Genomic DNA, 72,089 nt, shown 5'->3' with positions numbered 1-72,089 from the left:
TTGAATATGCTGATAGTTCTCTGGAAATTTACAAGAGCTCAATCATTCTTGAAGGTTTACTGTAAAGCTGCTCAAGAACCCTTGTGATACAATTTTATGTTTCCCCATGAAGAATAGCTTTATGGGTAGATTTAAAAGACTAAACAGATATGTTAATAGATAAATGTGTGGGGAACATATTGTTAACAAAAAAGTACTTACCAAGTACCAGCTATTATTCAATGATTACGTAGATAAAAGTATACACAAACATACACTTTCATCTGCTAACAATGATCTTATTTTGCTGTGATTGCCACTTACTGCCAGAACAGAGTGTCATTTTCAATATCGTGCTTAAATGTTTTTGTTCTAAAATCAGTAATATTCTATAGTTTCCGTTGCAGCTGATAAGTTAAGTGAGAATCAAAATGGAAGTAAGGACAATTCCCCACATAGTAAAAATGTCTACAAAACTAGATTTTCGGAATTGGAGATTGTGTTTCCACTGAATCATGCTTTTCTTTTTTGCTTTTAAATACAGAATTCTACCTGTGAAGCAGACAATGGATGCTGCTAACAAGTCTACTGTTTCTGAATTTATTTTGCTGGGACTCTCTGATTCTTGGGAACTACAGATGTTTTTCTTTACAGTGTTTTCATTGTTTTATGTGGCAACAATGGTGGGCAACAGCCTGATAGTCATCACAGTTTTATGTGATGCCCACCTGCACGGTCCAATGTATTTCCTGCTTACAAACCTCTCCATCATTGATATGTCTCTTGCTTCATTTGCTACCCCCAAGATGATTACAGATTACTTAATGGACCATAAAACCATCTCTTTTGATGGCTGTATCACTCAGATATTTTTCCTACACCTTTTCACTGGTACTGAGATTGTTTTACTCATGGCTATGTCCTTTGATAGGTATATTGCAATATGTAAGCCCCTGCGCTATGCTTCAATAATCAGTCCTCGGGTATGTGTTGCTTTCGTGGTAGCTTCCTGGATTGTAGGGATCATGCATTCCATGAGCCAGGTCATATTTGCACTCACATTGCCATTCTGTGGTCCCAATAAAGTGGATAGTTTTTTCTGTGACCTTCCTGTGGTGTTTCAGCTGGCTTGTGTGGATACTTCCGTTCTAGGTCTCTTTATGATCTCAACAAGTGGCATAATTGCTTTGTTCTGCTTTATTCTTTTATTTAATTCTTATATTATTGTCCTGGCTACCATAAAGCACCATTCTTCCAGAGGATCCTCCAAGGCCCTTGCTACCTGTACAGCTCACTTCATTGTTGTCTTCATGTTCTTTGGGCCCTGCATCTTCATCTACATGTGGCCACAAAGCAGCTTTCTGGTGGACAAGATCCTGTCTGTATTTTATACAATTTTTACTCCTATTCTGAACCCAGTGATTTATACATTGAGGAATCAAGAAGTCAAAACAGCCATAAGGAAGCTAAAGGATAGGTTTCTAAATTCGAGCAAGACAACTCATTCATATTACTTTTAACTTATGGGTAATTCTAGCTTTAGCTTTTGAGGCTTAGATGCCATTGATTTTTTTTATTACATTGCATTATGTGATACAGTTTTATAGGTACTGGGATTCCCCCAGATGCCATTGATTTTTTGACAAAAAACATTGGTTACAACTTTAAGTTAGTTTAGTATTTAATAAGTTGTTACCAAATTGCAATTGCCACAAATTTCTGAAGAGGCTGCAAGGTCGTGCATTTTGAAATTAATCTCATGTGTGTGTTCAAAAGTCATTTGAAATATCAGAAAAACCAGGTTAGTCAAGATGATATCTGGCAGAAACAAAAACTATAAAAAGATCACAAGTGATTAGCTAAGAATTTAATGCAGTAATAATCAATTCATGGCAATGGGGAGCAAAAGCTGAGAAGAGTAAATGGCAATCAAAGGGGAACTAAGAAATAGCTACCTACAGCTAACAACCAAGTTACTCAGTTTTTGCTCCAAAGTGTTACGAATTAGCAGTATTGCTATAATCCACACTGAATTCTGTACAGAACATTATACTCAGACAAAATGTGATGATTTTCTGCTTATGTCCATAAGCCGCTCTTTCTTCACATGCGAAGTTTTAGATTTGTAATCTTTTCTATTAAAGGAAGTTATTTATGTATTTCATGGCAAACATTTACAAGATACAAAGCAAATGATGTAATATGTGAGACTCCACCAACCACACTTAACTAATAAACCAAGTGGTTACGCTACAATTTCTCCTGATAATATTGAGCAGATAGAGAGGTTGAAGAATTCTTCAAATCAGAAAACTTTATGAAATGATTGACAACACAGTGGTTTTTAATTTAAAATAGACATTATGGTAGCTTAATGCCCAAGATGTTAAAATTAGAATTAAATCCAAAAAAGAGTTATGGTAATTTATGGGGAGCCTATGTTGTCCTTTTAAAGTGTTATAATACTTAACATTTTACTTATTATGTGTTATCTTAAATATTGAATGCATATTAGTAATTAGCTTAATAATGTAATATCAGTGTAATTGTAAAAGTTTTTGCATATGCATAGGCTTTTTATTATTTTTGATTCAGAACTCTAATTTAAATGCTGGCTGATAGGTATGCAAAATGTCACAACCATTTTTGGTAGTTACTGGAAGTGCAAGTATTCTAAGTCATGAGAAATATATAATTCTGCATATCTGCTTTGCAAATATTGTTTAATTAGTACAAAACATTAAAAATTAAGCTTAGAATTTGTTAAATGATATTTGTGAAATGCATGGGCCAGACTTATTACTCAACTTGTATCAATAAAAGGAAAGATGAATTGGAAGCATAGTATTTGATAAATATAAAGTTGTTGTTTTCTGAAATGATTAAGGACATGATTAAAATAAAGAATTATATGCATATGTTAATCACTGCCTATGAAAGATGAATGAAGAAGAGGAAATGTTTAGCTTTTAATTATAACCCAGACTACAATGGTAATGTGATATTTCCTCATTGGCATAAGTTTTTCTTTAATTAATTAATGTATTGAGCAAATACATTTTGTTCACAAAAATAAGGAACAAATGTATAATTTAAGAATGTATAATATGTTGAAAACTTGGGCAGTTTTGAAATCATTACATCAAAGTGTCTATAGTACTAAAATAAATATGTTAACAAAATAAGAACATAATTTTATTTAAATCAGGGGATCAGGTGGATCTATTTAGGTTTTGTTTGACTTTATCTTTGTTGTGGTTCTTTTGTGCAAATGCATTCAGAATCACGAACCTCATTTTTGTCAGTATTTTAGTTGATTTTTTTAATGAAATATATTATTTGTTCAGGGAATATTTTAAGAGATGAACTTCTTACAGTATAAACTTGTAGTCTTTTAAAGAGAGTACCATCAGTCATGAGCACTTTTGTGGAAAATTCTAAAGCTCAGAAACATTTGCCAAGACACGCTCAAATATGTAAATTACCAGCACAATACAGTAAGATTGAGTGGTGAAATTAATGGTAGCTGAGAGTGAGAAGCACCAGGGACAGCCTCCAGAGTACTTCCTCATGCAAAGGAAGCTCTTTACCACCTTGCCTGGCAGCTGGGCAGTTAACATCCAAGATGTCTGCTTTTAAAATCCTAGTTAGGACTCATGTGGATGGCTTCATCACCAAGATGCTGACCAAGGGTAAAATCAGATGCAAGATATTCAACTCTTAGGTTGGAAGGATGGTTACTTTTGCCATCTGCATTTCACAAGGCATGTTACATGTACAGAAACCATATAGGTATAAATACATACACAAATTGAACATGTTTTAAAATGGTCTGCCCTGCTTCCATTAACACAACTGACTGAAGGAATGTATAAATATGAAGCATTTGCAAGAAAATTGTGTTCACAAATAACTTCATATTCTTACAGGAATATAAAGATCCATGTAGTTTGGTGATACCAAATATGAAATTTTAAAAACTATGAAAAGCTGATTGTAAAGAGTCTTGCAAAAGTAAACAGGAAATTTGAGTGCAGTTGAAAAAGAGAAAGTTCAGGCAAAATGAAAATGAATAAAATATAAATTAAACAAAGGTATTGCATATGTACCAAAATGTCCATACAATTACAAATTATGCTTGTTTACTTTTAAAACATTTGAGAATTACAGAATACTACACTGTAGAAGGATCATGGATTTGCCATGAAGCTAGTGAGCTTGTGTTTCAGATTCCCTTCCCTTGCATGCCTGTTGTCATAGTCCTGAGTGAGTACTAATCGCTGTTTATTGATACTTTTTACTTTCTCTTAAGGAGGTGCCTTCAGATTGGAATGCTTGGTTTCTGCAGAATCTGGATTCACATTGACTGTATGAGTAACACTGATTCTGGTAGTGTTTAAGGCTGGTTCTGCTGTTATTGGTATAAACCTGAGATATTTCATATCTCTATCACAGTTTCAACATCCATAAAAGGAAACAGAAGGGACACATATGCTATAGAGTTGTTTGAAGAATAATGGAAGTATATAGTTGTGTTCAGTGACTAGCCATTTTCTAAGTGACCAACTCTGATGTCCTTTCTTTGACACTAGATATTCTCTTAGACTAATAATTGTTATTTGTTTAGTAAATTCAAATATTCATGTAAACACATGTATGCAAAAAAAGTAATGTGTATCAAGATCAATTTGGAAAATTAAAAATGACTTCAAGAAAACCATGTTGACTCTTATGTTAAGGCAAGCTTATAGAAAATTGGTTCATAACTGTAAATCAAAGGGCATGTTAATTTGTTAGTTAATCATCATGGTAATGTCTCTTATAATGAGGAATTATTCTATTGGCTTAATGATTTTTAAGATGAATTTTTCACTATATTTTTTTGTAAGGAGTAATAATGCTTAATTCTTATATTGTCAAGGTGAAGAAATAGGTGAGTAGGCTAGTAAAGATAATAGTTTTGTGTTGCCTAAACGTCTTATGTGAACTATGTAATGTGAACTAAACTGGGGATAAAGTGATTATTGATTCTGCAGACTGATAATTCTTAGTAAGATGTTACATATGAGCATATCCGAACGCTTTATAGAAATGCTTTCAGAGCCACTAACAGATACCAGGGAAATTTTGTTTTTTAAATGATCTTATACACAAAATAGTTACAGCAAAATTGGCAAGAAAACTGAAAATATGCTCTTCTTTGCTTGTTTCTTCCCTTATATTATTTTACGTGCTGAAATTTGCATGTATGTATACAGAGAGAACATAAAGAAGAAAGAGCCACAGGAATCTAATTCACATTTGTCCTCTCAGACTTTTGCAAAATCCACTAACCAGTTTGATACTTTCAGTTTATAAGATTGTTGAGCTGATTAAATTTATGACAATCACAATATCTTTTGATGGAAATTATTTTTAATGCTCTTGCTTATCCCTGTTAGGTGAAGACATACAAATTATGTTGTATTTTGAACAAATGCCCAAACAACACTGAACACATAACTTGGGTTTTATGCTGATGTATTATGTATATTTGTACTTCTGCTGGTATGCTTCAATGAATGTTTCATCCTTTCTCTCTGATACTTTGTAAAAATAAACAAGTTCCAATTCTTGGCATTATTTATATAATTTTACTACAAATTTACACTACAAATATTAAAGGAAAACATAGAAAGCGCTCTCCAAGATATAGGCATTGATAAAGACTTCTTAGGAAAGATACCCAAAGTACAGGCAATAAAGCCAAAATAAACAAATGGGATTACATTAAACTAAGAAGCTTCTGTGCAGCAAAGGTCATGATCAATAAAGTGAAGAAGCAACCAACAGAATAGGAGAAAATCTTTGCACACTACACAACCAATAGGGGTCTAATATCCAGGATTTAGAAAGAACTTCAGAAACTCAACAATAGCATAACAACTGATGCTGTGAAAAAACCGGTTTTCGCTGTGAGGAAATGAGACATTTTTCAAAAGAACAAACTCAAATGGTGAATAATAATACAATCTAGTATAGCAAAGACATGGAAACCACCCTGATGTCCATTGAAAGAGGAATGAATGAAAAAAACTGTGGTATATCTACTCTATGGAATACTACTCAGCCATTAAAAAGAATGAAATCCTACTATTTGCAAGAAATTGCTCCCAACTAGGGACCATTATGTGCAGTGAAATAAGCCAATCATAAAAGGAAAATATCATACGTTCTCTCTGATATAGGGTAGCCTTCGTGAAAATTCAAGATCAGCAGATACATAGGTAAACATGCATGCATTTATAGTCATCTAGAGGAACAGTAGACTCTATCATATCAATATGTGAGGACACAATGTAGTATGCATTTCTGGTTCCAAATCAAAGATGGACTCCCAATGAAACTGTTAAGTATATCATGACAATAGGATACTGGACTCTGCCATTGCCCATACTTACAGTGTCAGGATATACTTAAGTAGCAGAGTGATAGACTTATCACCGTTTTTGAAGGACTATACTATTATAATAACACAGGGGGAATTAGTGGGGAGAGATAAATGGGGTACAGGGTGGGGAAATTCCAGAGCCTATGGAACTGTATTATAAAATAAATTTTAAAAGATTAAAAAAAATTCATCACACTTTCTTATTACAAGATACCATACTTCTCTGCTGAGAAGGTAGCACTTAAGATACAATTCAATTAGACTCTTATTATTTCAAAATCTATATGTAAAATTCTCCTAAATGTACAAGAAATATAGGGCATACAATTTATAATTATTAAGATACAAGCAATGAGCTCTGGGAATTGAGAGAAAGCATTAAGTGGTTTGGCTACCTGGACTTAAGCCATTTTCCCTATTTATAAAGCCAGCAAGCATGTAACTATAGATACTTACCTTGGGACTTACCCGTGTGTATTCATTCCCCAGTCCTAAATAAAATGGAGAAATAATAAAATGGGAAAATAAAGTGTTGAGAAAAATGAGATGTTTGCCTAAGTCAATATTTAGTTCAGTGACGTAGCTCAGCTGAAAAGCACCATACAACTCTATTAAAACATCATTTGATCGTGAAGACGCTACTTGTTTTAACTTCCTGAAAAAAAAAAAACCCCTGCAGGTAATTGAATCATGTATGGTTTATTTTGCCATGCTTGATACTTTTGCTTGGAATTTTCTCTTTGGGAAATGATAAAAAGACATTTAGTTAGAGGAAGAAAATTCAAGCATTGTCCTTGATATTTGGATGTGAAGTTTTATTCAAATTCCTTTGATTCAATTGCAAAATATTTGCAATCACATTGATTGAGAGTGTAAGATCTTAATGTGACAGAAAATAAGGAACAAGTTTTGTAATATTTCAAATGTAAAGTTTTGATTTTTTTTCTTAAGAAATAGTGAGTAGAGGAGACTCTTCATAAACTGTTCTGAAATACTATTTTCAATTCATTCCAGTCCAACACAATACCCACAAATAAATAGCATCTGTCAAAAATCACTTTCCATGATGATTTCTGGCATTTGTCTTCCTCCTCCGCTCCCATTCCATTAATTTCTAACACTAATGCATCTGCCATTTCTTAAATAACTGGACAAGTGAAAAGATATGGTCAAGAAAAGTGTCATTAGATTTGGATAATTATTTTCTTCCCAACAAAGAAACCACTCTGGTCACCCAAGTGATAATTATTTATCAAGATTCCTTTGCAATAGTTTTCTTTCAGTTATTTTGTCATAGTATGCTTTGCTCACCCACTTCATTATTTTGTATTCATGTTTTTAGAAGAGCAACAGAATAGCATTCCATGTCACAAATATTATCAAGGCATAAACTATTCCAGACTATCACGTTATAAACTAAAGTATATTCCTTTAAGTGAAAAGCATGGACTATTTTGGTAACCAAAATATATGTCATCTCTTACTATTTTACTAGAGAGGGCTAATGCTATAAAGTATATTTATTGATCTGTAATGGGGTTTTATATCAACTTTCCCAATTAATCTTATTTTCAATGTATTGCATAGTCTTAAACCTCAAGTGTTACATTCCAGTAGAAGCTATATTATCAAGGGCTATGGAAAGAACAATGAAAACCCCAGAAGTTTAAGCTTTGCCACTTATTTGTTAAATAACACCCAACAGATCATTTAGCCATTTTGTATTTAAATTTCCTTTTATAAAAATGAAGCTAATTTCTTTTCCCCCTGATTTTTGTAGAGTTTAATGCTCATATGTTGCAAACAACACTTTTGGACTTAAAAATTTTGTAAGCTGACATTTTTTTCATCATAGTTTATAATGATGGGCATTTGCTACTTTCTATTATAGCGTAGAAAGTTAGATATGCAGGTCTTCTACTTAAATTATAGAAAAAAGAGAAAACCTTCTCTTCTTGCAAATCAAAAGATTCTTGCATTTATGAACACATTTTAAAATGTAGAATTGTTAACTATCTCTTTTGGAACCTTTTCTGCATTGTTCCAAAGAAGCTACATAGCAAATACAGGCAGGATGGATTAGCTTAGAATCAAGGAGGGTACAATAAATCCATTTTATGAGGCAATTATGAATGGTTTTAAATAATTTTTACTGCAGCAAAAATAAGATTATCTTTGACTTTCATTTCCCATGAATTTTTTAAAGTAAACTAAAATTTGCAACTTTTCCTTATTTCAGCTTTAGTTCTTTTAGTTGTTATTTGTTATTAGCCTAGTTTTGCCAAGAAAGTATATGCTTTTGGATATTTTTCAAAGAGTGTGTCTTATTTTGTAGAGTCAGATGAATTTTTGTGAAAGCCTACAGATTATATATTCTGAATAATTATTTCTTTTTTTAAAGAGCCAACAATTCTTAGATCCTTTTTTAAAAAAGATTTATTCATTTTTATTGGAAAGGTAGATTTACGCAGAGAAGGAGAGACAAAGAAAAAGATCTTCCATCTGCTCTTGAACTCTCCAAATTACTGTAATAAGCAGAACTGAGTCAATCCTAAACCAGGAGCCAGGAGCTTCTTCTGGGTGCTCCATGCAGATGCAGGGCTCCAAGGCTTTGGGCATCCTCCCTTGTGTTCCCAGGCCATAATCAGGAGCCGGATAGGAAGTGGAGCAGCCAGGACAGGAACTGATATTCATATCGAATATCAGCACTTGGAGGTGGAGGATTAGCTAGTTGAGCCAAAGTGCTGGCCCTGTGATAATCATTGCTTCTGGAATGTTTCTGCATTTCTCAATGAAATGTACAATTGGCTTCCAAGTGATGTAATGTTCAACTCTGTCAACTAATGTAAATGTTGTGTTTTCTGTTTATTGTCACCTTATTTGTTAACATTATATACGACACACCATTCATCTCAGTTTGCCCATATGACACAATACTTGCTCAAAGGCTTTACTTCACATCAAAATGATTATTATATCTTTAGAAGCAATATGTGTTAAACACTTTGTTAGTTTGATTGTTGGGCTTGCCTGGTAGAGGAAAAGATGAAAAGCTAGAAAGGGGTATTTTCCTTGTAGGTGTTGCCTCTTGCAAATTGTTAGAATTGTAACTGCTTGTTGTTAATCTTTGGAGGATTGTGAGGAGAATTTTGGCGAGATAGTGTAAAGAATTTGAATACTTAATCTGTAGTTTAAATTAAGACCTTTGTGATGTAAATTTACCACTTAGTATCAGGTTTAACCCACAAATGTATATAATAAGGATAGTTGAAAGACTGTTTATGTCAAAATTACCCATAAGACATTACCAGATTCTAGGTCCAGATTCTAGCATTTTGCTAATGAGATTCTGAGATGCAGGTATGATGGCTCTGTGACCTACCTGATAGACCTGAATTACAACCTTGGCCCCTGACTTCTGCCTATGGGAACCTGGGCCATCGCAGGCATCTGGGGAGTGAGATACTGAATGGGAATTCTCTGTATCTCCTTGTTGCTCAAATAAATAATAAATTAAAAATTAAAAAAAGACATTCTCTGATACAGCCATGATATAACATTTCTAATTAATTTTGAGAAAAACCCTTTGGAATTGTCTATTTTTCTGGTTCTTGTTAGTAATTCCTATTGTTTCTCTTTGTAGGCATTTCTTTTATACTCTGAGACCATGGATCAGCAAAATAATTCCAGGGTGACTGAATTTGTGCTCCTGGGACTCTCCAGTTCCTGGGAGCTGCAGTGTTTCTTTTTTGTCTTTTTTAACTTCTTGTACGTTGTCATTGTGCTGGGAAACTCTCTCATTGTCTTCACTGTGATTTCTGAACCTGCCTTACACACACCCATGTACATTATGCTCAGCAACCTTTCAGTTCTTGATGTTTTCCTGGCTACTTACGCCACTCCCAAAATGATCCATGATTTCCTTCATGAACGCAAGACAATCTCCTTTGATGGCTGCATGGCCCAGATATTCCTATTGCATGTTTTTGCTGCTGGTGAGATGGTGCTCCTTGTAGCCATGGCATATGACAGATATGTTGCCATTTGCAAACCTCTCCATTATGCAACCATCATGAACTTCTGCAAGTGCACAGGTTTTGTGGTGGGCTCCTGGGTCATTGGGGTTATACATTCCTTGAGTCAGTTAGCTTTCACTGTAAACCTGCCCTTCTGTGGCCCAAATATTGTGGATAGTTATTATTGTGACCTTACTTTGGTTATCAAACTCGCCTGCATAGATGCCTATATCCCTGAAGTATTGATGGTTTTGGACAGTGGTCTTATGGGGATGGTTTCATTCCTACTTTTGCTGATCTCCTACACGTTCATCCTGGTTAGCATTCGCCGCCATTCTTCAGCAGGGATGGCCAAAGCCCGCAGCACTCTGACTGCCCATATCACTGTGGTGGTGCTCTTCTTTGGGCCTTGTATCTTCATCTACGCCTGGCCTTTCAGCAGTTTCCAAGCGGATAAAGTTTTATCTGTGTTCTCTACAGTTTTCACACCTATATTGAATCCCATTATCTACACACTGAGGAATAAAGAGGTAAAATCAGCAATGCTTAAATTGAAGACTCGGTTCATAAGTTCCAGGCTGCCTGTCCTCACTCGCACACTGACATGTTTCTCCCAGGACCAAAACTGTTGAACTGAGTAGACAGCGGAAACTTCATTTTTTTTCTTACGACCAGCTTTATGCTTGCAGCGGAAAACTGGACAAGGGGAAACCCTAAGACGGACTATGTCAGTCAGTGGACTCTGCACCAGCCTCATCATACCTGGACTGTTGCTGATGATATGTTGGAGCTTCTAATTGATCAAGGTGACGCTCTGCTGGCTCTGCCTACAAACCTGAGAGGGCCTCCCTAAGAGGCCGTTGAACTTGAACTGGACAAGTGGGATGCTGGACTCTGTATGGTGTAAACTTTTAATTAGGGAATCTCAATGGAACTTGAGCTGTGGTTATGCATCAAGGTGAAGGAATTCATGATGGGGGAAGGGTTTGGGGTGAAGGGGGGGGAATCCCAGTACCTATGAAATTGTGTCATGTAATGCAATGTAATTAATGAATAAATGAATATTAAAAAAAAAACAAAAAAAACACAATTACTTTGGTTAAACCAGCTGATTTGCACTATTTGTTAAACACCAGCAAATTTATACAAGGTTATATAATATCTAATTGTACTTCTATTTGTAATAGTTTTATGGCTTTGAGTTAATTGGTTTCTATTTATCATTTAAAATCAGTAATGGGATGTTTATATAATTGAAATTGTGTGAAATTAACTTTATATAAAAATGTAGGCTGCATATACAGATTAGTTAAATTGTGAATCCTGTTTCCTTTATATTCTAAAATACATATATATCTTGGAATATTTTAGTTCTGACATTAAAATCCAAGTTCATTAACATTTTCTTCACATCTTTTTTGCTTTTTTTTTTTTAAGATTTATTATTATTGGAAAGCTGGATATACAGAGAGGAGGAGAGACAGAAAGAAAGATCTTCCATCCGATGATTCACTCCCCAAGTGAGCTGCAACAGGCCAGTGCGCGCCAATCCGATGCCGGGAACCAGGAACCTCTTCCAGGTCTCCCACACGGGTGCAGGGTCCCAAAGCCTTGGGCCGTCCTCAACTGCTTTCCCAGGCCACAAACAGGGAGCTGGATGGGAAGTGGAATTGCCGGGATTAGAACCGGCGCCCATATGGGATCCCGGGGTGTTCAAGGCGAGGACTTTAGCCGCTAGGCCACGCCTTTGCTTTTTTTAAAAAATTATTTTTCTTGATACGGTTCTTCTGACTCAAGACTATCCCCTTCCACCTTCTTCCACTCCACCACTTTTTCCTGCATATTGTAACAACAGTTTAGCCCCTCAACAACAATCAAAAGTCCATCTTTCTACTATTTAAATGTGTCCTAACATTGTAAGTACGGGTAATGGTGTAAAATCCAGCATTCTAGTGTCCAATATATATTTAACAGTTTCATTGAGGGTACCTCTTTTATTCAGAAATAGAGGAAATAGAGATGCATACTAGAATACACCTCTACTTTATGTTATACTTATCTCCATTGTACAGATCCTCTAGATAAATACATGCATATAGTTGTTCATCTATATATTTAATTGTTTTGTATTTTGCGTGAAGGTTGCCTTTCATCAGAGAGAACATATGATATTTGTCCTTTTGGAAGTGACTTATTTCACTGAGCATAACAGTCTTTAGTTGGGAACATTTGTTGCATTTAATGGTTGAGTAGTATTTCATAAAGTAGATGTACTATGACTTTTAGATTTATTATTATCATCATTTTTATTATTGTTATATGATATGGTTCCATAGGCTTTTGAATTTCCCTTTCCCACCCTTAAGTTCCCTCCTCCCCCATTGATATTCCCTCTAGTATATTACATCCTCACATTTTTTTTACATTAAAACATTTTTTGTTCTGTGTTGAATGTACCCAAGCACTAATTCAGCATGTAAAAATAATTTGAAAATTCAACGTAACACTTTCAATGTTATAAGTCACCCTAATTTACTCTAAGATGATTTAATTCCAGAATGTCTGATCCATCTAATATAAATGACATTCACAGATATTCTATTTATATGTGCATTCACTGTGCTTTTAAATATAACTCATCTTACAAAATTGTCAGTATCATTCTATATGATAAGTTGGTTGATTCATCAATACTGTATCTCTTGGCTTTAACATTGTGATGAAACACAACCATACAGCAACACTTACTAATATCCGATAAATACATTTTTTATAGTGTAAGAAATATTTTAGAAATCAATAACTGCATGGTGAGAGGTTATCAAAGTTGTAACTGCTGTTCTCTCAAAACTAATTGTCTTAGTTTTTCTGGAGTACCTAATCCAATTACTCTGCTTATTTTTAAAAAGTAAAGGTTTCCTTTGTGGTGATCATTTGTATGACAGCATATTTCAGCAATAAACTGACCTAATATTATCAAATACATTATTAACAATTATTATCAGCTATATTATTATCAATATTACCGAGTATCAAAAATACTGAAACAAGATAGATTGCAGTATTCTTCTGTTTATCTAATTTGACTTTAGGAAATTATAAAAGGCTGAAAGGTATCTATTACAAAAATTTAAAGTAAAAACTTAATATATGCTTCAGTACCGTCATTGGTTTCGAAAAACAGTACATGTTAAGCAAAATCCTGATCAAGGAAGCTAATCATGAAGTGTTGGGGCCCCACTTTTCAATGTACAGCACAGTTAGAAAGCCACAGAATAGCAGACTATAAGTGCAAACAAATTTCTTTCCCTCCTTCTGAAAGTCAGCCAAGAAGGAATGTCTTTCACTAGTAATACAGAGCAGCCTGGCTCCACCACTTCCACCAGCATGCCCTGCACACTGACTCGCCTACGGTTCTCTCGTCTATTGTGAGACAATGAATACAGGAAGACAAGTCTTGTCATCCAAGCAGTACATTCGCTGTGGCAAAATGCACAGCATACGTGAGAAGATGGCACGTTGGGGCTCCACACAGCTCTTGTGACTTGCTCTGGATGCTGCATGTGGCTCAGCTTGTGGCCAGAGGTCTCCCAATGAACCTGATTCTGGTTATTGGTATCTTTTTCTACATTATGGTGAGTATGCAGGTAGCATGATCGCTGCATGTAGCAGCAGTTCACATGTGTTAGATAAGTGGTTGGAGATCACAGAAAGCACAGGGCCACATCATGGTGCAGGTGACAAAGCTGTGGTCAAGACTGAGAGCAGCCAACAAGCTGAGGCCATCTGATCTCTGCGGCACACACTTGTCCAGCAGCGGTCACTGGGCTATAAATATGAGAATGCATTCCTGATATCATAAACAATCTCCAAATACTTAAAATTCCTGGATTTAATAAAGCATAATGTTCCATTATATGATTCATCGTAGTTTGCATTCTTGAAAATAAAATTTTCATCTAATTTTACGAGGAAATAATTATTTCTCATTTTTTATTTTGATACTCAGCAAAGATTTTAGATTTTTAAACATCATTTTATTTATTTTAAAGACATAGTTACAGGAGGTGGGGAGAGACTGAAAGGTGCAGAGAGAGAGAGAGAGAGAAAGAGAGAGAGAGAGAGAGAGAGAGATCTTACGTCTGGTTCACTCTCCAAGTGACTGCAAGGAGCCAGGAGTTTCAAATCTGCTGTGTGGGTGCAATAGCCCAAGCACTTGGGCCATTTTCCTGTTATTCTCTCAGGAGTATTTGCAGGGAGCTGGATTGAAAGTGGAGCAGTTGGGTTGCAAATTGGCACCCATACGGGATACTGGTACTGCAGACAGTGGCTTAACTGGCTATTTTACAATGGTGGCCTAGTGCAGTTTTTATGTGTTTTGCAAATGATCAAAAAATATTTCACACAGCCCTAGAAGTTTAGATTTGCTATAAAGAACCTGTTTGAACTTTTTGCAATGTTTTGAAGAGCAAGCATTTTTGTAATTATCTGTTATTTATTTTATAAAGTACATAATTCACTTCTCTGAATGTAAATAACAAACATAAGCATGTTCACCAGCACAGCTCCACACAGAGCAAATCTGTAACCACAAAAGCTTTCTGGTGCTACCTTTAACCCAGAGCTCTTTCCTGTTCCTAGTAACTCTGATTATCACTGATTTCTTTTGCTCCCAATAGTCTTGCCTTTGCTAGATCATCGCATAGTCATGCAACCTGTATAGCTTAGGGTAGTCTGGTTTCATATAGCCATCTTACCATAATGCAACTAAAACTTATTCATGTTGTGGTGTGAATCAATGATTCACTACTTTCATTAAAGAGAGAGGGAGAGAGGGAGAATCTTCCACGTCCTGATTCACTCCTCAACTGGTCATAACAGCTAGAGTTGGGTCAATCTCAAGCCAGGAATGTCTAACAGGTCTCCCACGTAGGTACAGGGGCCAATCAACTTGGGTCATCCTCTGCTGCCTTCCCAGGCCATATTCAACAAGCGGGGATCAGAAGTGGAGCAGTCTTGATCAAACCAGTGCCCATATGGGACATTGGTACCGCAGGTGGAAGCTTAGCTTACTGTGCTACTGTGTCATCCAGGGTTAAAACGTTGTTAAAAAAAAAAAATAAAAATATTAAATACGAAGCCCAGTTTATAGTTAGCTCTGGGAAATGGATTTGGGATTGTATAAACAATGCTTTCAATCATACCACTTTATTTAGGGTAAAATAAAGGAAATGTAACAAAATACTAAGAGATTCAATAGTTGAGCATTATGCACAAATATATTCAACAATTCTCTTTATTTTTAGTGTCTTAAATATTAAAAATAATTTCCCGAAACAGTAAATTGAGATTTAAAAATTCATATGATGAATTAGCTGTTTGGAGAACTGAGAATGTTCTCCTTACGTGTTTTCTGTGTCCTAATAAATTACTATTTCCTTCACATCACCACAAACAGTGAGCACCTAGACTGTTCCACTATTCTGAAGCCAAAGCACTTTTTCACTTCAACAAAGGAATGTAATCATATACACATGTTCTCTGCAGTGGCAGGTTCCACTGTGTTGAATTCACAGAGATGCATTATTCCCCATATTGCCCAAGGGCTGAATGGGACCTTTTTTTCTCATATGGTCCTCATTATAACTGTCAATAACGTGGATTTTTTTTGTTCCAGTGGGAATATTTAGTAGCAACTATTAATAATTTCCAAAGGAAGATGTACCTAGGCCATCTATTGCTAAATTGCAAAGATTTCAGCTGGTCACTTAGGTAAATTTATGGTACTCTTGCCATTTGACAAAAGAAAGGGGCATATAAAAGTACCAGTATGCAGGAGAGATTAACTCTACAATAGAGATACTGGAGAATTGATGATGTACATCTCTGATATGCGTTATAACAGGTAGGAGATAACTGACATATATACAAGGAAAATAAAATATTTCCTGCTATGTGTTCCAGTCTATTATTTCATGCTGTGTGTTCCCGTTACTATTACTATACTTTAGAGAGGATCCAGAAGTAAGAAAAAAATATATTAGAAATTTTTAAAAAGTGAGTCGATGAGGATGCTTAAATGACTGCATCTTAGAGTACTTCAAAGAGCTAGGAGAAATTATGTGAGACAGTGAAGTATTCCTGAGATTATAGGAAAGTCTGGTTGTACTTAGAGAAGCCCATCATGACACTTACATATCACCAAATAAATTTATGTAAATAAAGGCTGTATATTTTTTTTGTAGAGTAAAACTATCAAATCATGGAAATGTTAAAAATCAAAGTCAAGACATAAGTTGTAGTTGAGTATAATAGTAATTTATTTCCTTTGCTCTTTGGAGTTATTTAACTCTAAAAATGGGCATACATTTTATTTTTGAATGTTTATTTTTATAGCTTTCTAAACTTGGTAACCTAAGTATGGTTTACTTCTAGTACAACAAATAAGCTATTTCCCTGTGCCACAATTTTTGCTGATTATTCTCCACTTTGTAATTATTTGTACCAGTTTTAGTGACTTTTGACCTTGTATTGAGATACGTAACTGCTCTTTGTAAAAGTAGGTTTTATGTAGGTTGTGATTTGCAGAGTTCAAGGCCATTCACGGAGGAGGATTCTGTGAATAGCAAGACAAGTCTAGAAAGTGAATGACAGGTATGACATGAGGTACATATCAATTAGCACCCCATGCAATCTGTGTATCAGTCTTGCGAGTGATACATACAGAGTGCAAGAACTCTAGGACCCCTCCATGTGGTAGAGGCATGACATGTACGGTGCACTCTATAGCTCTTACATTGGGAAGATGTATTCTGTGTGTGCTTTGGCAGCATTAGGAAGAAGAGAAATGTTAATTAAACTGCTGAGAATGCTTTGAAGGAGATGGCATCTAGGTTGGGATATGCAGTCTGTGAAAGACGTGAGGAAGTGGACAGAAAGTATTTACCAGCTTGATAATTGTCAAGCAGTCTGGTTTTGGCTAAAGAGTGAGGGTGGGTGGTATAAATAAAATCAGGTTATATGTGCTTGGTGAGTACACTAAGGATTTTGCATTTAATGCTTTTTGACATTAAGGAATGATGGGATGTTACAAATGGAAATGTGAGACTCAGAAAAAAATGCATTTTTTTCTTCAAGTTATGTACTGAAGAAAAGTTGAAATGAAAAAATAGAGTTGAACTTAGCCAAAGGAAATTTGAGTTGACGTCCAAAGAGATTATCTTATACTCACATCCGGAAAAGTGTCAGAAATATTTTTAGAATACTGGACTGTGGTGAGAATAACGTTGTTAAACAAGAGGTCATCACACAAGTGTCAATTTCAGATAGGAGAGTGAACAGTGGGGAGAAGAAGAGACTTGAATAAGGATATAAAGTAAAGAGATGAAGGACGATGCAGACGGTCTGGAGGGCACAGGAAAATTTGGAAACCCAAAGGCTAGCATCAGAATAGAAATGTACCTTTATAAGGGACAGTAGTGTGAATGAAGGGAGCTCAAATTCACAGAGGAAACCTAGAGTACACGTAAGAGTATAACAAAAACATGGCTTCACTCAGTAATTCTCAATTGGGAATGATTTTTGCACCCTTTCACAGATAATCTTTGGAGAAATTTTTTTGTTGTCACAGTTGGGGAGAAAGTGTGAAGGGCACCAGCTACATAATGTCATAAATACCACCGAATATTGTGTAGTTGTATTAATCTCAAATTCAATAGTGCTCATCTTAAAAGATCCTGAATTAACTGAAGAATCAACGTTTCCAAGCAGGGAAATTAGAAACAGGGTTGTATATTGAGAAGTTTTCCAATTGCAGCAAATTATAAATGGCTGAATTTTACATCATTCAGATATAAGATTAGATAATAGAATATTGTATTGAAGAGAGCTGTCCCTGGAATCAGACACAAGTCCTAATTCTAGTACAATGACTTTGCAGCTATGTAACCTTAAGGAAGTTACCTATCATTTCTATATCTCTGATGAATTTAAAATGGAACTAACAAAGGTGACCACATAGCACTATGGAAAGATAAAGTTATTGTATTCCAAAGTGCTTCAAACAGTGCCAAGACATTGCTGGCACCTGATAAATGTTAAATAATATGTTTTTTTTTTCTGATTTTAGCCACCAATAGGATTTTTACACCCTTAACCCTTACTAGCTGTCTGTATAATTGTGATAGAATTGTTTTGATAATAGAATGTCACTGATTATTGTGCGTGAACTTTAAATCTGTAAAGAATTTTTACTCCTCTTTTAAGATGTGGAATTGAAAGTTAGAAAAATAATTAGCTTCAAATTTAACTGTAAATGTGATTGTATCATTCAGGAAATAGCAAGACAAGACTATCTCTTGGACAGTTAAGAAGAAGCTTGTACTTAAAAACTAATAAAAATTAATGATAAAAATGACCTCAAGATTAACATATACAAATAGTTTTGCCACTTATGAAACCTTTGGAGCTAGGCTGAAGCTCACATCTCCTATCTTTTTTATCAGGAATCAACTCAGATTGACTCATTGAGTGCCATGTAACAGATAAAGATGATCCAAAGCTCAAGGTGTTTGATCACATTAAGCATAATTTAATATTTTATGTTTCTTCCTGCTATAAAATTATATTAATAAAAAATAAAATATAAAAAAAAATTGTATTCAGCAAATACTCATTACATCTGGGATCTAAGAATCCCTCCCAGTTGAAGTGGAAGGGATTTAGTAAGTTCATAATTGAACTTAATTCATAATTCTAATATTCTCTTTCCTATTTCCTCTCCTTTTGGGTTGTTCCTGGGCACGTCTGCAGCCTGCAGCCATGGATCAGGTCAATTCTTCAGTGGTGTCAGAGTTTGTGTTGCTGGGACTTTCCACTTCTCGGGAACTCCAGTTTTTCTTCTTTGTTTTCTTCTTTGTGTTATATGTTGTCATTGTGCTGGGGAACCTTCTCATTATCATCACGGTGAATTCTGATGCCAGGCTGCACTCCCCTATGTACTTCCTCCTGGGAAACCTTTCCTTCGTTGACATTTGTCAGGCTTCTTTTGCTACCCCTAAAATGATCACAGATTTTCTAAGTGAACACAAGATAGTATCATTCAATGGCTGCATGGCCCAAATTTTCTTCATTCATCTTTTCACTGGTGCGGAGATGGTGCTGCTTGTCTCCATGGCCTATGACAGATATGTAGCAATATGCAAACCCCTACACTATGTGGTCATCATGAGCCAAAGGACATGCAATATCTTGGTGATGATCCCCTGGGCTGTAGGCTTGGTGCACACATTAAACCAGTTGTCATTTACTGTAAACTTGCCTTTTTGTGGACCCAATGTTGTAGACAGCTTTTTTTGTGACCTTCCTCGAGTAACCAAACTTGCCTGCCTGGACTCTTACAACATTGAAATACTTATTGTGATTAATAGTGGAATTCTTTCCCTAAGTACTTTCTTGTTGTTGGTCAGCTCTTACATTGTTATTCTTGTCACTGTCTGGTTCAAGTCCTCAGCTGCAATGGCCAAAGCATTTTCTACATTGGCTGCTCACATCACAGTAGTGATACTATTCTTCGGACCTTGCGTTTTCATCTATATGTGGCCCTTTTCCACCTATCCTGTAGATAAAGTGCTTGCTATATTTTACACTGTTTTCACACCCATCTTAAATCCCATCATCTATACACTAAGGAACAAGGATATGAAGGTTGCCATGAGTAGAATTGTTGCTCATTACCTGAGGCCCAAGAAAGTTTCTGAAATGCCGATAGTAGTGAGGCATTCTTTTTATTAAGTTAGAATTTCTTCAAACTCCTCCAATAATTATCTATAATTTCATTGCAGTTTGGTGGCATATTTCAATTAGGGAAAGTAATGAAGAAGATGATGTAGAAAGTATAATTTAATGATTATTAACAAGGCTGTTCCCAGCTATCCCAGCAAAAGTTAAGTCACTCTGTGTGTGAGTGAAATGTATGTGGGAGGAAATGCGATTTTTACCTGGCTAGTATATATGTACTCACTACTTTGATTCCAGACAAATACGAATATCAAGGGGAAAATGAATAAGAATCCCTTTCTTTAGTGGACATAAGAAGTTCCATGATCTTATGACTTTCTTTAATGGCACATACAAAAAACCTGTGTAGGTGAATAGTATTTAAGAAAGTGAAAGGAACTTTCCAGCATAGGGAGATAGCCAATTTACTGAGTTAAGATTCATGGACCTAAGTATAGACTCTCAGGTTACCAAAGCCTATTCTAAGATCATTTATAGCTCTTCCATGTGGTTTTCCAGTCTCTAACAAAGCTTTTAAATTTGGAATGGTCAACACTCAGGAACTTAACATTTCAAGTGTTTCATTTAATAAGGCATCTGTGACCAGCTGGGATAATTTCTGTCTCTTTTGAAATTATGAGTTGTAGAAAAAGGAGGAAAAGTTAGAAAATAAAATTCTGTTAACATCAGCTTTTTAGTCTTGATGTGAGTGGCGGTAAACCTGGACCAAAAATCAAGTGCTATATAGGAAAGAATCAGTGTTAAACACACATCCAGTTGGTGAACTGACCTTACAGCTACAACTCTAGCTTGGTCATCAGACCCTTACATGTACTCAAGATAATTCAAATTTTTAACTTTACTTTTTTGAAATTCCTCATTTTAAAAGTAAGTCAACTATTATGTCAGCAGTTCATCGTTTCCCTTCCCACCTTCCAGAGTCCATTTAGTATTTTCTGAATCCACCCCCAACATAATTAAATAAAATATTGAAGAAAAACTTGGACCTTTCCCTTTCTTCCACCACCTATTATTTGCATGTGAGCTGTTATTGTGATCTGATATTTTTATCTTTTCTGTTCTCAAGGTGTTCTTTTTGAATAAAGATAGCATAATAGTAACTTACCTTTCAGTATACATTAATACTCATCAGAATTTTTGAAATCTTATTTACTTATAATTTTGGAATTTCATTAGTAGCAACGAGGGGAGTTTCAGATTTTAGTTTAAGATTTTAGGGCAGTGAGATGAAATCTTAATAGTGTTTCATGACTTCAGGCCATATAGACTCATAAACAGCTAATAGAATGAGGCTGGAACACATGTTTGTTTTCCTGAATCAAACAGCATAAACTATATGGTTTAATCCATGTCAACCTCAAAACAGGTGAGATTCATTAATATTTAATTCATTTAATTTATTCTTCTAGTATTTAGTAACTTAATTCCTCTCTTAAAAATCTTCTTTCTAGTCAATTAATTAAAAATTCCTTTAGACAAAAGCAAAAATATGATAGTTTTTTCTCTCTTTTTTTTTTAAAGATTTGTTATTATTGGAAAGCCGGATATACAGAGAGGAGGAGAGACAGAGAGGAAGATCTTCCATCCAATGTTTCACTCCCCAAGTGAGCCGCAACGGGCTGGTGCACTCCAATCCGATGCCGGGACCAGGAACCTCTTCCAGGTCTCCCACACGGGTGCGGTGTTCCAAAGCTTTGGGCCATCCTCAACTGCTTTTCCAGGCCACAAGCAGGGAGCTGGATGGGAAATGGAGCTGCCCGGATTAGAACCAGTGCCTATATGGATGTTGGTGCCTTCAAGGCGAGGACTTTAGCTGCTAGGCCACGTCACCGGGCCCCGATAGTTTTTTCTCTTACTAAATTCTTTAGTTACACATAGGTAATATAGTACCATCGTTTTTTCCAGGAAGGTTTTTGTTTTCTTTTTCATTTCTTCATTGACATATTAGTTATTCAGTAGCATGTTATTTAACTTCATGGTGTTATAAATTTTTAAATTTTATTTCTGCTGTTAATTTTGTTTTATGGCTATTCATTTAAGGGAATGTATAGTAACTGTGAAATAGAGAATATCATATCCAGATATGAAGATGCAATGCAATATGTATCTCTACTTCCAAAGCACAGATGGACTCCCAGTGAAACTGTTGGATATATCCTGACAATAGGATGCTGGACCATCTGCCATTGTTCATACCTGTAATGTCAGGTTACACTTAGATAGCAGAATGATGGACTTAATGATTGCTTATGAAGGTCTATGTTATTGTAAAAATATGGGAAAAGCAGTGGGTGGGGGAGGGAGTTTTGGGAGAGGATAAGGGAAGTCCCAGAGCCTGTAGAATTGTACCATAAAATAAAAAATTAAAAAATTAAAAATTCATTAGATATGTTAAACCATGATGTGCTAAATAAAACCATGCTAATTTATCTGTGTATTAATCACTCATGTATTCATAAATTTTTTAACTCCGTGATTTTCTTAGTAACTTGGTTATCACAGCCTTTTTTCCAAATAAACAAATTACTTACACATATAATCACATATATTATATTTATTACTTCACAAATTTATTTAATTCAAAATCATCTAATATAAACACAATTTTAAGGTCAGGAAGAAGGTTCAGTTTTTTGGATTTGCTGTGAATATGTATAAGAAGGACACAGTCAGATAATCTGCTTGTTCGGACCCTTTCAGCCATAGAGAACATTGGAATGATCAACTAAAGAATCATATAGAACTCTACTGTTGGGACTACATTCACTTCTTGTGGAATGATGAAGTCCAAGATGTAAATATGAATTGAATCAACAGTTATTATTTTGTAAAGTTAGAGAAAACACTCCTTGCAAGAAATGTGATCTTACATTTATTCTTTTTATTGATAGAGGTTCTTTAGTCTATTGCTTAACGTGTACACCAGTTTTACCGCCAGAATCTTTTCACTCTCAGTTTACCTATCCTTTCTTCTTTGGTGGCCCTGATCATGCGTTTATTTATCTTTTTCATGGTGTCTCAGCAGTCTCTTTGGCACACATTTTCTTTATCATTTTGACTAATAATGAGAAGCTCCGTTTTCTAAATACTGTGTTAAATCAAATGACCTGTTCTTTGCACATGTACACACTAATTGATAAATTATTTTTCATTTGTAAAAAAAAATCATTTTGTGAAATATAATTACTCCCACTGCAGGCTGACTCAGATCTCTAAAGAGTGACTTCTTGCTTAGCCAATGAGATTGGTTTCCTGGGCAAGTGTAAAAGGCTTTATATTGTAATGTTCTCAGATATTGTAACTTTATGATTGAGGGCCAGAGAAGAGACTCTCTCACCACTTCAGGGACAAAGCTAAGAGCTCTTTCTTCGACAAAGTTTAGTGCAGGAAGTCAAGTTAAAATGCATTAAGTCCTGACTAGTATATGAATATTTTCATTATAAAAATTCAGAGCATATAGTAGGCAGCTTAGAAGCAAACTGTGGAGCAAAATGTTTGGAGAAAAAAGGAACTAATGAAACTTAGAGATTATCAAAAGTGTAAGTATTACAAAAATTATCAGTGTATTTTTGGACTGAAGAAATAATGGTTAAGTTCTTCTAGATGCAAAAAGCGATAGGGAGATATAGGGGCATTCTTGATTCTTAGTCCAATTAGAAAATCCATCTTAAAGAGTCAAATTTCTATTCTCCATTTCTGTCTTTATAACTTTCCACTGCATAGGTTTGAGGAGACTCTGATAGCCACTATGCAAATCCAAATTTGGTAAACAGTGAGAAGTATGTTACCACCATTATTTGTGCCTTTTTTAGCCTGTTTCATGTTTTCTAGACAGAGTCTACTTAGCTGTTAGAGAAATATTTATTGATTTCAAAATTTGTCTTGAATGAAGGAAGGAGTAGCTGCACAGCACAGAGCAATGATCAACAAAGTGTCCTTCATGGCTGTTTTCCTGGGATTCTAGTGAATCAAAGATGATAAATCAAAACTAAGATAAGAGAAGTAATGCATTCTGTGGTTTGACACTTTTGTTGACATATTTTAGGGATAGATGTTAATATAACATCACGTCCTATCTCATGGTATGTTTTGGGAACTGAAGATACTTCTATCTTAGAGGTACAGTGACAATAGGGAAGCAAATGATTTATAAGAGAGCAGCTCTGGGAAGGTGTGTGACAGTACAAGGAGTTCACAGTGCCTTTTAGGAGCTCCAGCTGCTTCCATATATAAATACCTCCAAATTTAAAATTTTTGAGGTGAAAGGAGTTTTAGAGATATACTGTTCTTTCAAGCTCAGCCCATAGTAAACAGCAAAAATTTATTCATCTTTACCATTGGATATCTCTAACTAATAATAAGAAAATATGATGCACTTTGTCCTTGATCTGATTTACTTACGTTAAGAAATCATGGTGAGTTACACCAGAGATTTTCAAGTTGTTTCCTTTTTTTTTTTTTTTGAAAAATGAATGACAACAAAAATAATTTTCTGAAAGCATCCAAATTTTCTGTGAATTCCATCTTCACAAAATTTAAAAAATTCCTAGTTTGGATATTATCAGAAAATTTTGCCAGATACGAAGTGATTTTTGAAAATGTTTGAAGTACTTCTATCAAGTAATCATTAGGCATGCTTTTCTCTTCCTTTCCTTCCTTTTCCTCCTTCTCTTCCATTTTCCTCTTGCTCTCACCCTCGATGTTCCTCTCTGCCCCTCTCTACTACATAAATCCTGTAAAATTCCACCCTATCATGTACCCAGTGAGGTTACTATTGCACACTAGAAATGTAAAGTATTTGTTCATTACAAATTCTAGGAACTGAGATTCAATCTCAATTCCTCCAGTTGCGGAGTAATATTGCACTGCTCTTCACTCATAGTATGAGATTTATCTTTAGCTGTTTATTCAAACCATCTGTCAGTCTAATGAATGCTATAGTCACATGACCTACTAAATGGGTAAACTTGGACAATTTCTAGCCTAAGCTTCTCTGTGACTCAGTTATATCAACTAAAAAGTATGTAAAAATGGTGGGTACCTTTCAGGGTTATTAACCTCACCACAAATAGGTGAACACATACAGTATGTTTAGGAGAGTGCCAGAACATAGAAAGAGCTATAAATTGTAATTGTTAATATCATTATATGAAACACTTTTTTGTAGTTGCTATAAAATAGGTACTTACAAATTATGATGTGGTTTATTTAAATGAAAAATCAGTCAAAACCCAAAACTCATAAAGTACATTTTCTTATAATAGTTTATTATTATTAAGACACATAATAATAACCTAGAGGCAGTAGTATCCAAATGGATACGTATTTTCTGTATCAAGAATGGCGCTTTGCTTACTAACCTTGCTGGTTTTCAGATATCCAATGAAATTACAGTGCTTTCTTCTTTTTTTTTTTTAAAGATTTTATTGTTATTGGAAAGCCGGATATACAGAGCAGGAGAGACAGAGAGGAAGATCTTCCATCCGATGATTCACTCTCCAAGTGAGCTGCAACGGGCCGGTACACGCCGATCCAATGCCGGGACCAGGAACCTCTTCCGGGTCTCCCACACGGGTGCAGGGTCCCAAAGCTTTGGGCCATCCTCCACTGCTTTCCCAGGCCACAAGCAGGGAGCTGGATGGGAAATGGAGCTGCTGGGATTAGAACCGGTGCCCATATGGGATCCCGGGGCGTTCAAGGCGAGGACTTTAGCCGCTAGGCCACGCCGCCGGGCCCTACAGTGCTTTCTTAAAACAACCATGCTGTTTAACAAGCTTTACATAATGAATTAGATGCTAACTGAAGCTTCTTGTGGTGTCAAATGTTATCTCTTTAAATTCACAATCATAGCTCTTCAGGAACTTTTTTAGTTTTAGAAATGGAAATATTTTTCTATTCCAATGTTTATTATCCTCCCTCTGCCCCTTGTCCATGAAGCACATGATGGAATTTGCCAGGATTGGCCTAAATCTTTCACATCAAATGAGAATCCCAGGATGGCATTTTGTACCTAGGTCAGTTTATGTCTAATTGTTCTGCTTACAATCCTGAGTAATTTAGTTTTCAGAACAGCATTGAAAGCTTCAAAATGCAAAAATAGGACACCTGAGAATCTGTGTGTTTGATTGAGTGTACGAAGATGAAGTTAAAATGTTTCCTGAACCACTGAATGAAAAGTATATGTGTTTTTCTGCTTAACCAAGTTGTTAAGCAAAATGGAGAACAAACAAATAAAAAAGCAACAACAAAAACCCAATATCACAGGAAATTGACACACTATTTAACTTTTTTCACTTGGTGAAAATTTATTTAGTGTTTGAAATATTCCATTGTCATAACATACTTTCAAAATGGCCTTTCTTGAAAGATGTCACCGATTTTGATAAATTCAACTGTTTCAAAATAAGGACAAACCAGAAAAACAAGATAGAAAATACATTGCTGCTCTTCCGTTATTCATAATTGATAGGTCTTTATGTGACAAAAGGTAAATGTTGATTAATCATTGTTAAGATAAATGCAGTGTCCTTGATTTTCAGGGAAACTTTGTTGTCATCATTGCATGAGATGACAAATTTCTTTTACTTATCCTCTTAAGAGACTGCTAAGATTTATAGCTCTCAATCACAAGAACAATAACTTAATCCTCTTTGTTTTGCATGAAAATTTAATGATGTCCTCATTTTATTTCTAGTCTTTCTTTCCCAATTCATTCCAGCTCATTTACAAGTTCTATTTTTTAATTATGCTACTTAACGTTGCATTATCCTATTTCCTGAGACAGCCCTGTCACTGACTGTTGGCTGGTAAATCTCAAATATTTAAAATTCTAAGTAGATTTTATTGGCACTTAAAATCATTGTATTTATATAATTCCATTTTATTTATGGTACTAATTATGGTACTAATACATCATTTGCTGATAATTACATATTCTCAATTTAATACCTAATTTTTTACAATTTGTGATAGGATCCATACATAACACTATGATACATAATTGTTGAATTTCTACAGTAGTCATCTGTGTTAAACATTTGTCAATTGATTGCTAATTTTTTTAAATTAAACTGAGTTGAGACCATCTTTATTAACCGGACAACTGGATATATTATAGTACTAATCGCTGTGATATTTTCTTCATTTTTCTCTTTTTTAGGCCATTGTAAATTGGAGAAATGGGTCACATGAATGAATCAGTAGTGTCCGAGTTTGTACTTTTGGGACTCTCCAATTCTTGGGAACTTCAACTTTTCTTTTTTGCCATCTTCTCAATCATCTATGTGACATCTGTGCTGGGAAACATCATGATTATTGTCATCGTTTCCTGTGACTCCCACTTGAACTCTCCCATGTACTTCCTGCTCAGTAATCTTTCTTTCATTGATATCTGCCAATCTAACTTTGCCACTCCCAAGATGCTGGTGGACTTCTTTGTTGAGCACAAGACTATCTCCTTTGAAGGCTGCATGGCACAGATATTTCTTCTTCATAGTTTTGTGGGGAGTGAGATGATGTTGCTAGTGGCTATGGCATATGACAGATTTATTGCCATATGCAAGCCCCTACACTATAGTACCATCATAAACCGCAAACTGTGTGTAATTTTTGTGAGTATATCCTGGGCTGTGGGTATTCTTCATTCTGTGAGTCACTTGGCTTTCACGGTGGATCTTCCATTCTGTGGTCCCAACGAGGTAGATAGCTTCTTTTGTGACCTTCCCCTGGTGATAGAGCTGGCTTGCAGGGATACATATAAGATGGAAGTTATGACCCTCACTAACAGTGGCCTGATCTCACTGAGCTGTTTTCTGGTTTTGATTATTTCCTATACCATCATTTTGGTCACTGTCCGGCGTCGATCCTCCAGTGGGTCATCCAAGGCACTCTCCACCTTAACTGCCCACATTACAGTTGTAATTCTTTTCTTTGGGCCTTGCATTTATTTCTATATATGGCCATTTAGCAGATTTTCTGTGGATAAATTCCTTTCTGTCTTCTACACTGTTTGTACACCCTTATTGAATCCCATAATCTACTCTCTGAGAAACGAAGATGTTAAAGCAGCCATGCGCAAGTTGAGAAGCCATCATGTTACATCCTGGAAAAACTAAGAATCACCATAAAACAGTATCAATCCAGAACAGGTTGAAGCCTCCAATGGCTCACAGAATTGTGCCAATCATTTTTGCTAATGCTATGGGTCACTGAACCACTTCACCTGTTCTAATGGTAAGAATACGGCATATAATTAGCTCCTGCATCCAGTTCAATGTAATTGTAACCAAACATTTTCGAACTTATAACACAAATTTATAATTTGAAGCTTTACATTTGTAATATAGAACATCTTTGCAATATTAGGCATTAGTGATAATTTAATCTGCATAAAACGTTTAACTACTCTAGCATATCTCTTCAACTGAACAACTGATTTTTTTTGTACTTTCTGGGAAAAATGCACTAAGAAATTGAATTTCTTTTTTCTAACTTTTATTTATTTTTACTGAAAAATTAAATTTCCACAGAAAAGGAGAAACAGAGAAAGATCTCTTCCATCCACTGGTTCACCCCCTAAATGTTCATAGTAGCAGGAGCTGTGCAGATCCAAGGTCAGGAGCCAGGAGCTTCTTCTGGGTCACCTGTGAAGGTACAGATTCCCAAAGCTTTGGGCTATCCTCTATGGCTTTCCTAAGCCACAAGAAGGGAGCTAGATGAGAAGTGGAACAGCCAAGATATGGACCAGCACCCATATGGGATCCTGGCACATGCAATGCTCAGACTTTTAGCCACTAGACTACCATGCCAGGCCCCCCAAATTTGAATTTTTAATGTCTTCATTCAATATTCCAAACACTTTGTTATATATATAGACATAGCAAATTTTTAATGATTTTAAACATATTTTATTAGTGTATCTTTTTGTATGTGTTGAATTTTTATTATTCACGTGTACAGATGATTATATACAATTTTACTATGTAATACTTTTTTGTATGATATTTTTCTATTTTAAAAGTTATTCCAAGACATTTCTACTTATCACAAACCTTTTTCTACCATCTGGTGCCATCAGCAACATATGTAATAACTCTTTTCTGAATCTATTTACTTTAAAGTATGGTAAAATGAACCAAGTTTATCCCCCATTATTAACATAAAAGTACAAACATTTGTGAAATTTTTGGAACATGTGAACATTTGAACTTAAACAAAAATATTAACTCCAAATATTTCTAAAGCATTCAAATAGAGTCTGACAAATTAATTGCAACTGAGGATAAAATTTGAAATCCATTCTGTCATATTCCTTTGAAAACAATAAAAGAAATATAACATTACATTATACCTAGTCATACAGATAAAAAGCATCTATTTAACATTGCAGTGGACCAGCAGCTGCAAGATCTCCTCTTGTGCAGACATGCGTGCTCTTGTTCTGCTTCTGCTATGTGTTGCTTTGCCTTTCAAATATGTAAATATCTTACACACTCAGCATCGAAAGACATACTCAAATATCAAAAGGCAGAATAAAAAAAGCAAAGGAAACAGAACAAATGTGAAAGGTTGAAAAATAATAGCAAAATAGATAATAAATGAAATCGAATCATATCAATAGTTGTATTAAATGCAAGTGATCTAAGCATGTTTACCAAATTCAGATGGTCAGATTATATTAAAAAAAAAAAACAAGAACTAAAGTGGCATAATAAGTCACTAGTGAAAATACATCACAGAATGAAAAATATCAGGTCAATAGAAGGAAAGAAAAGTAAGAGAAAAAGTAAAAATACACAAGACAAACAAAAAACAATATAATAGGTTAAAGATATAAATATAAGATAAATATGTAAAAGATATTTAAATATCTTTTTTAAATATTAAAGGATAAATAAATATAATATGTAAAAAATGCAAAAAAATTTGATCTTAAGAATTACATGTGCAAGCTACATTGAATCTGTTAAAATCTAAAATAATTAAAATTGATAAAGTGGCAGATTTATTGGAGTGAATAAAATAAGCAAAACTCAGCAATTTTTACCTATAAGGGATCTACTTTAAATAGAAAGACAGAGGTGAGATTTTAAGAAATGGTGGAAACAGATAAACCAGCATTAGTTGTAAGAATAATTAGGCAGCAATATCATATCAATATCGTATTGTAGACTTCAGAACAAGAAAATCATGTCATAATGCTAAGGGGTTCCATCTGTCTATAAGACATGCCAATTCTAACCTGCTTGTATCTAATTTTAGAGATTAAAAATAGATGAAACAGTTGTGGTAGCTCAGTATTCTCCACCTGCCAGTGCCGGCATCCCATATGTGCACCAGTTATACTCTAAGCTGTTCCAGTTCTGATCCAGCTCCCTGCTTTTGGACTGGGAAAACAGCAGCAGGATGGCCCAAGTCCTTGGGCCTCTGGACTCAAGTGGGAGAAAAAAAAGAAGCTCATGGCTCCTGCTTTGGATTAGCTTATCTCTGGCTGTTGAGGCTGCTTGGGAAGTGAACCAGTCAATGGAAGATTTTTCTCTTTGTCTCTTCTCTCTGTAAATCTGTTTTTCAAATAAATATAACTAAATCTTGAAAAAAAAAAGAAATGCATTAGTGATCTCAGGAGTTTGAAAAGGAGGAACTGGTCAGAAGCAGGAACTCTGTAAAGGGGATGAACATGGGAATTTGGGGATTTGAGAATGAGATTGCTCTCATACTTAGTGAAGTCTGGAATATTGTTAAAAATTATGAAGCTAGAAGTCCTTTTATGTTCAAATTCTTGATTTCAGTAGGTAGAATTATAAAGACTTGAGAAAGCCACTAATTTTTATAAACTTTTCTTAACTTTATTTATTGAATGGTAGAGAGAGAAAAAAGAGATTCACACTTCCCAAATGTTTATAAAACCCAGTGTTAGGCCAAGTCAAGGTTGGGAGCTGAGATCTAAATCTAAGTCTTGTACATGACACATAGACTCAACCTCTTACGTCATTCTACCGCCTTCCAGCCTACACACCAGCAGGATGCTGGAATCTGGGCAGACCCACACTTCAACCGTGGCACTGAGACAATGGATGAAGGCACTGCAAGTGCTGACATCTTGACTACTGTGCTAATTTCCTTCCTAGTCAAAAAAAATTATTAATTAATTTGTTTGTTTGAAATGCAGAAAAACAAAGAGAGAGAGAGAGATCTTTCACTAGTTGGTTCATTTGCCAAATGCCCACAGAGCAGGAAGTGGGCCAAGTCAAAGCCAGAAGCCAGGGAATCCATTCAGGTCTCTCACACGAGTGGCAGGGACTCAACAATGGCCTGAGATGTCTTCCAGAATATATTACCAGCAGGCCTGATAGGATACAGCGTAGCTGGAGTTTACACCTGCACTCTGACATGGGATGTAGGCATGTCAAGGGGTGGTTTATCCAACTGCAGCAAAATACAACCTCCAACTGGAAATGTATAGGTAATTTTTAAGCAAGTTACTTTAAGCACTGATGTTTGGAGTGATGCCATTAACACACTGGATGTTCACTAAAAGGGGATAAATGAGTCAATTTTGGGGATGTTGTGGTTGAGTGTTAGAATACATTTTGGAACTTTGTTATTATAGGTGTAGAAATAAAACTTTTAAAGGGGTGAAAGTCACTCAAATGCATGAAGTTAATCAGAAGAACATTCTAAGGAGAAACAAGTGTTAAACAACAACTTTTTGATATATGTCCACCCAAAAGGGATTAGAATGAATAAACATTAAAGCAGGATACCAGCATTGGTCAGGAGTATTTGTCAAGAAGGTATTTAACAGTGCTGTAGTTACACACTTTTAAAAAAAGATTTATTTATTTTTTATTACAATAACACATATACAGAGGAGGAGAGACAGAGAGGAAGATCTTCCGTCCGATGATTCACTCCCCAAGTGACTGCAATGGCTGGTGCTGCGCCAGTCCGAAGCCGGGAACCAGGAACCTCTTCCAGGTCTCCCACACAGAGGTGCAGGGTCCCAAAGCTTTGAGCTGTCCTCGACTGCTTTCCCAGGCCACAAGCAGGGAGCTGGATGGGAAGTGGGGCTGCTGGGATTAGAACTGGTGCCCATATGGATGCTGGCGCGTTCAAGGCGAGGACTTTAGCTGCTAGGCCACGCTGCTGGGTCCTGTAATTACACACTTAACGGTATTTAAGAGTGTGCATTTAGGAAGAGAGGAAGAAAGAGTTTAGCCCTAATCAAGCCTTTTATTTGGCAAAAAGGGCAAGGGTATTAACTAAACTTGACAGTGCAACCTATGTGACTCAACGAATTCCTCAACAGCTGATTCATTTTTATCTGTTGGTTTAAGATGTTGGATTGGTTCATTCCTATGGTCTGTACCAGCATGAATATACTGAAATAATAAAGAAAATTGTCTTTAAAAATTTTTTCTTGAATAAAAAAATCCTAAAGGGATAAATATTAGTTTTACTCAGAAGTAGTTTTTTTTCTAAGAATTTGAACTAAATTAAGCATTTTTCAGCATCATTCAGAGTCCCTTTATTAGAATCTACTATGCAGGATTTAGTGTTTCAATAAAAAGCATTCATTGCTCTGTCTTAGACTTTGCTTGGGAAACCAGTCCTGCGGCTCTTTTCAAGATAAGATGCCATCGTGTGTGACCTGCTGTGCTGTTTCAGACATACAGAATGACTTCCATCAATTTGTGACTTTCTCAGTGATTCTTTCCAAAAGGTCTCTAGAGGCAAAAAGTCCTAGAAAACACAGTGACTCGTTATTTCATCTCTTCCACGGTGCTTCTTCCCCAACTGGACAGTTTTCCGTTAGCCCTGCCAGTTGACCCATTTGTGACATTGTAAGGGATGCACTACAATTCCCGGGAGCACACAGACTGTAATTATCCCTAATAACTGCCATTTCTGCTACAACAGCTCTCCTGTGGGTCTCCTGGTCACTAAAGTTCAGTGATGTCAAATGTCTAATCAGTTTCTAAGTTTGAGATGACTTTCTTTTAATTGCCTGGTGAAAATACTGAAACTCTGAAGTATAAAAGGTGGAGCATGGAAAGACACAAGTCCTATGCCTTTATCCAATATCCAACGACCCTGGGAGAACGCTGTTTTCTTTGGTAGGTGTTGACAATCTAAGGCTTAGGTCAGTAGTGCTGCTGTCTTCCAGAGACGTCTGATGAAGTTAGTTGAAGGACAGCATTTTTCTAAGATACACAAGTAAATGTTAAAAGCTTTGACAGAGAACAGGAAATAATCTTTTCTCTGTGTTTCTTAGTGACGTGTGGTTGCTTTAATGTCTAGAGACCTCAGAATGTTACTCAGTGATTTAGTTCAGTGCTATGTACACAGAAGCAGGGAAGCTCCAGTTGGGCTAAATCCTTTAAACCATGGTGAAGCAGAGATTTCTTTTTCTGCACTTCTTCCTTTTACTTTCCTATCCAGCCTTCAGATTTCTGACTGAATGATTGCCTAGTTACTTGGAAATTAGATTAGGACAGAGCAATCGGCTTTATTTTCCTTCGTTGAAAACAGATTGCCTTGACTGAGGACACCCTGAGACTATTTCTTTCTGTAATAGTAAACTTCTTCAAAACTTTGTAAGACTAACTCAATTTTCTTAGAAGATGTGGAAGTAACAGCTAAATTCTCCCCAAGCACTGGTGACCGCTGGTTATAGGGTATCTCTACTCTCTTCCTTCCATCTTAGGTCAGTAGGTAAGTGAAAAGGTTTTATCCGTGTCCCTCCGAAGAATCCGTGCCTCCGTCAAAGCCTGCAACAGTAATTGTTACATAACTACACAAGTTTGAAGTGGGAGGCTTAGTAAAAAGCTTGTGAAAAATAAATCTATTTTTTCTTCAAAAGTTATTTTTCATTTTTTGAAGGAATTTATTTAACTATTAGATCTTAGGACCCTAGCAAATGTGTGATAATTACTAACGATTCTTGCCAATTCTCATGTTAGTGTGGCAGTGATGCAAAACAGAACAGATTCCATGTATTTCACACTTATAACTTTTTGATTTGTTTTAAACTCTTTATGTTTCATGATACAGTTCCTTTGGTTCCAGGGTTTCTCCTTCCACGCCCCCACTCTGTTGGTTGCTTTTTCACTATGTTGATTGTTTCCTTTGCTGTGCAGAAGCTTCTTAGTTTGATGAGGTTCCATTTGTTTGTCTTGGTCTTGGCTGCCCGTGCTCTTAATGATTTTCTAGGAAGTCTTTGCCTATACCTATGTCTCATAGAGAATTTTCTACATTTTCTTCTAATGGTTTAATGGTTTCTGGGTGCAGATTTATGTCCTTTTTTCATTTAGATTTGATCTTCTGCAGGCTGCTATCCAATTGTCCCAACAGTATTTGTTGAAGAGACCATCTTTCCCCCATGTTGTTTTCTGTTCTCTTGTCAAAGATTAGGGGACTATACATGTGTGGGCTCTCTTCTAGTGTTTCTATTTTGTTCCATTTATCTTCCTCTCTGTTTCTGTAACAGTACCAGGTATTGGTTACCACTGCCCTATAATATGTCCTAAAGTCTGGAATTGTGATCCCTCCAGCTAGATTCTTATTCTTCAATAACGAAACTCAATTCTTAGCTGGGTCAATTTGCCTAATGTAGCTCTCCATGTAAAATATGGTTTTTGTGTATCCCAAGAAGCCAATCTCAATGGAAAGATACATGCTTCCAAAAGATCCAGAAAAATTAAGAACCTAACGCTAGTGGTGTTTTTCTTCTATCATTGAATTATGTGTTTTTGTTGTCTTCTCTGCTCACAATGCCTCCTGCCGCACTGCTTTCTTTACATCACCAGAAGGACTCCTTCAGATATTTATTCCCTGTGTTTAAGGCTTTGCTCTTCCTAATAGAGCATATATGACTCTGTTAGTTGACTTTGATATTCTTTCCTTTCCTATATTTAAGGATTGTGATACCGTTTTTATGTCAAGGAACATTAGTGTCAGACCTCCTGAGAAGTTAGAAGATGGTCAAAAGACAATGAAGAAAATAGAGTGGTTCTTCAATAAAAATATACTGACAGAGAGAGAGAGAGAGAGAGAGAGAGAGAGAGAGAGAGAGAGAGAGAGATGGAGAGAGCAGGCACTATCCTTCATCTGCTGACTGACTCCCCAGGTGGGAATGGGAGAGATAGCCGCAACAGTTAGGGGTTGACGAGGCTGAAGTGAAGCGCTTTATCTAAGTTTCCCATGTGGGATCCAGTGGGCCAAGCACTTAAGCCATCTTTCACTACCTTTCCTAGGGTACAACTGGATAGGAAATGGAGCACCCAGGACACAAACTAGCACCCATATCAGATGCCAGTATTGCAGGCAATGGGTTTACTGGTAAGCTACAATGCAGGCCCACAAATTTACATTTACTATCTAATACAATAATATGAAAATTTTCAAGTTTCTGGAGACCTGTAAAATAAAAAAAAACACTGTCTTCCAAGATCTTTCTTAGATGTACAGAAAGATTCATGAAAATCAGATTATCTTAGCACATATAAGTAGAAATAACACAAAAAGAGAAAGTTCTGAAAAAAGTATCATATTCTAAGTAAATACAAAACCCAAAACATTTTTTTCCTGATTTGTCTTCTTTATTTTAAAAAAAATATTTACTTTTTATTGGAAAGACAGATTTACAGAGAGAAGGAAAGACAGAGAGAAAGATCTTCCATTTGCTGGTCCACTCTCAAGTGGCTGCAACAGCCAGAGCTGTGCCGATCCAAAGCCAGGAGCTAGGAACTGCAGCTTGGCCTGCTATGTGGGTCCCAAAGCTTTGGGCCAACCTACATTCTTTCCCAGCCACAAGCAGGGAGCTGGATGGGAAGTGGAACAACTGGGACGTGAACCTCTGCCCATATGGGATGCCGGTGCTTGAAGGTGGAAGATTAGCTTGTTAAGCCACAACAAAGCTCCTGTTTACTGTATGCTTCCCTAATGGAACTACAATTTTTCAAAACATGTAAAATAAAATTTTACTGATAAGTCAGAAATATGTCTGTGGTTATTTACATCAATGTCCGATTTAACAAAGGCTAATATTTTAAGGATCATTAAAAGAAGCTAGTATTCCATATTTCTTGATAAAATAGGACTTCTGGAAGAGTGGAATCACAGGGCCTTGCGTTATTTCTGTTTTTTCAGGTTTTTGTAATCACAGAAAAAAAATATAACATATAATTGCTCAGTGTAATGATTTCTTGTGAGCTCTCTTACACAAACCTGTATCTCGTATACTTTCTCTCTCTCTCTCTCTCTCTCTCTCTATATATATATATACATATACATATATATATATATAAACATATATCCATAAACATACAGAAAAAATGCACATCTATAAAGGTTTACCAAAAATGAGCACGTTTTCTTAAGACAAACAATTCAGTATAACAATGAAGCAAACAGTGTTACCAAACTGCAGATGCCACTCCAATGTCCTCCAATTGCCCTATTTCCCTTTCAAGTAAAACCTCTATCAAGGTTTTTAGCACCAAGAACTGCCTTAGCCTGTTTTGAACTTTATTGCAACAGAATTGAGCAGTATTTCACTGTGCTATTTTTTGATGATTCAGTAAGAACATGGGCACAAAAACATAAATAAGATGCAGAATCCTGAAAATCTGAAGTTCAATTTTGTAAAATTTAAGTGTTAACTTTACTATTTTATCTTCCTCTCTCTCGTCTTTAGGTAACTGAAGATTATTATCCTTTTCCAAAGTCAATGAATGAGACAAACTATTCTCGGGTGTCAGAATTTGTGTTGCTGGGACTCACTAGTTCCAAGGAGCTCCAACCTATCTTGTTTGTCGTATTTCTTCTACTCTACCTGGCAATCCTGATGGGCAACTTCCTCATCATCCTCACTGTGATCTCAGACTCCCGCCTTCACACGCCCATGTACTTTCTGCTTGCTAACCTCTCTTTCATAGACATGTGTGTTGCTTCTTTTGCTACCCCCAAAATGATTGCTGACTTACTGGCTGAACACAAGACTATTTCTTTTGATGCCTGCCTGGCTCAAATCTTCTTTGTTCACCTATTCACTGGTGGCGAAATGATCATCCTTGTGTCCATGGCCTATGACCGCTATGTGGCGATTTGCAAACCTCTCCACTACATGACCATCATGAGTCGTAATGTGTGTGTTACTCTCGTCCTCATCTCCTGGCTTGTGGGTTTCATCCATACAACTAGCCAGCTGGCTTTTACTATTAACTTGCCTTTCTGTGGTCCCAATGAGGTGGATAGCTTTTTCTGTGACCTCCCCTTAGTGACCAAGCTGGCCTGCATAGACACTTACGTTGTTAGCTTACTAATTGTGGCAGACAGTGGCTTTCTCTCTCTGAGCTCCTTTCTCCTCTTGCTTGTCTCTTACACGGTGATCCTTATCACAGTGAGGAATCGCTCCTCTGCCAGCATGGCAAAGGCCCGCTCCACGCTGACTGCCCACATCACCGTGGTCATATTATTTTTTGGACCATGTATTTTCATCTATGTGTGGCCTTTCAGCAGTTATTCAGTTGACAAAGTCCTTGCTGTGTTCTATACCATCTTTACTCCCATCTTAAACCCAGTCATCTACACCCTGAGGAATAAAGAAATGAAGGCAGCCATGTCAAAACTGAGGAGTCGGTATCTGAAGCCTGGACAGGTTATGGCAATTGTAAGAAATGCTCTTTCCATGGAAACAAAGTGAACTTACAAGACTGTTACAGCTGTAGCCTTGTTTCGAGACTGTACCCAATGAAATCATCTTAAGCTGATGAGAGAACTGATAACCTGAATTATGGGTTAATGGTAATCATACAAAGTACAATGAATTTCAGTAAGTTTACTCTCTTCTTTGCATCATTTTAGCTGTATTTTTTTATTCTTCTCCTCCTTACTTTAAAAGTTAGCATGAAGGGATTGGCACTATGATGTAGCAGAGATATAGTCACTGCCTGTAAGCCCTCTGGATGCTGGTTCTAGTTCTGACTGCTCCACTGTCTATTCAATCCTCTGTTAATGTGCCTGGGAAAACAGTGAAAAATGAGTCAAGTTGAGCCCCTGTCACCCATAGGGGAGACCTGGATGAAGCTCCTGGCACATGTTTTCCTGGCTTAGCTCTCAATATTGTGGCCATTTCGGGAGTGAATCAGTGGATGGAAGATCTCTGCCCCATCCCTCTGTCTCTATAACTTTATCTTTTAAATAAATATGCATACATTAAAATTTTTAAATATTGTTCAAATAAATTTTCAAAATAAAAATATTTGTTTTGATGTCAACAAAATAATTGCATTTATTAACACGTACATTGGGCTTTTTGTTGGTTAGAAGCATGTTATTCAAACAGTACAATAATCTCTCTGTATATAAAGAATGGAACACATTTTACACGTTTTAATTGAAAGAGTGTGAAGAGCACTTGTTATTTTGTCTTCCTGTGTTCCCTTTCTTGTCATGTTAATATAGCACTTTTGCAAATTTTAGTCTGACTTGGTTATTTGGTGACTTATAGTGTTACTAGTTTTCAATGTGCCATAGCATCAACTGCATTTTTCAGTTAACACTCACCTTGGGTTATGTATACAAGGAAATTCAATTCAATTGTGAAATGATACTAAATTAGACATAAGGGATAAGGCTCCCAGAATTTTGGAATAGAGTCCTGCATACTCCAACAGTGTTACTTCTGCTTCAAATTTGGATGCTAAAATGATACTAGGCCTTAATAGGAACTTAATTCTGATAATGAGTTACCAAATGGCCATATTAGGAATACTGTCTGTCATTTATCATTTACACAAATCAATGTAACAGATCATCATATGTTGCAGTTGGTACATATGATTTGTGACTGAAATAGATAAAAGCATCAGAAAGCCGTGGGAACAGGTATTCCTGGCTCCCTTATCATGTACAACGTAGTTTGTGCTTAGGGTAGAGCTTAACCTAATGTAGAGTTCCTACAGCTAGTTGATTGAAAAAAGAATTTCTGGTTCTCAACATAGGACCTTTCTATTTTTTTTTTTATGTCAGTGAAGTGGCTAACACTATACTACAGTTCCACACAGAATGTCCTGAAACTAAATTGGTGAGGGAAATGTCTTTGAATACAATCAGTTTTGGGTATTTCTCTTAATTTTAGAGTTTGGATGAACAATTTGGACTAAGAAAGAAATAAGTAGGAATTGCTGTGCAGCAGAAAATGACTTGGTGGTTTTGTTAGGGGAAATAACAGTATTACATAGGAAATCAGAGAAGGGAGTGGTAGAAAAGAAACATAAGAATAGACTTGCACAAGTCAGCCTGAAGTGTTTGGATCTCAGCTTTTACATCAGTCCCTACTACATATCCTCCTACATGTACAAGGCAATCCAAACCAGGGAACCAGATCATATGTCAACTGCTTCACTATCACCTCCTAGAAATGACCTGTGATGGCCATGGAAGTTGAAGTTTGGATTTTTAGATGTGCCTAAGCTGTACTGGACTCCATTTAATTGAAGTTTGTCTTTTTGTTGTTACTATTAACCCTACGCACTTGAACTATTGGCCTAAGATGTGGATACCGAGAGGCTGGCTTCTGTGAGAAGGTGATTACATCAGGCCAGGGCCACCACAGAAGGAAGGGGTCATGATTTATCCTGTTGGAATTGCCTACTACTCCAGATATCAGCTGCATTTTTTACCTGCTTTCCTTCTCAGTTCTCTGTTCTAGGACTTACAGAGTGTGGAGGTCCATGGCAGCAGCCCACTCACCCAGGTAACATGATGCAGGGATAGCGTTCTCAACAGAGACATACCAGAGACAGTTATGGTGAACTTGTCCATTTATTGATAATCAAGCACAACCTTTTATAGGAAGGGTCCAGGGAAACAAGCTGATCAGTACGATTGTCACTTTGCCAGGTGGCACTGTGTAGTCCACCATAACTTACATAACTCACCCACATCCTGAAATTGTCTATTACAAGCTACTACAAGTTTACCACAAGACAGGTATGGATCAGGGTAGGCAGGGGGAGGAGTTGACCAAGCTATGGAAAAATGCCCAAATTATCAGAAGAGGTTGAGGGAGAGGGAAATGCTCAGAGGGCCTTGGGCCTCTTGTCAACTGCATGGGTCTTGAAGGGTCTCAAGGTGCCTCGAAACAGAAGGGTCTCAAGGTTTTCGCCGAGACCAAGGGGGGTATCGAGTATCTTAGACATGCATGCACCAAAACTTTACTCCCGCTGCCCCTCAGATAAGCTAAGTAAACCTAGGCACCTCTTGGCATTCGCTCATCCATAATAGCACTAGATTTATACATTCAAAATTCCACAGAGTTTGTTTTCGCTTGTAAAGTAGTGTGACAACAGACACAGGACAAATGGATCTATTCTTTCCGTATAAGCCGGTCTTAGATAACAATCAAGTGTCTTTCTCATCCCTGAAAGAAAAAATAATAATGTAATATGTAATTACAACCACTGTAGGATGACCTCACAGATCTCCATAGGGTAAGCTTTTGTTTCTCTAATGAGAACAAGTCTCTGTCATGAGGCTAGAAGCTTTATATTGCTCCATTTTTGGATATTGCAATCAAATGATGAGAGGAAAAAGGACATAGACCTGACTACTCAAGGATAGAATCTGAAGGGTTTACTACAGAGTGATTTAGTACAAGGGACTGAATTAAACACATTACCTCTAGAGCATACAGGAAACATATTCATCACGAAAATTCTTTGTGAACAGAAGTTTAGAAGAATTAGAGATATGAACACTTGGGAAATTACCAGAAAGTGTAAGTATGATTATTGTATTTTAAACATGGACTGTTTATAATATAGAAATTAAAATTGTAGGTTGCCTTCTATATGAAAAATTGGTATTAAGACTCAGCAAAGGAAAGATCATTGTTGAGTTAATCCAATGGAAAATCATGTAAAAGGGCAATTTTCTGTTTCCCATTTCTCCATCTATGTGAATCTTCTACTATAGTGATTTAGGAAAAAATACAAGTAGGATTAGAATCTGGTAGCTAGAGGGAGATATATTGAGCCTTCATCTGTGCCTTTGCTGAAACTTTATTACTTTCTATTCAATGGGCCTTTGTTACACTTCTATTTACTATTATAATTTGGTTAGAATGAAAACAAACATTACAAAATACAATTATGATTGTGTGTCTTTTACTGCTGTTTGTTCATAGCTTTACAGGAAATTGTTTTCCAAGATAAATTACAGACATGAAGAATTATGCTTGGTTTTAGTATTGTAATGAAACGTTCTGAGCTTGTTTATTGACAATAAGAGTTGATAAAAACCAGGAAGCTGCCAAGCATCGTAAGAGCAGTTTAACAAATTTTGAATGACTTTTCCAAGCTACAAATATTCCAGTTATGCATATATCACTGTACTTCAAATTTTATAGTGAAAAAAGCTTTGAGATAATCTATGTTCATTTCTAGGAGAGTAAGTAGAAGAATGATATTCTTTTCATAAATATTATCTATTTAAAAAGCAGACAGAGAAACACACAAAGATACAGAAAATCGTCCATCTGTTGGAATAATATTTGCATTAGTTTGTACCTATTTCAGTCATTAAAAATAAAATGAAATATTCACCTGAACATTTATGTTGTTAGGTAATGGTACAATTAATGTGTAGAGAATTTTTTAGCTACTTCTTTGATTTTGAAGGCTGTCAGTTGAAAACTTTTTACTAGAAATTGGAAAGATAGATTCTATTTGAAATTAGAAAATATGTTCCAGAGAAAAGACATTATACACAATAGCGTGATATATGTCATAATTTTATATAATATCAAATAAAATAGTGGATCTCTCTCTATTAACTTTTTGAGCTTGTCTGCCCAAACTACACTTCCAACAAGTGCCTATTATGTCCCATCCATAGATATAAAAGAATCAGTGCTTAAACTTAGTACTTACATTCTGTTGATGTTAAACTCTAGATTAGGTTATTTTGATGGTTTTCTTTCTATTCCTGTTCTTTAAACAATGTGCTTTGGATGAATTAAGTTCGAATTCTCTACATTTTTCGTTTATCTAATGGACCCTTTCTTGTTTTCAAGAGTTGTTTATTTATTTGAAAGACAGAATGAAGGTGCAAGAGAGGAGAAAGAGAGACTTGCCTTCTACTGGCTCACCTCCCAATGACTACAGTAGCAGGGGCTGGGCAGGCAAAAGTCAGGATCCAGGGACTTACTGGAGTCTCTTGCTTGAGTGACAAGAACCCAAGTGTTAGGGCAGCCATTCACTGCCTCTCACATAACATCAGTAGAAAGCTGGATCGGAAGTGTGGATTCTAAACATTTTTCGCTGGGCAGGTATAGTTCTAGAAGACATAAAGATAGGAAAGGGAACTGAGATTTGCTGGATTTTCTATCTGATTGGAAGAGATGAGACAGGCTCTTGTCTTCCACATTTTCTTTAATCTTCTCAGATTATCATAATGCACATTAACAGTTTTCCAATCCCCTGGCACTAGAGGATTATTGATACATGAAACTCTTTGAAAAATCACATTGGATTTACCTGAGGTGTTGTATGTACTCGATTCAGTCAGCAATGCCAGATGCATTATAACTTGATTAGATTTAGTTGTTTAAAAAATAGATTTAATTGTTTTACCTTGAGGGATTAAATTTTCAAAGCCAAAATAATCATAAACTATTACAGATAAAGAGGGAGAAAGTTTAACCACCGCACTTTCTGGAAAAGACAAATTGAGTGCTTGAAAGCAAGTGGGATTTGCCAAACATTTGTTAAGTTACATAGTGAGATGAAGTAGTTAAAATTTTCTTTTTCTTAGGCTTAAGCAGGACATCTTTAGAAATTATTACTTGATTTGTACATTATGTTATTTTAAAGCTTAGAATGTTATTTACTCAATATATGCTATCAGATAAAATAATTGACTTAATACTAATTGACTTAAGAAGCCAAATAAGTTAATTGATTTTAATTAATAGTAAAGAGATTTTTAATGAGATTATATTGCATGATTATTTTATCTTATTGAAGGAATGAATTTTAATTAAAAAAGAGGCAGTACTAACGTTTAATGGATTTTGCAAGATAAAACAATTTTATCTTATATATCTATGTAACACTTCTTAACTGCATGCTTAAAACATTTAATATGATAAGCTTAATATCATGTGCTTTTATCGTAATAAAATGGTAAATAAAATCTAAGACCTCCTGCTGTGCCCAGGTATCATAAAAAAGAATACCTCCTTTAAGATGCCTCTTGGACTGCCTACATACCATATCAGAATGCTAAGATTCAATGTCTGTCTCCAATCCAGCTTCTTCTTAATGTGCACGCTGGGGGATATTAGGAGACAGTTCCAGCAGGTGGGTCCTGCCATTTAAATGTGAGACCTGGGTTGAATTCTCAGAATCTGGCTGTAGTCTTACCCATAGCTATAATGGTATTTGGAGAGTTGATCAATGGATGAGAGCACATATTCTTTCTTTCATTTTGTTTCAAATATATAAAAGAAATAAATTAAAATGTTTGAAAAATGTACTTGTTATAAAGTGTCTGCCTTTGACAGTCTTACTCCTAATGTAGTTACATTCAGTAATATTATCATAGGACAAAACATCTGACCCAATTATTTGACGATTCTACATAGATGTGACATTCCTGAGAAGGATGGTAAAATTTTATCTGAACTTCAAAGTTTGGGCTAAGTATCATAAATTAATATAAATGCATAGAAATCTTGTTAGTATTATTCTGAAAAATAAAAGGACTAACTTTCCAAGTGTTTCAGGGATTATGCAGAACCTAGATTTTATGCCAATGGCTGTTACTGGTTATACTTCCTGAAAAAGAAGCAGTTTTTTGGTTGATATTTTTGACTAATATTTATTTGAACAGGAAAAAATATAAAGAAAACATAGCTGAACTTTCTGAATGTCACTTTGTGGTTAATGCTTTATCTGTTAGAGGAATTCTGTTCACAGTTCTTGATTAAGTTGGAGTGTTCTCTTCTTTTGTAAATGCATCTGGCTGGGAGACTGGAAATTCATACTTTTTATGCAATCTTTGGCATTATTGGTTTTAATTCCTAGAGATTGGAAGTTACTGTGATTTTCAGCATCTTTCCTCCTTTATTGCTACTATAAACAGAAGTAATGTGGAACTATTTGGCTGCATTCTATGCAGTCATTGCAAATTTTCTCCAATATCTTTTTCTTTAAACCATGTGCTTTTTCTCCTTCAGATTCCTGAGAACTCTAGTGATTCCCCAGTAACCAAGGACCTCCGTGAGGATACTGCACCTGTCCCACATCCTTCAGGAAGGCCCCCATTGGGCACAGATCTAAGAAGACACCATCTGTGCTTATTTATTCCCTTCAAATTAAATCTGTCTTACAGTTCATCTCCTCTGGGTTATGTCAATGTTTCCACTAGCATTACATACTTGAAAATTAAACCACTGGTGACCATGAACCAGAATATTGTTTCCACTTTCCTGTTCATCTTGAGTAAGTGAAGACATTTTTGTAAGCATCTCTCTGAGGACCACACATCACCACCAATCCTGATTTGGCAAGTGTTTTGAGGACAGGAAGGAAAAGTGGGGACGGAGAGAATATATGGGGGGAAAACTTACTGAAGGACAAGCTTTTACACTGGTAGATTTTGCAGTGTCAGCAATTATATGCATACCTACTCTGGTCACCAGGGATATTATTTTGGAGACAGAGACAACTGGGAAAAAGTTGATATTTTTTAGGATGGCATAGGAAGGATATGAAAATTGCCTGAAAAAGTTCTACAGAGTTATATTAATTCATTCCAAATAGTACCAGAAATGAAAAAATTGACCTTAATGAAGCCTAACTTACAACAGGATGTTCTGTAACTTAGAACATCATCTCTGAACAGGCATAATCATTATAACAAAATAATTATTCTGAAATAAGCCAGATTGCTGAGATGTTTATATGGTTTTCCATTATATTTGATAAAATATTATTCACCCACGTAATCTAGGAACCATTTTCAGTGCTTCTTGTCTCATAATACATATTTTAATACATTTTAATTACCTCATTAATAGCATTTCTGCTCAATCCAGTGATTATATTGAGCACAAAATGCCAGTCCTTTTATAAAAGAGTAAAACTACTTTTGTTTTATCCAGTAGGAATGTACCAGAGATGAACTAGAAGGGCTCATTGCCTGCTAAAAATTCCCAGGAAATTTGAAAATGATCTTCAGAGTTAAAGTCTTAAGACTGACTATTCCAATAGCAAAGCAAAGCATAGTACTCTGAGCAAGGAGGCATTTAGATTATAAAAATAATTCTACACAGAAAGAATGGATTTATATTGCAAAAAGAATTTTGATTGCCCAACATCTTCAACTTAGATTCTAAATATGGAAATATTGATTTACGAGATTTGCTCATGGTGTTCTAGCTCATCAGTTCCAAAAAAGTGAACAGGAGCGTGAGTCCTATCTTCACACAGCATTTTTACCTTTGAAGCAAAGATGAGAACAAAACATTCCTCTTCTATTATAGCACTTTATTGTAAGTATAAGGGGAAAATATCAATAGTGGAAATAAAGTTTTATGAAGCAATTCACAAATATGTAGCATGCAAATAGAACTTCCATTAGTACTGAGTTGTAGAAGAAGATAATTTCTGGCGGAGCCGATGCCCCAATGCCTTAATAGCATTGGAGTGAAATGCTCTTGATAATTCCAGCAATAATTCTTTAGAACTCCTGAAGCTAAATGGAAAGATAGACCCTCCCTTGTGTGCACCTGAGATACCAGTGATGATCAGCATTATGTCAAGAAGCACAATATCAGCATCCCAAAGGCATACTCCTGTTCCTGCCCCATTCCTTCTTCACTTAGGGATAACCACTATCCTATATTCTGATACTATAGATTTGTTTTCCCACCTTTGAAATGAAATTAAAGAGGATGATATAATATGTATATTTTATTTTCTAGAATTATTTGGTTGTTATGTGATTTGCTTGAATGACAGAGAGGGACAGACAAAGAAAAAGATACTTTGTATTTACTGGTTCACTCCCCACAAAAGAGCCTAGGCCAGGCAGGAGCTAGGAGCCCAGAACCACACCTGAATCTCTCATATGGGAGATAGAGTCCCAAGAAACTGGTCCATCATCCATTGCTTTAACAGGCACATGAACAGGGACCTGGATTAAAACCAATAGTTTAATGTGGGATGCTGGTATAACATGTAGAGTTTCAATCTGATGCACTGGCCCCTCTAATATTTCTTATGCTGCATTTTTGTGGAATTCTATTTCCCTCTGGGAAGAGTTCATGTTTTTTGAGTTCTTATTAGATGTCAGACTTTATAACATTGAAACAATGACAAATTTTATCTTTATTGCTACAACATAGGATTTCAATTATTCCAATAATCTTTCAGGAATTATTTTAACTTTTCAATAAGATGATTTTCATCTTAAATGCATTCAACTAAACCAATCAGTTGATCGAATCTTATAAAACAATTTCCCAAGCATCACCCTCCTCTTTACAAGGGTATGTTTTATTATTTCATTCTGACTCCATTCACCTTATCTTGATTGGTATATTCTGTCTCCTTTAAAACATCATGAAATTGTAATATAGACCTTTGATTGGAAATCAGTTCTTAAGGATTGTGGCAAAATTAAAAGTTTGATCAAACATTCCATGTATTGGTGGATATCTGATTTTCTCTTCCTCAGGTACTGAAGATGAACAATGAATCATTCTCAAGTGACAGAATTTGTGTTGCTGGGACTCACTAGTTCCAAGGAGCTCCAACCTATCTTGTTTGTCGTATTTCTTCTACTCTACCTGGCAATCCTGATGGGCAACTTCCTCATCATCCTCACTGTGATCTCAGACTCCCGCCTTCACACGCCCATGTACTTTCTGCTTGCTAACCTCTCTTTCATAGACATGTGTGTTGCTTCTTTTGCTACCCCCAAAATGATTGCTGACTTACTGGCTGAACACAAGACTATTTCTTTTGATGCTTGCTTGGTCCAGATTTTTTGTGTTCATCTCTTTGCAGGAGGTGAAATGGTCATCCTTGTGTCCATGGCCTATGACCGCTATGTGGCGATTTGCAAACCTCTCCACTACATGACCATCATGAGTCGTAATGTGTGTGTTACTCTCGTCCTCATTCCCTGGTTTGTGGGTTTCATCCATACAACTAGCCAGCTGGCTTTTACTGTTAACTTGCCTTTCTGTGGTCCCAATGAGGTGGATAGCTTTTTCTGTGACCTCCCCTTAGTGACCAAGCTGGCCTGCATAGACACTTACGTTGTTAGCTTACTAATTGTGGCAGACAGTGGCTTTCTCTCTCTGAGCTCCTTTCTCCTCTTGCTTGTCTCTTACACGGTGATCCTTATCACAGTGAGGAATCGCTCCTCTGCCAGCATGGCAAAGGCCCGCTCCACGCTGACTGCCCACATCACCGTGGTCATATTATTTTTTGGACCATGTATTTTCATCTATGTGTGGCCTTTCAGCAGTTATTCAGTTGACAAAGTCCTTGCTGTGTTCTATACCATCTTTACTCCCATCTTAAACCCAGTCATCTACACCCTGAGGAATAAAGAAATGAAGGCAGCCATGTCAAAACTGAGGAGTCGGTATCTGAAGCCTGGACAGGTTATGGCAATTGTAAGAAATGCTCTTTCCATGGAAACAAAGTGAACTTAAAGATTTTAATCACATAAGGCTTGTCCCTCTGCTGTTCCCAATGGAATCATTGTGTTGTAAATGTACATACTTTTATTGAGTAGCTTGAGTTAATGTTAGTAATTAAACAGTAATGAAAATAACCAAGACATAAAATAAAGCTTATCAACTTCAGGATTTTCTTTTTCCATGATGTCTCTTTTTTGTCTTTTTCCCTATTGTGTGTTCCATATCTAAAGTGTGTTTTAGCTATAGGCTTCAAGATGTTGGAAAAATAGCCTTCATTTTAAATCAATGCTATCTCTCCCATTAGAAGCAGTACTGCTTAGATGACAACTCCATGGTAGAACATGTAAGTTTATATCAGAGAGATAACAGGTTTATCTGTATGTTCAATGCATAATATCTAATGTAAAATGTTTTCCATGCCTTAAAAATGCATTTCATAATAAGCCACGTAGATGACAACATGGAGACTGTTATATGACTGGTGTTAAAAATACAGTAAAAGGCACTGTATAACAAATGTCATTTATATTTAACATTTTCACAAATTCTTCTCCCAAGTGGCTAATATACATATATATCTGCCTCTATATACATATGTGTGTGCTAATATCTATCTATCTACTTTATGTATATATATTGTAAGTTGAAAACAACTCACTAAACATGTTTATTCATTTGTATTTGGTTATATCAACAGTCTTTCAATATTGATAAAATAATCGGGAATTTCAGAGTCTGTATTTTTATATTATATCTCTCTTACAATGATTGGAGCCACAATTTTAGTGTAACTTATCCCATGTCTTATCTTCTGCTGAATCTTCATTATCTTATGTTTCAAATATACCAACGTTTTAGAATTTCTTACTTTTCTAAATTACCCTTTTATTCAGTTAGGATTTTATTTTTACATTTCCTACTGCAGCCATAAAAAAGAGAATACTCTATTTCAAAACCTTATAGCTAGGACCTGACACAATGGATTAGTTGGTAAATGCTGATTTTGCAAGCACTGGTATCCCATATGGGCACTGGTTCATGTCACGGCTGCTCCACTTCCCATCTAGCTCTCAGGTGAAGTCTTCCAGAAAATACTACCATCAAGGTTTTTTCTGCAGAGAAGTAATTGATACTTACCATGAAGGTTTTTTTTTTTTTTTTGCAGAGAAGCAATTAATTTTGTATGATTTCAAAAGAAATCATTTAAAATGGTCTTATGAAGTAACTGCCTGGATTTCAGTTTTTAAAAAATAATTTATTAAAAAACAGCACAGGGAGCTAGCGTGGTGGAGTCACAGGCTGACCCTCCACATGTGACATTGGTATCCCATATGGCACAGGTTTGTCCATCTGCTCCACTTTCAATCTTCCTCTTATGACCCGTGGAAGCAGCAGAGGATGGCTCAAGTCCTTCGACCTCTGAAGCTGCTTGGGAAATGGGAGAGATAAGCTCAGCTCCAGTCATTGTGAGAATTTTGGGAGTAAACAAGTGGAGCCTCGCTCTCTGCATCTTCTTTCTCTGTAAAATCTGCCTTTCAAATAAAAATAAACAAAATATTTAAAAAGAAAAGTGAAAAAGCGATGCATCAATTGAAAGAAAATATTTGTGAATAGTAATTCTGGTAAGCTTCGTGTATCTACAGTATATAAAAACCTGACAATTCAACAATAAACAGACAAACAACTCAATTAAAATTTGGTAAGAATTTGAACAAATGTTTCTTCAATCAACCCATTTAAATGGTTGAAAAGGACAAGAGAAGATGATCAACACTATTGTATAGGGAAATATACATTAAAAACACAGTAAAATATGGCTTCAAGTCCACTTTGTTGGTTTAAATAAATGATAGTAAATATCAAATTTGGGGGATGATATGAAAACTTGGTGTCTTTAAGTACAATGCTGGTTAGGCAGTAAAGTGGGACACCCAACTTTGGAAAACAGTTTGATAGTTCATCAGAGTATTCAACGTTGTGTTACCAAGTGACAGCAAATCCATGTTTAAGTATATACTATAGAGAAGTGCAAACATGCTCACATCAAGTTGTTTCTGTGATTTCTCATGGCAACTTGATTCATAATTATTTCAAATGGAAACAATCCAAAGGTCCATGAACTGATGAATGGATGAAGAAGTATGGCATAGCCATATAATAGAATGTTATTGTATTATAAAAAAAGGGAGTGCCACTACTTAACTGTACATTGTGTTAGTAGAAAGACTCTTATTGAAGGGCATATATCTACTATGTAATCTACTATGTAATTCCATTCATATTAAAAAGTCAAATTAAGCAAGTGTGTAGTTACAGAATATATGGTGCTTATTGCAGGGGCTTGAGAAACAGAGGAGGGCATGGGGACAAACTTCTTTGGATGAGGAAAATTCTTGTTGAGAATATGAAATGCCAGTGTTCTTAAAATGTTTGGCAGTATGCACCTGTAGCAATGACTATAGAAGCAATGATAACAAAAATGCTTTGGCCATTATCTCCTAATCTTCAGCACAAATGGCACATCAGGAAATTCAATGAGTGACTTATCCCAAATGAGTCATTTTATTAGTGTAGATACAGAAACAAACTTGATTTCCCCCCTTATTTCATTTTTAAACATCTCCTTTTAAAATCGCTCTAAGTTATGAATGAAAAGATTTGAAAGTACCAACTTAAAGAATGCCCACATGTATTTTCCCATTCCTTCCTCCTTCAACATAACATATTTATTTTTCCCAATGAACAATACAAGGAATCTGTATTCTAAAATCCAAACTCCTTCTATGCCTCCCAATATTCCTAGCCTGTGACAATCAACATTCTGTGTGGAGCATTGAACCACTCTGGGTTTATGTAACTGTAGAGAATGAAGGTGCAGATAATGACCTTGATCATTACTATGCTTTATGTAAGATAATCTCATTTTCATGTCTACATGTGCTCTCAGGGTATGAAAAATGTATTTTCTCTTATTTAAAACCAACCTGATTATTCTCAGAATAGATTTCATCCATTGTCTCAGTCTTAAGTAACTTTTTAAAAATGGGAATAGGAAACTTTTTTTGATATTTATTTATTTTTCTTGCACAGTCAGATATACAGAGAGGAGGAGAGACAGAGAGGAAGATCTTCTCTCCAATGATTCACTCCCCAAGTGATCGCAAGGGCTGGTGCTGCGCTGATCCAAAGCCAGGAGCCAGGAACTTCCTCCAGGTCTCCCACATGGGTGCAGGGTTCCAAGGCATTGGGCCATCCCCGACTACTTCCCCAGACCACAGGCAGGGAGCTGGATGGGAAGTGGAGCTGCCGGGATAGAACCAGCACCCATATGAGATCCTGGTGCATTCAAGGTGAAGACTTCAGCCGTTAGGCCACTGCGCCAGTCCCAGGGTCTACAAATATATTTTTTAGATTATTAAATTCCTTTTCAATTTCATTATCAAAATTTACTTAATTTGCCAATGTTACATTTAGGAAGTAATTTTTAGATATACATAAGAAATTTATGTCATGAAGAATTTTTCCAACATGCTCATGGTACATTACAATATTTCCTCACATTTTGACTTGTGAACTACTATATGTTTATAGTAAAACTGGATTTCCAATTGAGGACATATTTTTGAGTCTTGCTTCTATTTTTTATTTGATATGTCATTTTAAATTCACAAGTGAGTGAAGAGCACAATTTTATTTTGCATTTCTGTAGCAAATTCACTCATCAAAGACTTGACTGAGAAAAGATCTGCTATGATTTCTCAGGATTCTGATGGATTTTTATCATCTCATGGTTATATTCTCAAAATATCTATTAATGTATTTACAAAACCTATCTCATATTTTAATTTTGGTTTATTTCATCATGATTCTAAGATGTCTAACAAAGAAAGCTCATCAATTCTCAAAGTAGTAACTCCAGAATCAAGGTGTTTGCAGCATTAGTTCCACCTGAGCTCTCTAAAGAAAAACAATACTATAATTGTGCACATTATTGGCTTATTCATTTGTTTACAAACACATTTGATCTCATTTCTAAGATGATGCTCGGAACAAATACTTATTAAAAACTTACTGCATTTTGAAATAAGATGGAAGAAAAAAAACATTGTGCACATGCATTATCAATTTAATTTCATTGTCAGAAGTAGCAGAAGTCCACCTGCACAGAATCCATGTTCATGCAAGATTCTAAAAATGTATGTGCTTAAAATCAGTAGTCACTAAGACTACCTGTGTAACATGTAACACTGCATCAAGTACTTTTATTCCCACCATATTCTTTAATTGCATGTTAGCTTCTGTGAAACAGTTCTTATTAACCGTTATATATGTATATATGTATATATATGCAAACACCAAGGAATGAGAAATGAAATGACCTGATCTTTCAGGCAGTCATATCCCTTCACTTTCACCAGCAGACAAGGAGGAAACATACCATGAAAACTGTCAGTAACGCTTTAATGTTTTCTGTACATACAAACTGATTTCATAACTAGAAAATTAAATTATAAATAATCAAGTTTAAAAGATTGTAGCCACGGTTCACATTCTACAAATGTGAACAAAAATTTGAACAAAATTCCAAAGTTTAAAAAAGATAACTCAATATTATGATAGTGTAACAAGCTTTTGTGTCCATATCTAAAATTCTGTATTTTCTAGGACACAGCATACAGAGTTAACATTCACACATATAACCAGTAATTCATATATAAAAGTATAGTTAAAATACTGAGTCTACAGTGATGATAACTGTAGGGTTTCAGATTTCTGTTAAACAGATCTTGTTTTTATTATTAGAACACATTTAGTCTTTCTGTTATAAGACCTTTTTCCAAGAACAAATCCCTGGAGGCATTATGTAAGAAGACATTTGGCTAAGAAACCAAACAACACTTAATAGGCACAATTTATATAAACAGATTCAGGAGTTTATTTTGTTAATGTTTTCCAAAAAGTCTGGTAGAATGCATCTCAGAGTTTTAACTGCAGTCACAGTTAATTTCTATCATTTTGTGTAGCTGTATCATTTAGAAATGTAGATGTAGCTTTTCGAATGTAAGTGTTTATAGACACTTCCTAAGATGTTTATATCTTTTGTGAATAATGTGGTGGACACTGTGACCAACACATAGTTAAAAATAAAAATTTCTTGCAAGATGAATAATGATGAGGGCATCAAATACATTGAAAAGGTTTTCTGGTAAGTAGAAATATATATTAAATAACCTAAAAGAAAATGGAAAAAAAAAAGGAAAAGAATAGCTTACAGAAAAAGTTACGTATAAACAAATATTTAATAGGCAAATTATAAATAATAAAATGTTTAACACAAAAGGAAAAGGTAAAAAAAAATCTAATGTGGTGAAAAATATAATTTAATGTCCAAATATAGAATAATGTTAGAAATAAATTGAATGAAGGCATAAGAATTAAATTTCTTTGTGAATTTTGTTCACCCAGTATGTTATATAATATATTCTATTGAAGAGAATTTGAAGGGTAGTAACATCAATTACATTAGAATCTTTAAACTTTATACCCAAGCATTTAAAAGTATATTAAAATTTTGGGAGATGATTTCTACTTACAATTATAATATTGAAATTATTTGGACAAAGTATCTAGGTGTTGATTTTACATAATGTCCATCAACTTTGAGAGAAAATGACCCATACCATGAGCAGAGGTTTTTGGAACAATTCTGTGATCCTTCAGAGGTTCTTCCCTCCTGGGTCATGCTCCTGTCCACTGGTCCCTAATTGTTCCAACTGTTAACATGGCGGCTTCTCAACTTCCTCACGGCTGCTTTAACATCTTCATTTCTCAGAGAGTAGATGATGGGGTTCAATAAGGGCGTACAAACAGTGTAGAAGATAGAAAGGAATTTATCCACAGAAAATCTGCTAAATGGCCATATATAGAAATAAATGCAAGGCCCAAAGAAAAGAATTACCACCGTGGTGCGGGCAGTTAAGGTGGAGAGTGCCTTGGATGACCCACTGGAGGACCGACGCCGGACAGTGACCAAAATGATGATGTAGGAAATAATCAAAGCCAGAAAACAGCTCAGTGAGATCAGGCCACTGTTTATCAAGGTTATAATTTGTGTTTTAAATGTATCCCTGCAAGCCAGCTCTATCACCAGGGGAAGGTCACAAAAGAAGCTATCTATCTCGTTGGGACCACAGAATGGAAGATTCACTGTAAAAGCCAAGTGACTCACAGAATGAAGAATACCAACAACCCAAGATATACACACAAAAATTACACACAGTTTGCGGTTTATGATGGTACTATAGTGCAGGGGCTTGCATATGGCAATAAATCTGTCAGATGCCATAGCCACTAGCAACATCATCTCACTCCCCACAAAACTATGAAGAAGAAATATCTGTGCCATGCAGCCTTCAAAGGAGATAGTCTTGTGCTCAACAAAGAAGTCCACCAGCATCTTGGGAGTGGCAAAGTTAGCCTGGCAGATATCAATGAAAGAAAGATTACTGAGCAGGAAGTACATGGGAGAGTTCAAGTGGGAGTCACAGGAAACGATGACAATAATCATGATGTTTCCCAGCACAGATGTCACATAGATGATTGAGAAGATGGCAAAAAAGAAAAGTTGAAGTTCCCAAGAATTGGAGAGTCCCAAAAGTACAAACTCGGACACTACTGATTCATTCGTGTGACCCATTTCTCCAATTTACAATGGCCTAAGAAGGAAAAAATGAGGAAAATATCAATGCATTTAGTATTGTAGTTAATTGGTGAAAGAAATATTATACACTTAATTGTGTTAACCTAATTTGATGAAAAGTTCATAAATAATAAAATAATACTTAATAATTAGCACACATTATTGCTGTGGCAATTTCAAAAAGTTAGAAGGGATCTGTACGTATTCTGTTTTATCTAAATCAATTTAGCCTTATTCAAATTTACCTCAAATAAAACTATTCTGAAATTGTGAGTTGGGGATTTTTCATACAAAATAAATGATGAGGTTATTTCAGAAAAAAGTCAACAGGAATGGCAATCATAAAGTTAAGCAGCCGGGCTCTCGAACAGGACTTAGAATCAAGCTGTAGTCTATACTGGGAAAGGCAGATCAGAACCAAATTTTTGATACCATTAGGCATCAATGAAAGGGTAAGTGAACTATTGTAATGCTTATTCTAGAGCCATTCGGTAGCTGGAACTTTTGAGAGCAGCTTAGTAGAAACAATTTGACATTTCCTAAAGAGAGACTGTAATGCTGACACTGAAAGTTTTTCTGAAGGTCCAGAGCTCTTCCCTGATCCTTATAGACAGCTAATCAAGGTTCTTCTCTTGTTGTGTAAGACCAAAAAATCATTAATAACTGGTAATTACAAGTGTAGTTCCATCTCTTTCTTCACAATGTGTGCTTTATTTTTTCCAATATGAGTCTGACACAGTTGAATTTATCATAACACCTTTCAGGAATGATTCTTTTGGAAACATCCCATGGGACCATACATGATGAAGTCCAACACACACCAGATTGTCAAGAGAGAAAATCTAAGTAGGGTGTAAATTGCCACTACAATTTTGGCATTTTTGTTATAAACAGGTGGTCACTTGATTCTAGAAGAAAAATTTACTTAAATTTCCTGAAGCAGTTTAGGAACCATTTCAAATTTAGCATTGTTTACCCAAAGCACATAAGAGGTATTTATTTATTTCATATTTATTGTCATTCTGCCTTCACATTCTTTAGTCCTTTTGTTAGAATTAGGTTGTTCAAATACCATAAAAGTAATACTTACTTTTAATTTTATGTTTAATATTTTAAAAATGAAGATGTATCAATAATCATAAATGAATCAAGTAAAATATGCTTGAACTGTTTATAAGCTTCTATTACATAATGTTTAAAAGATTTTCATTGGTGGTAACATTATAGCTGACGTCACAGGCTGAGTTTTAACCCACTGAGTGCCATGTAAGTTTAACCTAGATATCAAGGCACTAAAGCCTACTCTGTTTGGGTTTCTACCTTTGTATTTGGTTACTACATCATGTTTTGAAAGCAAGTCAGGAAACGAACTTACTCCCAATCAAAGCAGGTGATCAGTGCAGGTAAAGCTGCCATCCACCAAGCCTGAACTGGTGGGGACACCAGTGCGCATCCCGGCTGCTCCACTTCTGACCCAACGCCCACTTAATGGCTTGAACAACAACAACAACAACAACAATAAAACAGCAGAAGAAGGTCCAAAGGCTTGACCCCTTGCTCCCTCATAGCTGACCCAGATGGCTTCGAACTGGCTCTGCTCTGCTATTGCGGCCATCAGACCAGTGAAACAGCAGATGGAAGATCGTCATTTTCTTTCTCTCTCTCTAGTTGTGATTTTAAAATAAATAAATCTTTAAAAGATGTTTTAAAGCATATCAAACTGATTTCCATCCTGGGAGTCTCATCTTCATGGGGAAGATTTGGGATGATGTAAGCATATGGGATCATGTGCTGATATAGACAAAGGAGAGGAGGGAAATACACATTTGAATTTAAGATGTTCCCATTTCTAAGACTAAAAAAAGTTCCTAGAAGTTATAATGAACTTAAAGTAATAAAATTTGACATCACAAGGAAATTCTGGCAACATCTACTTCATGGTGAAAAGCTTATTTAATATTACGTTAGTTATAAAGAAAGCACTATAATTTCAATGACTTTCTCAACATCATCTAGATTATAAACAAAGCATCATTCTTGACACAGAACATGCATATCCATTTTGATACTACTGGCACTAAGATTTACTGCATTTCTTACTAACAATAGGCCATTGCAATAATAGGAAAACATATTCCAAATCACAAGTCATGGTTTTTAATAGAATTTTCCACTTAACTAAATCACACAACAGCCTATAAATACTTACATATATGCCAATTGAAAGATGTGCTTTATATAGTGATATTAACAATACAATTGTATAGATCTTCCAATGCTCTGGTTGCTCTTCTAATCATATGATGTGTGTTTACCGTTTTACCGAGACGATAACCTTGCAAGGCAGCCACCATATCTTCATACATTTTACAATCGATAATAGCAGCCACAGAGAAACTGAGATGAGGAATTGTCCAGCACGATGTTTAACAATGTGGTATTAGTATATGCATTCTTCAAAATTCACTCTATGTGTTGAAACAGATTTCCAGAGCATATTCAAATACTCAATATTAATGAGATTAAATTCATTGAAAAGATAGATGATTTCAGAAAATCAATTTACCAGTCTTCATTTTCCAAAAGAAAAAGAACAGCTAGAAAAATTTCCCCTATGCTAACTCACTTCTTTAACTCACAGCTAAATATTCTGTCTAGAAAACAAGAGGTTGAAGAGGTCGTTTATCTCACTGTTTATCAAATTTGAATTGCATTCCTGTCTCAGCTGCCTCAATCAGTGCAATGAGAAAATCATAAAGCAGAACCAGAGAACAGAAATTGGCCTCGCTTAGAATTTTCAGTTCGACTAAGACATCAACAAGTTCCCTAGTGCTCTTAGCTGAGTTTGTTTGCAATGAGCGTAATACGTACACTGTTAATGATTTCAGCATTTCATATATTCCCTTTTTTTCTCCAAACTAGATGTTCCCATTTGTTTCCCAACTGCCTACACTATGTTGTGAGATTTCCCTGCAGAGAACATTTGTAATATAGTCTTGATCCGTTTCAACTTGATGCCTGCACTAAACCTTTTATAACTAAGCTCTCAGCTTCCCTGGAGTGGGGATTTGCTGCCCTTCTCCTTTATCATACAATTACAAAACATTGGTGGCTCAATGTGAAGCCTCATATTATCACCCAGGAACTCAATTTCATGTGGGAAAAAAGATATCATCCTTTGGAGAGCTAGGGTTAGCCTGCAGTGGGAGTAATTATGTTTTACAAAATAATTTTTCCAGCAATGAGAAAGAAAAAGCTATTATTGAGTGCGTTCATTGAAGGTAATACACTGGATTTAACTGATTCTTAATTAGAAAAATAACTTTCCAACTTTCTGTTATAAACTGATTACACAATTTTACAGTTATCTAACTTTAGGGCAATTTATTCCAATCGTAAGGAATACAGCACTTCATAAGACAGTTTGATCTTTCATGAGAATACTTACCTCATCCTACCCATTGCAGCTGAAACGACAATCCATTCCAATTTTAACTAGATGGTCCTTCAAATATTTGAAGGTATATAACCATTTTCCATAAAAACTTTCTGCCTCACTTACAAAATATATTAAAATCATTATATAACATTTTATGTATAAACATAATTGTAAGACCATGCCTAAGAAAAAGTGTATCAAAGTTTTGAAAGCCAAGATAATATGGATAGATAAATCTTTAATATTTCCAGAAGAATAACAAAAATTCTGAACGTTCTAAAGCTTAATTTGGCACTGATCATATTATTGAGTTTTTTTATATACAGGATGGTAAATTTAAGACACATGATTTTAATATTTTCAGTTCTTAAATTTGAAATTTATTGATTTTAACATTTTGTTTCAGAATAATTTTAAAATTGTAAAACAAATTTTAATAAAAGCAGTTCCCATAAGACCTATTTCTACATTCTCTATTTCCAATATCTTATATTAGCATAATTGTGACGTTAATGATTCACATTCATATTTTCTTTTCTTTAAGATTTATTTTTATTGCAAAGTCAGATTACAGAGAGGAGGAGAGACAGAGAGGAAGATCTTCCATCCGATATTCACTCCCCAAGTGACCTCAACAGCTGGTGCTGCGCCAATCCAAAGCCAGGAGCCAGGAACTTCCTCCAGATCTCCCACATGGGTGCAGGGTCCCAAGGCATTGGGCCGTTCTCTACTGCAGGGAGCTGGATGGGAAGTGGAGCTGCCGGGACTAGAACCTGCACCCATATTGGATTCTGACACGTTCAAGGTGAGGACTTTAGCTGCTAGGCCACTGCACCAGGCAATATTTTCCCTTCCACCTTCCCCCACTCCCTCCTCCAACAGTTTTTATATATTTTGTAACAATAGTTTAGTCCATCAATGACGGTCACAAGTCCATTATTCTGCTCTTCAAGTGTATCCTAACATTATAGGTATATCCAATGTTATGAAGTCCAGCATTCTATAATCAAGATATATTTAACAGTTTCATTGAGAGTACATCTTTCATTCAGAAGTAGAGATGCGTACTGCAGTGTATCTCCACTTCCTGGTATATTTGCATCCATATACAGATCCTCTAGACACACATAGAAAAGCATATATATATGTATATATATACACGCATGTGTGTATATGTATACATACATACATATACATGTTTATGTATCTATTGATCTTTATTTTGCATAAAATTTGCCTTATACCAGAGAGAACATATGATATTTGTCCTTTTAGGGTTGGCTTATTTCATTGCACATAATGGTCTCTAGTTCGGACCATTTGGATGCAATTGGTAAAATTTCATTCTTTTTAATGGTTGAGTAGTATTTCATTTAATAGATATAACACAGTTTCTTTATCCATTCCTCTTTGGACAGGCATCTGGGTGATTTCCTTGTCTTTGTTATTGTAGATTGTGATGCTGAAAATATAGGAGTGGAGTTAATTTCATCATATGCAGATTTCATTTCCTTTGGGTATATTCCTAGAAGTGAGATAGCTGGGTTATTCAGCAGGTCAGCTTTCAATTCTTGGCACTCTCCATAGTGAGTTCCATAGTGGTTGTAGCAGCCTACACTCCCACCAGCAGTGAAGGAGGGTGCCTTTCTCCCCACATCCATGCCAGCAGGTGTTGTTAGTAGAGTTCTGAATGTAGGCCAGTCTCACTGAAGTTAGGTGGAACCTCAATGTGGTTTTCCTTTATTTTTCCCTGACAGCTAGGGAGCCTGAGCATCTTTTCATGTCTGTTAGCCATTTGAATTTGTTCTTTTGAAAAATGACAGTTCATTTGCTTTGCCCATTTTTTCACAGGGTTATTTGTTTTGCTGTCGCTGAGTTTCTGAAGCTCTATTTAAATCCTGGATATTAGTCCCTGATTGATTGTGTGGTGTGTAAAAATTTTCTCTCATTCTGTTGGTTGCTTCTTCACTTTATTGATCATTTGCTTAGCTGTACAGAAGCTTCTTAGTTTGATGTAGTCCCAATTGTTTATTTTGTCTTTGACTACCTATGCTTTGGGTATCTTTCCTAAGAGGTCTTTCTTAGTGCTTATAATCTTGGAGACTACTTTCTATGTTTTCTTCCAATAGTTTGACGGTCTTTAGGTACAGATTTAGGTCCTTGATCCATTTAGAGCTGCTTCTTTGTAGAAGGTGACAGGTGGGGTCTTGCGTCTTAGCTCTGCGGGCTGCTATCTAGTTGTCTCAGCAGTGTTTATTGAAGATGTTAGACTTCACCCCTGGGTTATTTTCTAAGCTCCTACCTAAACAACCTAGACATACACAGAAGCAAAAAACTCCAAAAAGCAGATATAAAAGAAAGCAGAGACAAGTTACATTTTAAAAAAATCAATAAAAGGAGAATTAGACATTTGAAAGTGTTTATTAAATTGATACATTTCTAGCAAGACTAAGCAAGCAATAAATAAATCATTAGTATCAGGAATAAGCCATGAACTATATAAACTGCTGAAATAAAATTGTGGAAAGAGATTACTAAAAGAGCTGTATGCACACCAAATGACAACTTAGCTGAAAGACTCCTGTTTAAAAATTACCGACTACTACAAGTTATGTAAAATAAGTAATTTGAATAATTCTGTAACTCTTAAACCTATCTGGGAAAGGGTTTGTCTCTGAGGCATGTCAAAAGTCTCAGATCTCAACAGTAAAAAAGAAAAGAGTACAATTAGAAATTGGGCCAAGAAAAAATCTGAGAAGCTCACAAGGAATTATGGGTAGCGAGAGAGAACATGGAAAGATGTTCAGTACTCTCAGATCTGGAGAATTCATGATTAGATATCATTACATGCCTAAAGGAATAATGAAAATAATTTTAAAATTGTTTTTAAATTAACATGCAAAATTATTGGAAATTTCATCACTTGCTTAGGCAATTCAATTATTACACTTCCCTCTACTGTGATGTGATGATTCAGAGTCAAGATAGAGGTAAATTGCTGAAATTCTCTGAACATTAATTTACTCAAAATCAACCATACCACTTATTTAGGAAAGTTTTGAGGATACAGGCACTCAGCCTAAGATCTGAATCTGCAGTGTACAAGCACACACTTCCCTATAGATGACTCAACAAAGGTGCAAAATCACCTCCATAGGAGCTAGAGTGCTTATTGAAAACCCTATTCGGGTAAAATTTATCAATTTAATTTTATAATTTACATTAAAAGAGACATCATAGATCATATTATGCCATAAAATATTTAGCTGTAATGTAAGCATTTTCCAGGGGCCTGTGCCTTGGTATTGCTGTATTCCATACGAGTGCTGGCTTGAGATCCAGCTACCTCAACTCTAATCCAATTCCCTGCTAACACACCTGGAAAGGCAGTAGAAGATGGCCCAAATATGGGACCCCTGCACCCATGTAGGAGATACAGATAAAGATGATTCCTCCAGGTTTGGGCTTGGCTTAGTCCCAGTTGGTGCAGCCATTTAGGGAGTGAAACACCTCTATCTGTGTCTCTCCTCCTCTCTGTAACTTTGTCTCAACTAAATAATATAAATCTGTAAAATACATATTTTCCTTTTTAAAAGATTTTTTAAAAGATTTATTTATTTATTTTGTAAAGTCAGATATTCAGAGAGGAGAAGAGACAGAGAGGAAGAGCTTCCATCCGCTAATTTACGCCCCAAGTGATGGCAATGCCTGGCTGGAACTGAGCCCAGAGCCTCTTCCGAGTCTCCCGCATGGATGCAGGGTCCCGAAGCTTTGGTCCATCCTTGACTGCTTTCCTAGGCCACAAACAGAGAGCTGGATGGGGAAAGGGGGCTGCCAGGATTAGAACTGGTGCCCATAAGGGATCCTAATGCATGCAAGGTGAGGATTTATCCTGCTTTGCAACTGGTCCAGGACCCAAAATACATATTTTCAAGGTTAAAGTTAATTTTTGGTTGGGCATTTGGTTTAGGGGCTATGATGTCAGTTAGGACTCTTCTATGCCTCCTCAGAGTGCCTGGGTTTGAGGCCTGACTCCTGTGATTCTAGCTTCCTGCGAGGACAGATTCTGAGATAAGCAGGTGATGGATCAGAATTACAGTGGGAAACCTAGATTGAGTTCCAAGCTTGTAGCTTTATCCTACCCAAGTCAGATCATCACGGTATTTTGGATGCGAACCAGCATATGTAAGTTCACAGCCTCTCTCTATCTGCCTGCTGAATAAATCAAAATCAACACATAAAAATTAAAGTCAATTACTTTTGCAATTGAATATCACCTGCATTAATTCATTTTTAAATGAGTTAGTATAAAATATGTTTTGAAGATTCTCATTGTACAGTACATATTATTCTATCAATGAAACAAAATACATAATTTTATAGAAAAAAATTGCTTATAATTGAACACATTAATAATCACACCAAGCTACTGGCTTTGAAAAGTCAGGCCGAGCCATTGCAGCCATTTGAGGAATGAGAGAGATGATGGACACTCTGTCTCTGAAATAAATAAATTCCTCCCCTTTTAAAGTTAATATAAGAAGAAAATATTTGAGCAGAACAATAATAAAAAAAAATGTATCCCCTGAATGAATAGCAAGACAAAGTGCTATGGAAAACTGGAATTCAATGAGGAGACACTTGTCTTTTCCACAGTTTCTTCATAGCTGCTTTCATCTCCTCATTTCTCAATGTATAGATGAGGGGGTTCAGGAGGGGAGTGAAAATTGTGTAAAACACAGACAGGAGCTTGTCCACAGAGAACCTACTGAAAGGCCACACGTAAATGAAAATGCAGGGCCCAAAGAACAGAGTGACGACTGTGATATGAGCAGAGCAGGTCGAGAGTGCTTTGCTCACACCACCAGATGCACGCTGTCGGACGGTGAGTAGAATCCCAGCATAGGAGATCAGCAGCAGCAGAAAACAGCTCATGGAAAGCAAGCCACTGTCTGAAATCATAAGTATGCCTAAAACATAGGTATCCATGCAGGCAAGCTTGATGACCAAAGGGAGGTCACAGAAGAAGCTGTCTATCTCATTGGGGCCACAGAAAGGTAAGTTCACAGTGAAAGCTATTTGACTGATGGAGTGCACAAATCCAATAGCCCAAGAAACAAACACCAGTTTAATACAAGTCCACCGACTCATCATTGACATGTAACGGAGAGGTTTGCATATGGCCACATATCTGTCATAGGCCATGGACACCAGCAGCACCATCTCTGCTCCACCAGTAAAGTGCAATAAAAAGATCTGAGCCATACATCCTCCAAAGGAGATGAGCTTTTGATCGCTAAGGAAATCAGTAATCATCTTGGGCGTGGCAAATGAGGCCAGCCACATGTCCAGGAAAGATAGGTTTCCCAGCAGGAAGTACATAGGGGAAGAGTACAAATGGGAATCAGAAATGACAGTGACCACAATGAGGAGATTGCCCACCATAATGGCAGTATAGATGGCAGAAAAGGCTACAAATAATATATCCTGGATATAATGTGATTTGCAAAGTCCTTGCAGCAAAAACTCTGACACTTTGGAATAATTCTGCAGACCCATCATCTCAGGCTTCAGACTTGGTTTTGAATCTGTGGAAAAGAAAAACATTCTGTCATTTCTGACCAGATTTTTGAAACTAGATAATTAAATAGGGTTACCAGAAACTGAGGGGTGAGAAGATTGGTGTGAAGTTATTCAAGGACACAAAGTCTCAGTTGGAAAGGAGTATTAAGTTCAAAATATTCTTAAGAAGAGAAGAAAAAAGAGAATGAGACAAAAAAAAAAAAAAAAAAGAAAGGGGAATGAGCAGGGAAGGGAAAAGTGGTGGGGGTTATTGTGGGTCGCTCCGGCTGGGTTGCAGATCCCACTGATTTATGTGAGGGCCGAGTATGTGCTGGGCAGAACCAGGCTGGACTGCAAACACCCACTGGTTCCAGTGGAAGACAGAGATGGAAACAGAACCAGCTGATCGGGGCGATTGACTGTGCCGGGCCTTGTGCTTGCTAGTACATACAAGAATCTGGTCTGGGAATGCCTCAGACAGTTTCTTTGGGGATCCCCCAATCGAGCTTTGGGACTCAGAATGCTAACCATCCAAAGAGAGACGACAGAACAAGTTAATCAATCACTTCAGCTATGTTGGCAATGACAATACTGGGCAAACGGAGACTCTATGATAGACTATGTCAATCAGTGGATTCTCCAATGACCGCATCGTGCTTGGAGTGGTGAGAGTGGCAGCAATTCAGAACTGGTGAACTATCAAAACCACTTGAGCAAGACCCTCGGAGCATGCCCCACATCTGGGACCTGGGGTGGGTGGGAGACTGGGTGGGGCTTCTCCCTCAAAATCCCTTTTTACATTAGATATATTAGGGAAACAATATAGAACTAATTGTCTTGCCCATCTTCCTATAGTGCTTGAACCTTTTTACCCTAATTATGTCAAGATTGTCAAAAATTAAAAACCACACACACACAGAAAGGTGGTTAAGTGTATTTTTTAAAAGAATAGTTGCAGGAAGAAAAAGAGCTGTCTTTAAACATCTAAGGGAACTTTAAAAAGGGCTCATAGAAAATATGTATTATGAAAAAACTACATATGGATTTCAAAATTTTTGTCCTCAAATAAACTTATCTTTTAATTCCATTTTTCACAAACTCTTTCAAATGTCGCACATTATTGTATTTTTTTTCTCTTGTCTCCATTTACTCAAGCATTTTATAGAACAACATGTGCAAAGCACACTGGTGAGTGAGGTAGCTTTGTGGCTGAACACAAAACTACATGCTTTACAGGGCAAGGATGCCTGCAAGCTGAAAGAAAGAAACACTGTATTCTAGAGTAAAGTTCCTTTGGAGAGGATGCATTTATGTAAGATCCTTGCCAGATCTTAAATGCAAGCTTTTTTAATGGAAGTGTCATCTTTATATTACATGTAAGTTATTGAATACCACTCTAATTTCCCCAGACTCCGTCTGTGAGGAAAATTTGATCTAAATAGTCTAAATAGTGGCATACTTACATAAATGTATAATATAAATATAATGTAATGTATGCCATCAGGGAAACAGTTTAAAATTTCAAGCCATGGAATTCTTTCCATTACCTACTGTTCATTAACATCTGAACAAAATATAATTAGAAATTGTTCAGACAACATGAATTTGAATGAATTCTTTTATAAAGATTGTAACAAGCTGTAAACATGAATTGTAATAAAATTCTAGAAAAATTAGGTAAAATAGCCTACTATAGACTGCTGTTGATCAGGTTAACACAGTGGTATATTTTTGTAACTGCAGTGCCATTTATGTACTACCTTATGACGAGAATATACTTTTATCTTTAGGCTTTGCAGTACGCAAAGCTCCTTCTCACGTATAAAGAAAACAATTGCAATGCATTTGGCTATCACATTTTGATAAGTCAACTAGAAGGAAGAACTCATTCAGGACACTGATATCTTATGATTTACAATTCAGCTCCAATGCTGCTTCTGAAGGAACACAAGTTCTGATTCCTCCATAGTAAGCCTTCTCAACAATTTATTTTTCATATACTGTATTAAGACACAACTCACCTACTGTAAAATACAAATGAATTTAAAATATGAAGGTGGAGATTTTTAGATTTTTTACCAAGATTTCCTTTAGTTGCTACTGAATTTTATAATTGTATTATATTAATACCTTAATTACAACACTTTTTTCGATGATTAAGTGCTAGTCCTTCTTAGTCCTCAATTTTGAGTCAGAAGCTGAAAACCCTTGTGAACTCAATGGGCAGAATCATAAAAGCAAGAAACCTCAGTCACTTTAGCTAATTTACCTTAACATCAACTGAACACACACTAACAAGTCATAGAGAGATCCTTCTAAGTGTTGTTTTCCTCTTTGCTCCCAGGAAGTTTCCTAGATAAATTTAAAGCAGAACTGAATTGAATTTGGTGCTTTATAAGGACTATATGGTTGGAAATTTGTAACAAAATGGAAAACTAAGGAAAAGACATAAATTTTCGTTGTCATTGAGCCAAGCATGTTGTAAAGAGGCATTGTTGATGGTTGCACAATTCTATAAACACGTTAAAAGGTATTGGAATATAAGCTTAAAACGAGTGAACTTCATGCTATGTAAATTATTTCTCATTCAAAGTGATTGTTTAAAAATGTAATAAAATGAGCTCAGAGTTCAAATTTTAGAAAATTCTATGATTTACATCACTTTTCTAAAATTAGTATGATTTCTAAGCTTATAATCAGAAAATACACAGAATTTGTGTATTGACTAACATGCTTTCAAACTAAAATATGAGTAAAGCAATAGTTAATTTTAGCTGACAAATTAGTGTAATGTGCTCTAAGAATTTAATGTCAAGGCAATAAAATAAATTAGCGTTTTTACAATTATATCTGTGACACACATTCACATATATCCTAAAGGTTCATTACTAACCTGGAGTGAAGATGTTCAGTGAAGATCATTCGAATCAGCCAATTAGTGGCTCACCTCTAATATACTGGAGTGAAACTTGATTTAATGATAGCTTTGATCTGAGTGAATAAAAATAGCTAGAGAAGCACATCATTGTAAGAAGCTAGAGAATTCATAACTCTCTTTCATTGGACTTCAGATGCACTTACACGCTTATAAAGTTTCTCTCCCATCAAGCTGGACTCCTTTAATAATGGGGCATTTGCATCCAACTACCACAGCAGAGGTTAGGGAATACACCAACTTAGAGTAGGAATATATCATGATTAATCATATCCATTTTCCCAGGTGACAAAATAAAAACTTTGAAGATATACCGGATTAGCTAAACATACCTGCAAATATTATGGTAACTCAAGTCACATAATACATATCATTACCTGGTTAACAGAATGTAATTTTTTTTTTACAAATAAGCAAATTCTACATCTTTAGTATATACTAAACAACACTTATTTGTCATAATATTTTGGAGACATTCTTACTGGAATTATTACTTTTACAAGTATCAGAATATTCCTCCTCTCTGAATTGGTAAGGTCAGGCAAAATGACATCTCTTGGTGACTGGGTTACTTAATGTAAAAGTGACAGTCTCCTAACTTCTCCAAATCATTTCAGTGGATGAAGAATTCTACTAATGGCTCTTTGCTGATGACATTTTCAGATTATCAATAATAATATTTACAGACACTCACGTGACATTCATTTTCAAATTTGCTCCATAAGCAGAAACACAAATATATTTCACCGTCAATATCATTCAAATCTAGCAATAAAAAGGAAAAGCCTCAATTTCAGCATTAGCATTTGATCATTGTGTTTCACTTTAAAGAGGTCCAAAAGAAACAAGACTGAATTGGAACTGTAACACTGCGATAACGTGGAGGAATCCACCATGGGGCGAGGGCAAGGGGAGGGGCTGGGGGAACCTCAGAGCCTATGAAACTGTGTCATAAAATGAAATGCAATAAAAAAAGAAGTCACAAAATCTTTCAAAGCTCTTTATTTAAAATGACTTTGATAACGATTGCTGAAGACTTCAGAAGCCAGCTTCAAAGTAATTGGCTACTGAATGCAGTTATGGTTTAAAATAAAGAATTGTAGACTGCTTTTTAGAGCCAGCTGAGGTAACACTTAATTCACAGATAGGAAAGGATATGTTCAATGCATCGTTCATTTTTATGTCTCCATAGAGATGATTCTAGATAGCATGAATAAATGTAAAGCAGTGAACCTGAAGTAAAGTGGGTTGTTAACCATAATGTGGGATTCCTTCCCACAGAAGTGGGAGTTCTTCTTCCAACTGCCTTCCTACCTAATCTCTGCATCAGCTCTCCCATGTTTCCAGCCTGTTGGTGCACATGGCAAATGCTAGACAGCTCAATCTCCATAATCTGTAATCATGTGAGACAAATCCTCACAATAAGTTAGTCTCTTTCTCCCCGCCTCAGTCCCCAACACAAATACAAGCATAAAAATGTCTATAAAAACTGAAAAGGTCCACATTCTCTTTTAATCAAATTTATACAAGTTAACATATAGTCTAGGGCCCAGCACAATAGCGTAGTGGTTAAATTCCTTGCCTTGCATGCTCGGGATCCCATAGGGGCGCCGGTTCTAGTCCTGCAGCCCCGCTTCCCATCCAGCTCCCTGCTTGTGGCCTGGGAAAGCAATTGAGGATGGCCCAAAGCTTTGGGACCCTGCACCCATGTGGGAGACCTGGAAAAAGCTCCTGGCTTCAGATTGACTCATTTTTGCAGCCACTTGGATAGTGAATCATCAGACGGAAGATCTTCCTGTCTCTCCTCCTCTATGTATATCTGACTTTGCAATATGAGTAAAATAAATCTTAAAAAAGATAGTCTAACATTTCCAGAAACTTCCGACATATGTTTGTATGCATATACACTCACATATATGTACATAAGCTTTGGTTGGTTTTCTCTGGATAATCTAAACATTGCATGCATAAAATCAATAATAAATAAATTTAGAAAGTAAAATGATAATACATGAAAATATTTTTAAGTCTGTATACAAGAGAGCACCACAATAATACTAAAATGCTTTTAGATTCAATACATAGAATTGTATAGATTTTAATTTCTTAAGACCTGGTGGCCAAGACACCTGCTGCTGACATCCACATGTGCCCCGAACATCTTAAAAACCAAACAAATTGATTCCTGGGTCTGGTATAGCACAGGTTTCTATTCCATGTGAAACGCTGAGTGGCTACGGCAGCCTTGATAACAAAGTACTAATATAGCTAATAATGAAAAAACTATTAGAAATGAATATATAAATAGAATCTTAAGTGAATATAATCAAATGATTTTAAGATATTGTTTGGCCTTGCAGTGAATATGCAGAGCCTGTGGCAGCCAGTGATCACCCCTATCATTGAGAGGCCAGAATTTCTTTACTGGCTCCCGACTCAGGCCCCAGTGCAACTCCAGTTGTTGAATTTGGGAAGTGAACCTGAGAATGAGTGTGCATACCTCCTCACTGCCATTTTCCTTCCTGTGTGTGTATGTGTGTGTGTGTATGTCTGCTTGTCAAATGAAAAAATTTGAGAGAAATAATAAGCCAAAAACCATTATAATGTTTAATAATAAACTTAATAATGCAAATAAACATTAACAAATGGTACCTTCATTCAAATACTAAATTCAGAATTAATACATCCAATTTTTTCTTATAAATGAAGCAATTGGATAGTTAATTTATAATGGTATCGAAATACTGTTAAATAGTACCTAGGCTGGGCCCAGCGTGACAATGTAGTGGTTAAAGTCCTCACCTTGCACACGCTGGGATCCCTTATGGGAGCTGGTTCTTATCCTAGCGGCCCCGCTTCCCATCCAGCCCCTTGCTGTGGCCTGGGAAAGCAGTCAAGGATAGCCCAAAGCCTTGGGAACCTGGACCCATGTGGGGAGACCTGGAAGAGCTCTTGGCTCCTGTCTTCAGTTTGGTGCAGCTCCAACCATTGCGACAGCTTGGGGAGTGAACCATTGGATGGAAGATCTTTCTCTCTGTCTCTCCTCCTCTCTGTATATTTGCCTTTCCAATAAAAACAAATAAATCTTTAAAAAAAAAACATTCTTATAAAAAATAGTACCTAGGCTGTTGAAAGTATAGTCTATGCCAGAACTAAGCTGATTCTATCAATTAATATTCACAAAAGTCTGAGATGAACACAACCATTTTAATCCTGACAAATAATGCAACGTAATAGATAATCAAAATTGTCAGTAGGAAAGTTGGAATTTTAACTGAAGTGTTTGGATCACAGAATCCATATTCTTAAACTACAGAATGTGGCTTCTCCTGCTATTAGCTGTAAGCCAGTATATAAGATTTTATTAGATATCTTAGAAACATAAGCCAGGTTCTTGTTAAAATGCCATAGCAGGAGGAGAATCAGATGGCAGAATAGGGTAAGGACACGTTTAAACAGATGGAGAATCATTAGCTTGTGTGAAGAGAGAGGGCACATTCCAGGAAATAGGAGAGGCCAATGGCAAAGGGGCACCCGGAAACTGACAGACATGAGAGAGCAAATGAGACGATGGGGTGCTGTTGCAATGACCAGTCAGCCAGCAGCAAGCAGCAATCTGAGCTCCAGTAGTGGCCCGAGCTCCACTCCAGCCAGCTGTGAAGGGGAGTTCACTGAAAGCTCAACAGATGAACCCCGGAAAAGCAGTTACCTTCCTGCTAATTTGTTTGCATCAAGTGCCATTTTGAGTAGGGTTGTAAAGGCTATGGGATGGGACTGTGCATGCACTAAGCTGAGGGCAAACTCATTTATAACTCAGTACATTGCACCAATGTGGCATCCTATAGGTTCTACCCAAAATAGGTCTGGGTAGCCCTCAGACCTAACAGTCAACAGATACAGAACTCCACCCATGGCACATCAGATACCATTTTGTGCGAGATGGCAACGTTTCTTATCAACAATGAGAAGCACACACAGGAATTCAAGGAATTTAAGGAATATGTCACACAGGAAATAGGAACACTAAAACAAAGTTGAATTATTAGAAATGAAGAATGCAATAGAGCAAATCAAAAATTCAGCGGAAATTCTCCATAATAGAATGAATAAGGCAGAAGAAAGAATTTCAGAATTGGAACATGATTCTTGGGTAAACAATCAAAAAGCTGGAAGCAGAGCTGGGTCAAGCTAAAAAAAAATGTATTCAAGAATTAAGAGACACTATTTAAAAGGCCAAATGTAAGAGACATGGGAGTTGCAGAAGGTTCAGGAAAAGAAGCTGGAATTAAAAATGTATTCAATAAAATAATAATAAAAAAAAACTTCTTCCTTAATCTGGAACAAGAATTGGGAAACAGAATACAGCAGGGGCACAGAACTCCCAGCAGGGTTGGCCAAAAGCGGTCTATCTTCACCGCGACATATAATAATAAGATCTCTCAGTCGAACATAAAAAAAAGATCCTTAAATGTGCATGTGGAAAAAATCGATTGACCTGTAGAATGGCAGTAAGACTCACAGCTGACCCCTCAGAAGAAACTCAACAGACGAGAATGAAGTGACATATTCCAGACCATAAGAGAAAAAACAAAATTGTTGGCCTAGAAATAAGATACCCAGCAAAACTTTCCTTTGTCTTTGAAAATGAAATAAAAGTCTTTCACGGTAAAGAAAAGCTCAAAGAATATGCCTCCTCCAGACCTACCCTACAAATGATACTTAATGATGTTCTATTGACAGAGAAAAGAAAATAGCACTCACCAAAAGCAAAGACAAATGTGAAGAACTTTCAGTAAAGTAACAACAGTTTATTGCAGGGGACAGAAGGGTGAGTTTTCCGTTAGTGGACCTAGGTGCTGTTTGCTTAGTTCGGGCCATTATTGTCATGTAACATCAAAGCCTTTCCATTGCCAAGGAAGGAGCCAGGGTAGCATGGGAAAGAAACAATGCTGTCCCAAGGAGCAAGCAAGCCACTACACACCTCAGCAAAACTTTTTAAGAGCAGTGCTTGACTGCACTGTTGGGAAAGGCAACAGTAGAAGCTGGGAGAGTAGATTGACAATTAGTTAGCTAAGGCTTACATCCAAAGGGCATCAGCACTGAGAGTGGTGACCAGACTACATATATTTTCGTATTACAAACAATACAATTCCTAAAAGTTATTACATTAGGTAGGCATGACTCCAAATATTACAACCTAAGAAATGATAGATTTACAATTATGTAAGATGTCAAAAATTGCACCTTCGCACAATTTTGGAAGGAAGCTCAAGAGGTTAACTTTGAGGTTCATGACTTTGAAATACTTTTTCTTTTACTTTCTTTCTTTTCTACTTTTTAAAAGAATGTGTTTGGCCCCAGTGCAGTAGCCTAGTGGCTAAAAGTTCTTGCCTTGCATGTGCTGGGATTCCATGTGGGCACCGGTTCATATCCCGGCTGCTCTACTTCCCATCCAGCTTCCTGCTTGTGACCTGGGAAAGCAGTAGAAGGTGACCCAATGCCTTGG

General features: G+C 36.1%; 8 protein-coding genes across 8 annotated transcripts; 6 read left to right on the top strand and 2 right to left on the bottom strand.

Annotated features, from left to right (window-relative positions):
• Nucleotides 1-523: 523 nt before the first annotated feature.
• LOC101521311 (olfactory receptor 4K2) lies at nt 524-1,499 on the top strand. The gene has a single exon (XM_012926809.3). The coding sequence runs from the start codon at nt 546-548 to the stop codon at nt 1,497-1,499; it is 954 nt and encodes a 317-aa protein (XP_012782263.2). The 5' UTR covers nt 524-545.
• An 8,577-nt stretch (nt 1,500-10,076) lies between these two features.
• LOC101521059 (olfactory receptor 4K15-like) lies at nt 10,077-11,057 on the top strand. Its single transcript, XM_058665392.1, has one exon. It carries the CDS (start codon nt 10,077-10,079, stop codon nt 11,055-11,057), a length of 981 nt encoding a protein of 326 aa, XP_058521375.1.
• Nucleotides 11,058-19,245: 8,188 nt separating this feature from the next.
• Nucleotides 19,246-20,217, top strand: LOC101525664 (olfactory receptor 4K5). The gene has a single exon (XM_004584626.2). The coding sequence runs from the start codon at nt 19,246-19,248 to the stop codon at nt 20,215-20,217; it is 972 nt and encodes a 323-aa protein (XP_004584683.2).
• Nucleotides 20,218-27,385: 7,168 nt separating this feature from the next.
• LOC101525424 (olfactory receptor 4K1) lies at nt 27,386-28,428 on the top strand. Its single transcript, XM_004584625.2, has one exon. It carries the CDS (start codon nt 27,402-27,404, stop codon nt 28,335-28,337), a length of 936 nt encoding a protein of 311 aa, XP_004584682.2. The 5' UTR covers nt 27,386-27,401; the 3' UTR covers nt 28,338-28,428.
• Nucleotides 28,429-36,949: 8,521 nt separating this feature from the next.
• LOC101525184 (olfactory receptor 4K15) lies at nt 36,950-37,927 on the top strand. Its single transcript, XM_004584624.4, has one exon. The coding sequence runs from the start codon at nt 36,953-36,955 to the stop codon at nt 37,925-37,927; it is 975 nt and encodes a 324-aa protein (XP_004584681.2). The 5' UTR covers nt 36,950-36,952.
• A 9,060-nt stretch (nt 37,928-46,987) lies between these two features.
• On the top strand, nt 46,988-47,953 carry LOC101524947 (olfactory receptor 4K15-like). Its single transcript, XM_004584623.2, has one exon. The coding sequence runs from the start codon at nt 46,988-46,990 to the stop codon at nt 47,951-47,953; it is 966 nt and encodes a 321-aa protein (XP_004584680.2).
• A 5,755-nt stretch (nt 47,954-53,708) lies between these two features.
• LOC101520816 (olfactory receptor 4K1-like) lies at nt 53,709-54,644 on the bottom strand. The gene has a single exon (XM_004584871.2). The coding sequence runs from the start codon at nt 54,642-54,644 to the stop codon at nt 53,709-53,711; it is 936 nt and encodes a 311-aa protein (XP_004584928.2).
• Nucleotides 54,645-62,712: 8,068 nt separating this feature from the next.
• On the bottom strand, nt 62,713-68,471 carry LOC101520576 (olfactory receptor 4K14-like). Its single transcript, XM_012926867.2, has 2 exons — nt 68,451-68,471; nt 62,713-63,633 (listed from the first exon to the last, which is right to left on the bottom strand). The coding sequence occupies exons 1-2, from the start codon at nt 68,469-68,471 to the stop codon at nt 62,713-62,715; spliced, it is 942 nt and encodes a 313-aa protein (XP_012782321.2).
• Nucleotides 68,472-72,089: the final 3,618 nt, after the last annotated feature.

Source organism: Ochotona princeps, chromosome 6, assembly GCF_030435755.1.
Source record: "Ochotona princeps isolate mOchPri1 chromosome 6, mOchPri1.hap1, whole genome shotgun sequence".
NCBI classification, from domain to species: Eukaryota; Metazoa; Chordata; class Mammalia; order Lagomorpha; family Ochotonidae; genus Ochotona; species Ochotona princeps.
Note: the sequence above shows the minus strand (reverse complement) of the source record. Positions and strands in the feature narration are given on the sequence as shown.

Excerpts from the sequence above, each read along its gene's own strand:
- LOC101521311 (XM_012926809.3), top strand. The coding sequence starts at position 546 with ATGGATGCTGCTAACAAGTCTACTGTTTCTGAATTTATTTTGCTGGGA.
- LOC101521059 (XM_058665392.1), top strand. The coding sequence starts at position 10,077 with ATGGATCAGCAAAATAATTCCAGGGTGACTGAATTTGTGCTCCTGGGA.
- LOC101525664 (XM_004584626.2), top strand. The coding sequence starts at position 19,246 with ATGGATCAGGTCAATTCTTCAGTGGTGTCAGAGTTTGTGTTGCTGGGA.
- LOC101525424 (XM_004584625.2), top strand. The coding sequence starts at position 27,402 with ATGGGTCACATGAATGAATCAGTAGTGTCCGAGTTTGTACTTTTGGGA.
- LOC101525184 (XM_004584624.4), top strand. The coding sequence starts at position 36,953 with ATGAATGAGACAAACTATTCTCGGGTGTCAGAATTTGTGTTGCTGGGA.
- LOC101524947 (XM_004584623.2), top strand. The coding sequence starts at position 46,988 with ATGAATCATTCTCAAGTGACAGAATTTGTGTTGCTGGGACTCACTAGT.
- LOC101520816 (XM_004584871.2), bottom strand. The coding sequence starts at position 54,644 with ATGGGTCACACGAATGAATCAGTAGTGTCCGAGTTTGTACTTTTGGGA.
- LOC101520576 (XM_012926867.2), bottom strand. The coding sequence starts at position 68,471 with ATGTCGGAAGTTTCTGGAAAT. Across the intron at positions 63,634-68,450 it reads TGTCGGAAGTTTCTGGAAAT|AATTATTCCAAAGTGTCAGA; the intron begins GTTAGACTATCT and ends ATGGGTCTGCAG.